The sequence below is a fragment of the Humulus lupulus genome, chromosome 9 (assembly GCF_963169125.1).
Source record: "Humulus lupulus chromosome 9, drHumLupu1.1, whole genome shotgun sequence".
NCBI classification, from domain to species: domain Eukaryota; kingdom Viridiplantae; phylum Streptophyta; class Magnoliopsida; order Rosales; family Cannabaceae; genus Humulus; species Humulus lupulus.
Window position 1 is genome coordinate 48,983,264 of NC_084801.1, and position 72,089 is coordinate 49,055,352.

The window sequence follows — 72,089 nt, forward strand, 5'->3', positions numbered from 1 at the left end:
GGTGAAACCCCTCTTGAGGTGTCTGGTCGGGTAAGACTCTAAGACTCCCTCCTGACCAGTTAAATTCATATTTAGTCGGGTGAATTATTTTCTGACCAGGTAAAACCATCTTCTGACCAGTGATATCACAACTCCGTAGGTCATTATCTAACATTTGCACTTCCCTTGGTCAACACATTTATTGACCATTAATGTGCCACTTGATGATCCACTTGATGATCATGCACTACCACCTGTCACTTTGATTGCCACGTCATTGAATTGAAATTTTGGGGATAACATTTTCGCCCCCAAGTTTATTATATGATTTACTCGTATGATAAACTTTTTCTCTAGCAAAATGATTTTGAGGTTGTCCAAAAATTTCGCCTGGTTAGTAACTTTCACAAATAATAAAAGTCCAACCAGTTAAATCTCTAGAAATTGAATAGCCAATCAGAAATTCAGAGAATATCCTAGGAGTTGCCTCCACGTGGAGAATCACTAGTAACTTTAATATTCTCTCTGTCCCAAAATTCTAAAAAATGACTTTATATATTCTCCCACCTTTTCATGTAAACCCACATCTAAACTTTTCAGGCCATAAAAATGGCACATATCAGTTCCCAATTGTGGAAAAAAGAACACTAAGAGTATTTAGGGTAATTGAAAAGTTCCTCCTTTCGCTTTAAATAGGTCCACGCATGCCTATCCCCCACAAGCAAAAAAAAAATACATCACAAAAAGAAATTCTTCTCGCCTTGGCCGATTCTCCTCCAAAGCTCCAAGAGTGCTCCACTTCCTTCGAACAAACCAAAGTTTCTTTCAAGAAATCAAAGGCTCTTCCATATACTTGGGTAAGTTTCTTCTTCTTTAACTTTACCCTTAAGTATTTTGTCCTTTAAAATTCTACATAAATATTGGTTAGAATAGGTGAATGTTGAAACCCATTTTCGATATGCTGTCCTTTGAATTTTGTGATGAATATTTGTAGGATACTGCTATTGTGGCTGTTTTGATGTAGATTAGGCTTTGGGTTAGCCAATTTCACTTTCGATTTCATGAAATTTTGAAAAAGAAAATAGTTTCCCATCTTCCATTGCATATTCGGGTTCATGGGTTTGTATGAATTAAAGTTTTCTTGAAACTTTTTGAAACCCTTGAAATTCCCTTTTTGATCTTGTTGGTGTACTCCATGAATAGGAAAACGTGTTTGTGCCCCACATTTTTTTTAGTGAACTTGTGCTTTCCGAGTGATGAATTTTTTTAAAACAAAATTAATATTCGGACTAGCTTACTCTGATCAGATGCCTTGGCTGCTCGGAGCACGTGTGAGCTGCTTGGAATTGTGCTTGTGGTGGATCGGGTTCACCTTGGTTGGTCGGAACTCATGCCTAACCGGTCAGGTAGGCCCTAACTCCTCGGACAGTTACTAACCTACCGGACCACACGTCACTTGGGTCTCATGACTCCTCGGACACTTGCTCCTCAAATCGGGTTCACCTTGGCTGATTAGAACCCGTGCCTAACTGGTCGGGAAGGCACCTTAGCCCCTCGAATCCCTTGTAGCCGCTCAGGCTCGTCCAAATTCTTTAGCCGCTCGGATCACACACCTATTTCTTAGAAACTTCACATGTGCTAAACCACAAACCTAGCCGCTCAGGTATGTGCCCATTCATGGGAACTCGAGCACCACCCAATTACAAGAATACATAACCCTGATTGGCCTGGCCTTGAATTGTGCTTTGTGACTAAAAACAAATTTTCTTTCTGAATTGCATCAAATTATCACTACTCTGAAATTTGTTACACTGGGCAGTAAATATTTTTACTTTGCACTCATTTTCTATTTGGTTTACTCACCTCCCTGTATTTTTTGTAGATTAATCATTTCAACGACAGGGGAGGTGACAAAAAAATAGACTATGATTCCTCATCTCCTGCTTCAAGTGATACCTTTTCCGAGCAGTGATTCTTCTTCGAAATCTCTAAGCAAACGAACTTCGAAAGACCGTCTTTGTCATTTCAAGAAAACCCTTCTGCAATCAGCTTTACACTTCCTTCATTAAGATCAGTTCCTTAAGCAGCAATGTCAGCATCAATCGATAAGGGTGAAAAAGTCCAGTCGACTCCCTCAGGAACAAGATCCCCAATTAGCTCATAGTGCAACGCAAAAGGTGGTGGAACGAGTGCCTTTTGTGGGAGAAAATTTATTAGAGGAGGTTGAGACTGAAGCCTCTACAAAGACTCCTCACCAAGCACAAAAAACTAGTAAACCCAAGAGAAAGGCTATCTAGACTTTTGCCACAGAAATCCAACAAACTGATACACTCAAACCGAGGAAATATGAGGATTATGTGCCTTCATGGTTCATAGCTACGGCTTCTAAGCTGAACTCCAAAATGATCGATAGACACATTCAAACTTTGGGACTTGAAGGAGTGAATGTAGTATGCCCGCACCCATATCAGAGAGCCAATAATCCTGGTGGTGCCTATTGTGCCCAGTCTAGGTATCACATTTTTCCAGGAGCTACTATCCCTTTGCATCATTTCTTTAGGTCAATAGCAGATTACATTAATGTTTCCCCCTTCCAGATTGCTCCAAACATGATACAAGGCATGTCTGCCTTATACATTCTTTACCACTTCTAGGATTGGAACCCACCTATTCCTCATAAGGTACATTATTTGTTTCATCTTAGGACTAACCCCAGCCACAAGAATACAGGTTTTTTCCACCTCTTTCATAGGCAAAAAGTGGTTAAGTATCTTCATGGCATTGCCCATAAATCGAATCCTAGAAAGTATTATACGAGATACTTTCTTACTCCAGACACCAAAGCCAACAACCTGACTTTTACGCATGCAAGCCCTTTTGATTAACCTCTCCCTACCAGGGAAATGCATTCGCGGGCAGAGGATATCACTAACATGCCCATTGAGGAGAAGGATGTTAAGTAGTTGGTCACCTTGGAGAATCTTCAATTGGTGGGGTTGTTACAGAACAACCAAGACAATGTTGTGGGCACCACTACTGATGAAGAAAATTCGACTGATCAGTCTAACACAAATATCGAAGTAGTGACTGACCAGTTCTCTCCCCTCAGCCACACAGACCAGGTGGTGTTATCATTAGAGAACCTCTCTTGAAAATTCTCAGTGATCCGCCTTCCCTACCAGGCTTGGCAAAGGTAAAAGCATTGAGCTCCTTAGAGAAGACAACTCATTGTCGGAAGACGAGGACGAGATTTTCGATGAAATTCTGAATTCAGGTTTTACTAACAGTAACCATAATTACATTTTGAGAATGATTGTGAAGAAATTATGTAGAGTCATGTGGTCATAGTAAAAAATTTCATTCACTTATATTTGTTTCTCATTTTCACTGATCGAACTTTTGCTTTACTTTTTTGCAGATCCAGACATGTTTAAGCAATTCAACACTATCTCTGGGCAAAAGAGGAAAACTCATGAAGGGAGCAGCCTGAATCCTCCAAGGAGGGTCGTGAGGACTACACCACCTAACCAGGGGAGACCATCTGATCAGTTAGTCACTATCTCATGCTTTACTCCTCCATCTATTCCTTCTTCTGCCAGTCTTCAAACTACTCGATTAGCCTGCTTAAGCAAGCCCCTTCGCATTGCTGTTGAGTAATATGAAGAGTTACTAGACCATACTCTTCACCACTCAATGCCAACTCAGACCTTTGAGACTCTACCCGAACATAGCGTTGAAGTTGTCCTTCACAAAGGCCTTGCTCAAATTATGAGTGTAAGCATCTTATCATAAACAATCACTTTCATATTGATTGTTCTTATTATGAATAATTTTTCATTTATTTACTCCAGGGAATCATTAATGTTAGTAATGCTCAATGCTGAGCAGTCGACTATAAGGAGCTAGTCAAGGTCTTAAATGATCAATTGGTTGAAGCCTAGGAAAAGATTGAAAGTTTGACTAAGTCTGAGAAAGATCTCCAAAAAATACTGAGCAAAATGAGAAAAAAATTGCTGACCAAGATAGATCGTTGAAGGAGTTGGTTGATGAAAACAACAACAAAATCTAGGCCAATAAGACATTGACCGACCAGCTGAAGAAAAAGACTCAAGAGAATGAAAAGCTGAAACAGGAAAAGGAAGCTGATCTGGCTTGTTATGAAGAAATCTGCTTCAACTGCTTATTTCAGATTTGGAAGTTAAACAAGTCTCTCAACCTCAAATTTATCTCTGAAGAAGCAAAAGCTGAAGAGCTCGCTAAATGCAAAGAAAGGCCGCTGAGGAGGCAGCTCTTCCAGCTGGCACTGTGTCTACTTCTCCTGCTTTATCATTCTGACCAGAGGAAGTCCTAGATGTTAACGACGGTGTGGACCAGCCAGAGACTAGTTTACCCTACCAGTAGACACTCTTAGCCGACTAGAGAGCTTCCTATCCAGACACAGAGTTTCCTACTTGACTAGCGATGCATGCTCAGCCGACCAAGGAAGTTGTATCTGCTTTCCTGACGAGGGAAACTTTGCACCTGACCAACAAAACTTTGTACCTGGCCAGTAGTTTACTCTTTTTTCTTATACTTTTGTGAAGACAGTTGCTGCTTAGCAACTTTTATATTTTTCTTGTACGGCTGAGCTGTTGGAATTTATACTTTACTTTTCTTTGCTGACTTGAAACATTCTAAGTCTTTTTAAACTTATAACATTATAAGTTTTTTGTGAATAGTAAAGTCACTCTGATGTATGCCTTATATTTTCGCATGAGTACTTAGTTTTCTAACTTAGAAATTCTAGACATTTCATAAGTCCCTACTAAGTATACTTTCTCACACTCTTATTGCTCTAACATTTTATGGGCATAATGTTTATTTTCACACGAATATTTGCTTCTAACTTGAAATGTTGAAAAATTCCAAGTTATTTAAGCTTTGTCAAACAAGTTAGCTTCATTGCCTTTTTTGACTTCGAAAATTTACAAGTCAACCTAAAAACAAATATCTTAACTCATCCTTTTATTGCCTGTGTTAACTTATATACCAGTATACCCCATGTGCCCCCCAAGTGATTGAGGGTTGAAAGATTCTTGGTCACTTGCTACTTGAACGAATCTATTCGAGCAGTTAATTACTCGTAAAACACACAAAATATATGGAAAATATTCGAGCAGTTGAACACTGCATGAATGTACTGACCAGTTGAACACTGCCCGATTTTACCGACCAATTGAACATTGTTTGAAAAATTAACAAACATGCATATTTGTAGCAAGAATCGACCATGCTACGCGTAGTCTCTTTTATTACTCATAAATTAAAAAAGGACAAAACGTGTAAAATAACGAGTCTTAAACAAAAAAATTTATTCAAAAATAAATGACCGGTCAACAAATAACCAGCTAATAAACCAAACTTAAATAACAAGTTAAACAACTTGAAATTAATCTACCACTCTGAAAGCAGTATTTAGTGATAATATATCCTCAGATACTCGCCATTCCAGTGGTTCCTGATTAAGCTCCATTCACCCAATAATGTTTGTAAGTGCTGGGAGGCAAAACTTTCTTGATCTGATAGAGTCTTTCCCAATTTGGTCATAGCATTCCAGCTGATGGGTCTTTGATGAACACCTTTCTCAGGACCAAATTAGGTCATTGTTCCCAAGTGATCGATGGTTAATTACTCAAGAAACACATATACTATATGGAGAATTTCTAAGTAGTTGAACACTGCCCAATTACTGTCAGTTTGTCCGACCAGGGGAATACCAGCCAGTTGAACACTGCTCGGTTTTTACTGACTAGTTAACAACTTTTCAAATTCACTGACCAGTTGAACACTACCTAGTTTACCGACCAGTTGAACACTGCTTGATCTACCGACCAGTTGAACACTGCTCGATTTGACTGACTAGTTGATTTTTCCAAGAATATACTGACCAGTTGAAAACTGCCCAGTTTACAGTTAGGCTTGAATGACCGGTTCAACTGATGACGTTTCAGCATTTTGTCCTCCTGGTCGGGCATTTCCGTTTGGTACATTGTCGTCAAGTATTTCTACTTGATCTCCAGGTCGGGTAAGATCTTCCCATTCGACCTGGGCGGTCTTCCTCTTGTTGCTGATGACGTCTCTCAAATCCTTTGAAGTAGCATGTCCTGCTAGCCGGTCGAACACTGTACTCTTCGATTTTTCGGAGGGCTTACTACACGCGACCTGCTCTCTCCCACTACGCTTTTGGCCAGAATGTAGTGGCGGCTTCTCGACATGGCCCGGGCAGTCTTTTCCTCCTTCTTGTTGGGCGTTGCCCTCTTTTTTTTTTGACCAATCAGTTTGATGACTATCAACCTCACCCCGACCATATCCGTCTTTATACGGTGAAGTTTTCTTTTCTCGAGGAACTCTGGTCTGATTATGCCCGGGCTGAGTATTCTTATTGCCCGATCGATGACTTTCTGATCGAGAAGTTTCTGACCGTGGCTTCTGGAAGGGGTTCTAGAATTCTCCCTTTGCGTCGATGCAGTCCTAGAGCGAACCCCATCATCTGCCCGACCAGTGGGATTGCTTCTACTTCTGTTTGGCCCCCGAGAATCGGCCCTGCCAGCTGGGGACTTTTGACAAGTATTATTATTTCTTGCTTATTGGGAGGTTGCTTGTGCCGTGGCTTGGGCATTAGCTTGGGCCAATTGAGTAGCAGATTCTAGAGGAAGTGCTGCCTCACGATGTCGCCGGTCAACCTCCTCCTGCCGTCGCCTGATCTCTTCTCTTCTGGCATCCATTTCCCATTTGTTCTACTGGAATTCAGCCTTCTGCTTGGACATTTCCTTAGCGAGAGACTCTTGTTGAGCGTTGAATTGCATCATCTCATCCTAGAAAGCCCCCATGAACCTTGGGAGTTTTTCGACCTCTGGAGTTGCCTCCTCGAGAAAGACCCTAGGCTCAGTGTCAGGGTTCTCAGGTGCATGACCTTCTGGTCTAACAGTTTCTTTTGCAATTGACATGTAGGACTTCCTGGGTGCCATACTGGTATGATAGTAGTGTGTTTCTTCAATTCAGGCTCTCAATGAAAGCACCAAAAATGTTGACCATGATTTTGGCCAATGACGAGTAGACATCAAAATGATAGTAAGCCTTGAATAGAAAATAACGACACAAATAATTTTATAGTGTTTCATCCCCAATTTGTTGGTAATAGCCTAATACACTTGGAGTTGTTATATATGAAGATTACACTTAAGATCAGATGGACCTGAGCCAACTGGGTTTCTCAAGTTTAAGTAGAAAAATATAAAGTTTCTCTCTCTAGAGAATACAAGCTTTCTCTCTCTAAGCTCTCTCAGAAAATGCCCCCGAGAATGCCCCAAGTAACAGTCTCAAAGTCTCAAAATTAGATTCTCCAAGTCACAAAAAGTTCAGATCCCCTAAAATGATGCCATGAGCTCTTTCTTTATAGGCTCATGGATCGTACATGAAAAATCTCCTGTTTTGATGGGCCCCTGGTTGTTTCAACAAACTTTAATTAATAAAATAATAAAAAAATTACAATAATCTAGCTATTAATTCAGGATATCTGAGAGATTCGTGTAGTAGTTACGAGCGATTTGGGTTGAAGTTGTTACTTAGATTCTGTAAAGAAGTCACTGGGCAGTTAACTCCTGAGATTCTGACACATCCGGTCGGCTACACTCCTCAATCTGACATAGCTGGTCGGATGAAACCCCTTTCTAATGTAACTGGTCGGGTGAAACCCCTTTGTAAGGTAACTGGTCGAGTGAAACCCCTTTCTGATGGGACAAGTCGGGTGAATTATTTTCTGACCAGGTAAAACCATCTTTGGACCAATGATATCACAACTCCGTAGGTCATTTTCTAACCTTTGCACTTCCATTGGTCAACACATTTATTGACCATTAATGTGTCGCTTGATGATCTGCTTGACGATCATGCACTGCCACCTGTCACTTATGATAGCCACGTCATCAAACTGAAATTTTGTGGATAACAATTGGGTTCCATCACTAAACAAATATACTAGCATCCATGCATGTATGACCATCCAATTTATAAGTAGTTCCCATAATGAATTTAAACACATCAAATTACTCAAACATGGCAGATTATTCAAAAAATCAAACATAAATATAGTGGAAGTGACCATATTCCTCTTGTAGACAACTTGATTAGCTTTGGATGACCTCTAGCACTTATATCCTTTGCTCAAACCTTTAATCTACATGTTTATGCTCCCCACAAGCCCAACAATTAGTTAATACAAGCTAATAAGTGCAACTAAAAGAAGAAACCAATAAAGATCATCGACCACTTCTTTTATCTGGACGTGAACTTGAATTTAAACAGTTGCTCACATACCGGAGTGAACACCACTTTTCTGCACTTGCAGTTGATAACGACCCCATATTTGGTGAACCAATCCATACAAAATATGATATCGTACTCATGTAAGTCCAAGACTAACAGGTTGACTATTAGCTCACGACCATCTACACAGACTGGTACGCTTTAACCCATGACCGTGCTGACATGTCCTCTCCTAAAGAGAAGGATACTCCACAAACATTAGACATAGGCTCAAGCCTTCTATCTATTTTCTCCACAAAGGAAGCAAATATGAAAGAATGTGATGCACTGATGTCCATCAATGCATATGCTGAAGTTTGGGTGATAGGAATCTCACTTGACACCATCTCTGATGGTCCGGCTCCTTCATCACCTTGAGTGAAAGTAAAGACCTGTGGCAAGGCTCCCATTTGTTTCTACTAATCCTTTTCGCTATTCATACACGAACTTGTGCATTCCTTGGAAAAAAGTCTATAACCACTGCATTATATGTTGGGATTTGTGCCTTAAAGCATAATTCTATATGAACGATTATTGTTAATTAAATAAAGTTAATATTTTGCATTCATATTTGTATTTAACTATACATGCCATTTATCATGAAGGTCCAATATTATTGATGTGGTCTTGAATTAAGTATATGCATAATGATATATATATACCATAGGATTTAATTCAAGATAATAATATAAAAAAAATTGTAATCGCTAAATAAAGTGGGAGCTTTATTTGATAAAGATTATGAGCATGGTCTATCTTCTGTTTAATAGAGAGTAGTTTATCTAGACTGTTAAGTGTAGCGACACAAAGAGATAGAGGTACTGTATACAATATAGAGTGTATTGGACTGGGACACAATAAAGAAAGAACTTTTGATATTCTCTGTCAAAATATAGAATTTCAACATTCATAAATTGATGGTTGTTTGAGACTTGACCTCAATCCTGAAGTGAGTAATGAACTCCTATTTTTGCTTTTATGACTTCGGGTAAGGTTCAATATTCCTACGACAAAATTCTTGATATCTTGGAGTCATAGAACTACAAGAGGTTGAGAACATACTTCACATATGTGGAATATGCTCCTTACTTAAATGAAAGTAGATTAGTTGTTACTTTTAGTGTTGATTGGGGACTTGAACATAGAGTGCTCAATCTATGTTTGAGAACATAAATTTCATTCTGTAATTAAATTTATAGAATAATGTTCATTAGAGAATCAATGGAACTAATTGATAAATAGATAATTAGATAGGTTAACGGACATTAAGACCTAGCTTTAATTATGAACAACTAGCAGAGGGTCACAACTCATGTAATGAATAAATCGATGGACGAATTTATAGTTATTGCTTCTAATAATATAAGACTGTAGTTATGAGAATTCAACTATGAATCTCGAGTGGAATAATTCGTAATTAATAAATTAATTAATGGAACTAAGAGTTAGTGAATTTAATTAAATTATTGGAGCTTAGAACTACGGATTCATACTGTCCTTGTACTAGCTCAATAATACAGAGGTAGAATTTTGGTATTAAAATGAAATAATTAAAAATAATAAAGTATTATTTTTAATCTCACTAATAAATATTATTTGTGAAATAATATTTAATATATTGTTTATGAAATAATATTTAAAATATTGTTAATGAAATAATATTTAATGGCAAATGAAATTATTTTAATAATTTTGTGAAAATAATTTTGAATTGAAAATTAATTTAATCATATTTAATTTTGTGGTACAATTGTATACTACATAAAATAATATGATAAAGGCTCAACAACTGTGGCCAACACATAGGCCCAATGAGATTAGGACTAGGTCTTCTTTTGATTGTTGTATAAATAGAATATAACATCAAGAGAGAAGAAGAGACATCAGATGCATTTTCACACTATTTGCCAAGAGAGAAAAATAAAGAACTTTGTTCTCTCTGTATTGTGAGAAGAACACTCTCATGTTTTGAGATTCAACAGTGTGTTCTTGTGTATCGTACCAAATAACATAGACATACACCTGTCTCCTTCTCTTTGTGTGAGCCATATAATGGAAGATGGTGGGTTAGGAGGCTACAACGCTATTTGATCTACACGTGTTCTACATCCAGAAAAGGTATTTGTAATTTTCTATTTTATTCAGATTCATGTCACATAAGAAAGATCCCATTATAGTTATGGTTCTTAGGTGATTCGTTCTTATGCTTTAATAATTGTTATTATTGCATTGAAATATTATCCCATGCTTCCATTGCACTGTCAATCACATGATCATAAACTAATAATTTAATAGGCCTTGGAGTGGAATTCTCTCAGATGGAGTCATTTGCATTTGGTACAGATAGGCCAACTCTTAAAGTCACGCCTGGGCTTCTTGTTAAAATTTGACCCTCGACTGGAAGGTCCCGCCTTCCTCTTGTTACCTCCACCAATGTTAATCCTTTAACCACCTTGACTGTTCGACCTTCTAGAATTTTGGTTGCATCTGGAAGTGAACCTTCCCCTCAGTCCACTTCTGTTGGCCTGAAGCAGTCCTTGATTAGTTGGAGTATACCTCTACTCCTCAATTCTTTGTGGCTCTTTTCTTTCTTCTACTACCCACGCCTCTTGGCAGATAGCTCACTCCACTGCCTCTTCATAAGCTTCCGGGCCCATTCTCCTGGTAACCACAAATTGTACAATGTCCCCTCTTAAGCCTTTCATAAACCTCCAACTTTGTTCGCCTCAGTAATGATCAAATCTAGTGTGAACCTCGATAGTTCGTCAAACTTACAAACATATTCTTGCACACTCAATGTTTCATGCTTCAGATTAGAGAACTCAACCGCTTTGTGGCCTCACCATCCGACTATAATACTTTGAGTTGAATAACAACAAAAATTCCAGCCACTTCATCTTTTCTGCATAATGGTTCATCTTTCTTGTATCCCACCAGATGCAGGGATCCTTCCTCAGCATATAATCTACACAAACCACATTCTCATATTCAGTAACTTCTATGAGTTGAAAAATTTGTTCCAGGATACTGATCCATTCTTCTGCCACCATGGGGTCAATAGTCCCTTCAAAGACAGGTGGGTTATGTTTGCAAAACCTTTCAAAGATAGGTTTTGGTCGAGCAACTTCTGGTACCCCTGCTGGAAAATTAAACTGTTCGGCCTCAGCCTGCGATTCAAGGTTTTGTACTTCGACTATAGGTGGTACTTGACTATTTATAGCATTATTAGGTGTTGCCGAAAGTCATTGTAGTAATGTCTAGAACATTTCACCTTGTTGAGCTTCAGCGTCTGCCTATCATTTCCTATCTTCCTCTCGTAGAGTTCTCTGTTCCTCCAAAGCCCTCTGCAGTTCTTGTACTTTCTCATGTAGTGTGGGTTGAACTCATTGTGCCTTGGTTGTAGGCACCATGTTTGTTCTTACATAGAAGTTCATATAGTAAGGTAACGACGAGAGAATAGTATCAATATAAATAGTTACTTAATGTAAAAATTAAGAACACCAAACATATCACACGTAGCACAAAAATCTACATTTAGAACATAAAGAACACTTTACTACATAAATGATAACTTTATACAAGTTTCAAGGTTAGGCTCGGTCACCCTATGGGATTTACAAAAATTAGCCATAAGGTATAGGTTAGTTGAGATTAGTTATCCTAAAGGATTTACAAAAATTAGCTCTAACATATGGGTTCTATATACCACTGATAAAAAATATATAATTAAATTTGGTTACTGTCTAAAAATATATAGTCTATCTATCTAACTCACTATGATATCTAAGTTGAAGTTAGTCTCCTCGTCTAAATCCTCCTCCATGTCTTCCTCTGGATTTTCCTCAAGATCATCCTTGGAGTCTTCCTCCTTCACTTCACTGTCAAGGGCCGCTGCTGCTGCTGCCTCTAACTAGACTGCCTTACAGGCTATCTCTTGAGCTGCCTGGCGATTGTGTGCAATCAACTCCCTTTGGTATCATAGTTACCACTGTGATTGGCTGTGAAGCGACTCGTAATCAAACTTGATGGAAATCTGGAACTCAATCCATGAGTCAATGAATGGCTCCATATGTCAGACCTGGAACCACCAGAAAGCTTATCCTTATAGATGCAGGCAGGCTATTCTCACTTAAAACTCAGCAGGGATGTGACTTGCACTGAGAATATGATCCATGCCATACGTCCAATCCCACACATTGGACGGATCTCGATCTGTTCCATTGATCTGCTGTGGTCCCATCCTTTGAAAGGACTCATAAATGTTAATCCTCTGCTATAAGGTGTATACTATAGATAAGCTGACTATAATAGGATGTATCACCCAAGGTTGATCCACCATCTTAATCTACAATTTATAACAATTATGTGATTAACAAAGAAATAAACAAACTAAAATAAATTTAAAGGCAATACTTACAGCAGGTTTCGGTCTACCTAGCGCAATGTACATGTCGATTTGTCTACAGAATTAACTCAACTAGAGCTTTGATACCATTTGTAACGACCCAAAAATACCAACACAGATTTTGTAGAAATTTAAACCATTTTCATTAATTAAAAGTTCTAAAAAAATTCATATAAAAGAAACTTGTAAAAACAATGTGTGCACACACTAAAAATATTTACATTTTCTCTTTAAAGTTTTACAGTGAATCAAAAGAGTTTAAGACATAATTTAAAAAGTATTTCAAAAGTGCAATCTTCCAAGAGGTCAGGCCACATGTACATCCTCACGAGCAGGCTCTGGTGCTTACTGTCCCAACTTATCTTTCCCCTTACCTACACATGAAATAACTAGGTAAGTGATAACACTTAGTAAATTCAATCTCACTAGGGGTGCACACAAGTTGGATTTTCAGGTTTCAAGCGTATCAGGTTCTAGTTTTGTGGGTTACGAGTTTGGAAAATGGATACCAAACTCGCACGAAATGTTTTTTCAGATTTTTCGGATTTTGGGTTTTCGGGTGTGGTAGGGTCGGATGAGTGTGGGTTTTAGATTTGGATGGGACTGTTTTCAGATTCGGGCCTTTAGTGGGCTTTGGTAAAATGTTTACCATTTTTATCATTTTTCTTACTTTTAACATTTTTTATGAAAAATAAATTGAGAAAATCTTGTAAAAGCCACTTGGTTCAATTATTTTTTGTTAAATTTGATAAGTTTTTTTTCCATACAATTGTGAAACAAAAATCCCTAAAAACTTAATTTTAAAACAAATTTTGAAACAAAAATTATAAATTTTATAATAATTCGTATAATCAAGTCCGTAATCTCTCAAGTCCAAAATACAAACATAAAGTCCAAATAATACAAACATAAAATATTCATAAAGTTCAAATACAACCATAAAATCCAAAGATATTACAACAAGTTTCTAAAGTTCCAATTCTAAACATTGAACCAAACCAAAGTAAGATTCAGATTCGTTCAGATTTGCAGCGGGAATGAGAATCTGAAGGAAAAAAATGCTTTATTGGAAAAATAATGATTTTCAATCCTCGCAAATGCCTGGATAGAGCAAATCAAACATGTAAAATCATGAGTAACTTCAGTCATCAGATCAAATTACATTAGAAACATGGAATCAAAAGTAAAAACTATAACATACATATGAAAGATTGAATCCATAACCCTCCATAACAGAAAAGATTTCCCATGTATAGGGACATGAGATGATAACATGTTTAAAAAATGATACACAAATGAAAAATAATCATCATCTCTATGATGTCATCATTTTGAATAAGATGGGCAATCATCATTTTCCATTTGGTCCATGTCTTAGCAACTGCATACTAAAAAATTGGAAGAGTGTAAAGAAGTTCTTATACATTCAAATATAGCAGTAAATGCCAATCCTAAACATAATTATTATTTTCACTATGGACTTAATATTCCTAACTAATAACTATAAGAGACTAATACTAAACCATAATTAAATAGTGCAGCTAAGAACATCACCACTAAAAAAAATTATGAAAAGAAAAGAAAGCAAAATTCTCAACAAAGATTTGGGGACAACAAATGAGATTTAATCAGAGTATCATAACCCCAAATTTGTCGGGTTTCTCAAAAAAACAAGTTTCTCAGGCATGTTCACCCCATTGGCATGTTTACTTAAAGATAATGAGAATAATTTGTGTAGTAATGATTCTCATTCATTTATTTACTAAACATAGTAACAGGGAAGTTATTGGGACCCATATAAATTATGGAGAAAAGAAAAGGATTCCTTCCCCCTTTTTTTTCTCAAGGAATTACATTACCCTTAATGCATTTATTTATTTTTTATTTGTTATACTTAAAAATAAAAAACATTTTACCCCTTAAATACATAAACAAATATTTTTTAAAAGAATAATTTAGTCAATTTAAGCATTCTGATTACGTTTCCTAATTAGGTAAATAAGAAAAAATAATTCTTATTCCATTTCCAGTTAGTTTTAGTAAACAACATAGTACAATTACTGATTCTAATTGTTCCATATTTTATTCTCATTCATTTCTCCATTGATTTATTCCAAATCTGATTACAGAATAATAAATGTGCCATAAATCTCACAACAGAAAGCAAAATAAATACAAAAATGGGTCAATAACCAAGTTGTTGTCTGTACAACAGATATCTTACCATACTTAGGGTCTGGATAAATCCGGACCCTAAACAAATAATTAAAAGAATACCTAAGCATCTTGGCTGTATTAACTATTTCAGAAATAGAAAGAATAATCATTTTAAACATGCAGAAAGCTATACCAGAGAGCAGATGCATAATAATAAAAACATTGACCCAAGAAACCAACTAGTGAGTTTCCAAAGATATCCCCCTAGTATACTTTTCAAACCATAGCGGAGAACCGAGTCTCACAACTGGTATCCAAATCATAAATCCCTCTCAAGGGTAGCCAATGGTTTATCAAGAGCATTAATTGTTGGGGGCTAAGGCTAATAACCTTGGTTTTGTATTACAACTCAAAACAATAATAGCAAACAATGTAACTCAAATGGAAGATAATCTTAAAGTGTTGGAAAACCAATCAGATGACGCAACGAAAACTCACGCGTGGTGGGCCCATTATTGTTTCATATATAGTGTGAAAAAAAGAACAACAACAATAAAAAAAATCATTAATCATATAAACAATTTATATGACCAAGAAAACAATCCAGAAACATTATCATACAATACTATTAATCATGCAATAAATATGTAAATAAATATACGATATATGCATAAAATTTTACCTCTTGAAGCCTATCAAGTGTCCTTGAGTCTTTTTCGTATTATTATCGATCTTCCTATCCAAAGATTTGAGCATTCAAACCACGATCTTCCAGAGTGTTCTCTACAACTCAAGTTGTGTGTGGGCACATAGAACATGGGTTTGTATTTAAGGAATCACAAGTATTTCTAAACACATGAGAACTTGGATTATGGTCTTAGAATGGTTTGAATAAAGAAGAAGAAATAGAGAGAGTTTTTGTCAAACAAAAATTTCTTAGAACTATTCTGAATTGTGTATTGTTGTATCTGGTGTGTTTTTCTTGTGTGTGTGTGTGTTTTTATTTCTCTTCTTCTTCAATATCATATATATAGATATTTATATTACCTTATTATTCCAAATAATAATTATAATATAATATAATATAATAATTATGATAGGGTTTGATTTTTAGGTAAAAGTCTAACTTACCATATTTGAAAAAATCATTTTCAAATTGTTAAATAATTAAATAAATAAAATGAAAACTACAAAGATACAATATTTGTATAGTGGTACACGCATGGCACAGACTTTGGACTGTGTCTGGCGTGTACTACTATTCCCCTTTCAGGGATTTTGCATTTTTCTTTAATTTAATTATTTAACTTAATCAATCTCCCACAAAATAAGTTGTTAATCTTTTTAAGTAAAAGATGACAACCATATTTCAAAATTTAAATTCTAAATTCTAAATTCTAAATTCAAATTGATGATCATCATTATCATCATCTTTTAAAATTCAATAAATTAAAAACTATTTTTGACTTACCAATTTTATTTTCTCCCACTCAAATAAAATAATAAATTTTAAAAATTAATTTATTTAGTCATTTATATGAAATTAGAACATTTATATATTTAAATTATGAAATATAATTATGAAATTAATAATTAATTCTAAATTAATTATTCAACTTCAATTATTATATATTTGCATAATTGACCCGAATAAAAAAATTCTTCTCAAATTTCCAAATTACAGTTATACACTTGTATCAACTCTTACCTTGAGATGGTGTTGATAGAGCCACCCTGGGGACCTATGGCCTATAATATCAAGCTCCAATCAATAATAAATTATCAATCAAAGCTCTTTGATTAAATAATCATATTTATTAATCTCATGATTACTCCACTAAAAATATGAGATTGAACTCTTGATAATTATAGACATATATTTACTAAGTACTTTATTAAGAATAAAGTGTCAATTTACTAAGTACGTTAATTCTCTATTAATGGTTCATAATTAAAAGGGAATAAAATTACTGTTTTACCCTTTTAACTATATATTGTTCCTAGAGTATCATTGACTTTACTAGTGAAGGTTGAGTCACAACAAGTTTGCGACGTGAGCGCTCACAACCTTTTTAGTTCCTAAAGTCAACCCAATAGGGAACCATTATTCAATCTATTAGAAGGTATATATTCCATATCTGTTCAACTACATCCCCAACCATATACATCATTGAGTCCCCAAAACAATTGTTCTTAGCCGATCATTCTAACAAAATTTAACGCATGAATCAAAGGACCAGATAACATATATAGTAGTTCATAGTAACCTCAGGATTAAGATCATCATCTATATGATCATAGTTTGATGTGTTTGATTAATACTATGAAACGATGTTTAAACAAGTATTAATAAATTACATCTGATCCAATTCTACATACTCTCAACATGCAAACTACCTCCACTAAAGTGTCCTACTACAATAGTATCCTGGATCTAGGTCACATGTTTTCATAATACTAGTGGACCGTATAGTAGTAATTAGTTTAAAAATTCCATAACTTTATTTTACTACGAACTATTTATGTTTATCCTCCTATACCAATATGAGATTAAAATCACATAGATAAACTTTGGAATTTTATGATATTCACTTAATATTATCATATAATATTAGACATATTCTATATGGATAGTAATTCAATTCAATTATTTATTTCATTTAAAACATTTGTCAACTACAATTGTTTTAAGTGTACTATTCCCAACACAAAGTACATAAATACAAATGAATGAGTGTAGAGTGGACCTTCCTTGAAGAACAACATTCAAACATAAAATCACAAGTCTATGATTTTATGCCAATCACAAAAGCAACAAGGCTTGATACGAATGAAAATTTGTTGTCCAAAAATCTCTATTCATAGCCTTGTCCTTGAAATTTCTTGAAGCTACTACAATGGAATGAGATTGGGATTCACAAGCCTTGGCTCTTCATACAAGTCAAGCTTTCCTGATGAAGATCTTGGAGAAAACTAGTAATCTTGAAAGCTAGAGAGAGAGAGAGAGAGTTCTTTAATTGAAAGAGATGAGTAATCAATTGACCAATTTACTCAAATGAACTCTTAAAATAGTATAGGAACCTCGTTAGAATAAACCAATGACATTATAACATTTTAATTTTAATTTCGGAGCAAAAAACATGTCATTAAATGGATTCGTACGAACGACCTAGGTGACGCGTAGCACCAGATGGCACGTCGTCTGGTCTACCATTTTGTGGCCGAGCGACGCGTTTGTAACACCTCGTGTTTCGGGCACGTGGTAATAGAAATTCAAATCGAGATTTTATTACCATAATGTATATCATACTGGGGTTGTATTACGATTTGAAAATCAAAGTTCAAATTAAGATGTGGCATTACTATGAATTTAATTGACTTTTGGTCAAACTAAGAATTTAGGTCCCAGACCGAAACAAAAACCTTACAAGGGAAAAATCTCGAATAATAGATATTGGAAAATAAATAATTATGGCGAAAACATTTACTTTGGGCATATGAATATTAAGAATGCTACATGAGAAAATTTTAAATAAAATTCCTAGGAAAGAATCCTAATATGTATTTTGAGAGAAAATGCTTATTTGGCCTTATTGGGGTAAAAAAATTAAAATGGTTTCAACAAATGCTACAAAGGGGACTTTGATGACATTTTGGATGGCTATATTTACATTTTTATCATGTTTCAATGGCCTTTAGGTTTATACCACCCATGGGCCTTATTTTTGGGCTCAACCACCCCTTAAGTGGACTTTTAGGCATATTTCAAAAGGCACTCATGCCAAAATCCGAGAATGCATTGTACTTTTATGTTTTTAAGTTAATTATTTATATCAAAATGAGAAATTAAGGGATCATTAGAAGGTGGCTAACTGTGAGTGTAGTGCGCTAATCACATGTTTCGTCAACTCTAAATAGTCATGTGACACTTGTTGAGCCTAGGAAGCCACTGTACCCCAACCCACATCAACTCACCATCATCACACCCACTCCCTCTCATTTCTTTCAATCAAGCTCTGAAAATTTTAGATCACTCTACTCTCTCTCCCTCTCAATTTTGTTGATTTCTCTCTCTCTCTCTCTCTCTCTCTCTCTCTCTCTCTCTCTCTCTCTTTATTTCTTCCTCGAGGAAACCTCCATGGACGCTTGAGAAACCTAGTTTCAAGGTAAGTTCTTCTATCCCTTCTTCTTCTTCTTCTTCTTCTCTATGTCGATGCCTAGGGCTCCATTTCTGCATTATGATCTCTGAGTTTTATCCACTTTTAACCATGGTTTTAAGGTCTAGAAGCTCAAGGCAGCCACAAGTCTCTCAAGCTCACTTAGAACCTTGCATGCAACTTTGATCATCAAGGAGGTAACTTTCTAGTTTCGAAATACCCATTTCTTCCCTTGTTTCATTCTTTTCCTTGAGTTAGGTCCTGACTTGGTGATGTGTTAGAAGAGGTTGACCGTGTGTCTGAGGATGAAATGTCGTACTAAGACTTAACTTGGTACCCATGGCTTACTGAAAACTACCCCAAAATCTCGATGTAAACACTGATCATCTATCGGATACTATTGTCTTAGGGATTCCATGCAGTCATACTATTTCTTGAACATAAATGTCGGCGTATTGATCTGCTGTATATGAAGTCTTAAGGTAGGAAATGAGCTGACAAGGTTAGTCTATCTATTACTACCCAAGCCGAATCATGCTTCTTACTTGTTCGTGGCAAACCCATCACGTAATCCATTGCTATATCATCCCATTTACATTATGGAATGCTAAGTGATTGCAATAAGCCTGCAGGCTGCTAATGTTCTGCTTTCACTTGCTAGCATACTAAACATTTAGACACAAATTCCGCTACATCTTTCTTTATACCTGGCAACACATATATTGCCTTAATGTCGTGAGTCATCTTGGTCGACCCCGGGTGAACTGAGTATGGGGTATTGTGCGATTCTTCTAAAATCTTCATCTTAATTCCATGATCATTCGGCACGCATACTTGATCCTTATATCTCAAGAACCCCTGTTTTGATATTGAGAAATTTGTGGCCTTGCCTTCTTTAACTGCATCCATATGTGCTACTAATGTGTCATCATGCCCTTTCCTGATCCGTATATCTTCTAACAGACTTGACTTGATGGACAAGTTAGCCAGTTTACCAATGACTACTTCTATTCCAGCATTGATCAGCTCTTGCTGTAGCAGCTTTTCTATTCCAACTAAAGCTGCTATACATCCATAACTTTTCCTACTTAGCACATCAGCAACTACGTTTCCCTTTCCTAGGTGGTATAGAATTTCACAGTCATAATCCTTTACTAGTTCTAACCACCTGTGCTGCCTCATGTTGAGCTCCTTTTGCGTGAAGAAATAATTTAAGCTTTTGTGGTCCGTATAAATCTCACACCGTTCTCCATAAAGATAATGGAACCATATTTTTAATGCAAAGACCACCACTGCCAACTCCATATCATGTGTTGGATAGCGTTGCTCATATTCCTTCAGCTCCTTTGACGTGTAGGCTATCACCTTGTTGTTCTGTATCAGAACACAACCCAAACCTTGCTTTGACACATCACAGTAGACTACAAACTTTTCATTGGGTGTCGATACACAAAATACTGGTGCTGAGCATAGCTTATCCTTAAGCAACTGGAAGCTCTCTTTACATCTATCAGTCCAGTTGAACCTTTGTTTTTTTGGGTCATGTTGGTAAATGGAGTGGCTATCTTAGAAAAGCCCTCTACAAACCTCTGATAATAACCTGCTAATCCCAAAAAGCTTCTTACCTCTGATGCGTTCTTTGGTCTTGGCCAATCCTTCAAAGCCTCTACCTTAGATGGTTCTACTGCAACTCCGTCCTTGGAGACAATGTACCCAAGGAATGCTACTTGCGAAAGCCAAAATTTGCACTTCTTGAGCTTAGCATAAAGTTGATGGTCCTTTTAGTCGTAACAAAATAAACCTTAAATGTTCCTCGTGCTCGACTTTGTCCTTTGAGTATACCAAGATATCGTCGATGAACACTACGACGAATTCATACAAGTAGTCCTTAAAGACCCTATTCATTAAATCCATAAAAGTGGTTGGAACGTTGGTAAGACCGAAAGACATAACTAGAAACTCGAAATGCCCATAACGAGTTCTAAAAGTTGTCATAGGAATATCATTTTCCCGTACCTTGAGCTGATTATACCCGGACCGTAAATCAATCTTTGAAAACACGGTCGCACCTCGGAGTTGATCAAACAAGTCATCAATTCCGGGTAGCGGGTACTTATTCATAATCGTCACCTTATTCAGCTCGCAGTAATCTATGCACATATGCATGCTTCCGTCCTTTTTCTTCACAAATAGAACCGGTGCTCCCCATGGCGAATGGCTTGGTCTAATGAAACCCAAGTCTAGGAGTTCTTGTAGCTGCATCTTTAACTCCTTGAGTTCAGTAGGTGCCATCCAGTATGGTGCCTTGGAGATAGGCTCGGTGCTTGGTACTAATTCGATTTTGAAGTTAATTTCCTGAGTCAGCGGCAGCCCTGGTAAGTTGTTAGGAAATACTTATGGAAATTCCTTTACAATGTGGACATCTCCAACTTTTAGTGGTGTTTCCTTTACCACATCCATGACGCTAGCTAAGAATGTGTAACATCCTTTTTCTATCATCCTCTGAGCTTTGAGAGATGATATAAGCGGTGTGCGTAGTCCTTAAACTTGTCCCATAAAGCACAGCCTCTGGCCGTCAGGAGTCTCAAATGTCACTTTCTTGTGTTTGCAGTCGATGGTTGCGCCATGCCTTGCTAGCCAGTCCATGCCTAGTATCACGTCGAAGTCTTTGATTTCTAGTTCTATCAGGTCTTCTTCTAGTTCTAGGTCCTCAATCTTGATCGATACGCCTCGTACTATCCGTGATGATAGGACTACTTCGCCCGAAAGCAAATCTATTACAAACCTAGTTCTACAAGGTTTTTCTAATTTCTCTCTCATTCCTAACGAGATATACGAGTATGCTATTCTCAAATCAAATAATACTTGAACATATACTATCAAGGATGGGAATCTGACTTGTGACTACTTTATTGGTAGCGTCAGCTTCTCCTTGGGTTAAGGCAAATACCCTGGCAGGAACCATCTTGTCTTCCCTTTTTCCCTCTGGCTTGAGCTGGGGACATTCTCTCTTCTAGTGTCCTTCCTAACAACAATTGTATCATCCCTTGGTATTTGCACGACACTCCCCAAGATGTTTCTTTTGGCATTTGGAGCACTGCAGGTACTCTACATAACCCGACGTATCACTTACTTGTAATCTCTTGTCACCATTGGCCTGCTTACTATCGGGATGCTTTCTCTTCTGCCTATTATTTTTGCTATGTTGTGGTTGCGGCTGAGTTTGTTGTCGGTTTTGTTGTAGCAGCTCTCCCACTTGTTATTGTAGCTAGACAACTTCTACGGTGATGTCAACCGACGGCGGCGGGAGAGTTTGAGTAACAACAGTAGTGGTAGCACGCCTGCAAACTGGAAGGGCTTCATTAGTCTCATGAGCGGTGCTGGAGGCATCAGCGTTTGTGCGTGCAGACCTTCTAATAGTCGAGAAAACATATTAGAACTTACCCTAATAGGCTATAAGGCAAAACTTAATCTAAGCAAACATAACTCGAACCTATTTATTATTACTTCTTATGAAAAATTATATGAGCCTTCTTTATAATTAGGGTGTGTTTCTAAACTTAGAAAAATAAGCCATCTTTATTACATTCTAAGTGTGTTTCTAATCATCCTATATTACATAATTCTCAGGCTCAAAACTCGTCGTTGTTCCAAAGTTAACCATATTGATGGAGGGTTGGATCAGTAAAGTCGTTCCCACTACTATGGCCCCCTAACTCTCAATATGGAACCTGGTCCATTGATTTATATCCACCCTCACCGAACTTGGTCATTATTTATTAAATTTATTATTTATTATGATTGCAAAAGAAAATCAAACTCATACATGTCATCAAAATAACAATGATATTCATTTGGAAAAACAGATTTCACTATGTACAATCATAAAAGCAAAAATAATAAATAAAATAAATAAAGAAACTAATCTATTCTAAAAATCGGGATCTTCTACATCTGATCTTTCATCTATCATATCATCGTTTATCTCCTCATAATCATCATTATCTTGAGCCTCAAAATGCCCTCGAGGAAGATTCGTAAAAATTCTATGTTTTTGCTCGCTTGTGAATTGGAATTCCATTTTAGAAGTGAACCTAAGTACGAGAAAATAATATCTCATAGCTACCGATAATTTATCCTCATGATCTATAGTCTCCCATATATCTTCTAAGGTTGCAATTACATTAGGATAATCTTTAAAAAGTCTAATTGCTAAAGCATATTGCTCCGTAGCTCTCAACATGATTTGCTTAGTCGCTTGGAGGTGACCTATCTCCCTGTGGAATAAGAGTAATCTTTGAGTGATTCTTTCTAGCACTCCTACGGTATTTCTTGGCTCTCTAATTCCTTTCAAGGCCTTAATGGCTCGGATATCCTCATAAGTTCATGCTCCATTCATTCTTAACTGAAAACATAAGGGTAAAACGTTAGCTATACATATAAACATAATAACTATAACATAAATACTTACATTTGCGGTTAGATTCGGAGCTTGAGCGTGTGTATCAAGGATAACTTCATACGAATGAACCATTGCTCTGATACCAACTATAATGACCCAACTAATTCTAAGGCCTTGGATCATTAAAACTACTAGACATAACCACTATTTTTTAGAAAACATACATAAGAATTAATCATAATTTTATTAAAAACTCCAAAGTAAATATTGAAATACATAATGAGCGGTATGAGATCCCATTGTTTTAAAATAAAACATAAGTTTAAACTAAAGGAAATTGTAAAGCTAAGTGAGGAAAATACATAAAAACATAATTTAAAGAGACTAAAAATAACATTGTCTTCGAATCGTTCACGTAGTCCATCGAATCCCTTCATCCTTAATACACAAACCAAGCTACCATGAATCCTTCCGACGCCATAACTATTATCCTGCATACATAAAATTAAAGGAATGAACCTAATGCCCAGCACGAAAAATCTACTAGCACATACAACATTAGACATAAACATAAGACTACAAAACATATACTATAAAACAACATATACTATAAACATATATCACAATTCTGACCCATGTACATGGTAAACATTAGGGTTTGCTAGCTAAGCAACTATAAGCTTCAAAATACATTGAGGTTTGCTAGCTAAGCAACTATGAGCCCTAAATAACATAAAAACATTGGGGTTTACTTGCTAAGAAACTATGAGCCTTAAAATACATTGAGGTTTGCTAGCTAAGAAACTATGAGCCCCAAGCAACATAAAAATATATTCATATATATATATATATATCATAACATATCATAACATATAAGCATACAAAAACTATCCTATTTTCCTTACTAACACCGGGATTTATGAGAACAAGGATGAGATTTGGAACACTCCTAAAACCAGCAACAAGAATAGTTAGTATTTCTAAAGTTCTATTTTTAGCTAAATAAGCATTTTTCACTAAAATATGATTTTAAAGATTTTTCACAAAAATAACTCTTTTTAGACCTTAAAATAAAACCAATCAATAATTTTATGCCCATTAATATTTTTCCATAATTAAGCATTTCCAATTATATTTTATCTAAGAATTCAACCGGTTAGAGTTTCCATTTCGGTATGAGACTGAAATTCTCGGTTTGTCTCAAAACTGAACATTTCACACATTGGCTAACATTAACAACATAAAATTTGCTCTCAAGCATATATTATTAATAAAAATAATATTCATAAATATCTCACCATACCGTCATAGGTACTAGTAGGTGCCTGGAGTGCGGGGCGTTACAATACCTAAAATTTATAAAATTTTCATCCTGAAACTTAAAATAGATGGGGATATAACTCTTTCACTTTGGCCTCTGTCTCCAAAGCGCCTTCCATAGTGTTTTGGTTACACCATTGAACTTTAAATAACGACATTAACTTGTTCCTCAACACTTTGTCTTTTCCGTCCATAATCGCCACCAACTTTCTTCGTAACGTAGTTGAGGATCAACGCTTATTGGCTCGTAACAGAGCACATGCGCGGGGTCATTGACATATTTTCTCAGCATTGATATGTGAAATATGTTGTGAATGTGAGATTGAGGCGTCCCACAAGAGCGGCTGCGAAAAGACCAACAACATGTTTTCTATCTAGAGGTTCAGCCACGATTTCGACTTTAGCTTCTTAGGCGAGCTGGCCGCTATGGATATCCTAGGTTATTGCAACGGTTGCCTCATTGAAAAGACCAGCGAGGTTGAGGATGATCGTTCTGAGGGTTTAGAGAACAACATCATTAAGGTTGTTGATGAAGGTGTCGTTGGTGAGGAGGCCGCATGGCGAGGCGTCATTGACAGAGCCACCTTGTGTGAGGGTCATCTCGGCGAGATCGCCCCATCACAGGCGTTGTTGGCGAGGGAACTATGGTGATGCCACCATCGACAAGATGGCTCTCGGCGAGGGGGTCACTAGCAACACCTACCATTCTGCGGCCATCGCGTAGGCACCTAATGTTGGAGGAGAGTGAGATTACACCACCACAATATTTAGGATCTACACAAAATTATGCTTGATAGAGACCAAAGAAAGAATGAGATATATGATGCAAACCCTAGTTGTAGAACATACTTCTTCAACCTTGATGAAGCTTTAAAACCCTTGTTGAACCACCACTTTGAAGTTCTTCTTCTTTATGCAAAAACACAACCAAAGGCTTATACACGATTTGTATCACTGTCCTAATCCTCTATTTCCTATCCTTCCATTGATGCTTGAGGCTTTTCTTAGGAGGAAATGAGAATTGGGATTGAACAAGCCTTAAACTCACAAAGCCAAACATTTTCTTTATGAGTTTCTTAGATAAAACTTGAGATTCTCTAAAGCTAGACAGAAAGAAAGGTTAGAGAGAGATTTGAGAGAGTGATCAAGTCTCTAAAACTCTAAGAGAACCCTTTTATAGTATAGACATTGTCATTGAGTCTAGTAAATAAGATTAGAGCCTCAAAACTCATCATTTGGAGCTTAAAAAACGTGTCCGTACGAACACGTCATGTGATGCGTCGCCTACTAGCAGGCGATGCATCACCTGCTGGGTTTTCAAAACCCTTCGAGTTTAGGCAATGCAATGCCTCCAAGGAGGCAATGCATCACAACCCTCTCTTCCCGAGGCCCCCCTCTAAGTGTTGGTATTGATATGAATAATATCAGGGACGCAGTTGAAGGTGGGGTGTGGGGATTTTAAAAAATCATTAATACTAAGCCAAGATCGATACATATATATATTCATTAAATCAACACATACAAGGAAAAGTAGATCACCTCTTGTAGCCAATCAAGATTCCTTGAGTCTTTCAGTATAATTAAACGATCTTCCTATCCAGTGAAGACTCACTCCTTAGCCTTCCATGTCATTACACAAGGAAGTGTGTGGACATGTATGATTCATAGGTTGATTATTTAGACTTTCTAGATGTTCTCAACACATGAGATCTAGAGAGTTTGGAGAAGAGAGAATGATTGTAGAAAGTTCTAGAATTTTCAGTTCTAGAGAATTCTATCAATACTTTTATGAGAGTCCGATATAAAATTGAACAATTGATCTAAAAAAATCGCTTCTTTTTAGATTTATAAAGATAAAATAAAATAATTTTAGTTTTCTTTAATTTTATTAATTCAAACTGATGAGTTGTCTTTTATTTTAATTATTTATTTTAATTAAATTTAAAGTAATAATTAAATAATTAAATAAACAAATATTATTTGAAATTAAAAATTCAAATCCCAGTGACATGTGGCACTAAAAAGTGGTGCCCCTCACTGTGCTAGACAATGAGTGGCACGAGCCACTTTAATTGCCTGACAATATATTTATTCCCGAAAAATAAATATCAATTAATTCAAAAATAACCTTATCTTAAAACCTATAAGTTTGAATAATTATCTCATACTTGTTTTTTGAAATAAAAGTTATTTCATTGAATTAATCAATAGAGTCCATATCTACCAAGTTGGAAATACATCTTGCAATTACATCATCAGAAAGGGAAAAGAAGTCCTCTCTCAAACTGGTCTTAGCCAACATATGTGCTAATTGGTTACCTTCACGTTGGATAAAATGGCTAGAGACTACAAGAAAAAGCTCCAAATAATGATGGTTATCCCCCACAATAATGCCAACTTTTGAATTAGCACTAGGTGCTCAAATTGCTAAAATGGCATTTCTACAAGCATTTTCTAGGTTATGGATGAGAATTCCTTCTCAGCACACCATTTCAAAGCTTCCAAACAAGCCGTCGATTCAGCAACAAATGGAGAAATAGTCATTTTAAAATGACAAGATAGGAAACGAACCACAACTCCATTGGCATCTCTAACAACAGCCCCCACTCCAAACAAGCCCGACCTCATTGAGATTACCGCATCTATATTTAGCTTGTAAGTGCCTCCCACTAGAGGTTTCCAAGTGCCCATCTTCATCATGCTTTGTTCCGTCATTATTGGTGAATGAGTCCCCAATCTATCTCCAATAGGAAAAGCGTGGGAGATTAAGGACACAGGTGGTGTCGTACATGTAGAGATTACTACCTTGCTTTTCTGAAATTCATATAGATAGGCAGTTGCATCATCACGGACACCAATAGGCAGTTTATAAACCTCACCCTTTCTAGCTTTGTTTCTTTCATACCACAACATCCAGCATATATAAAAGTAACATTCCACCTCTTCCCTTTTCAACTTAGTTACCATATCAGGGTAACCAAAGTCAAAGGCACATGCGCCCCAATTGACAATCAATTCCCACCATGGAGTGGTCTCCCAACACATCATAGAATAAGGACACTCTAATAATTCATGCGACCCATCTTCAACTTGAGCACCACATCTGAAGCAATATTTTTTAATATCAATTCCTCTATTACTAAGTGCACCTGCCGTCACGAGAATATCAACTCCTCTATTATAGTTGGGGATGGCTAATGCTACTAATATTATTGAAACTTCCTTCCCCCCATAGAAAGAAGTTTGATTTTCCATGCCTGAAGGCGTTTCCACACCCCTTCTTTAATTTCCTGAAACACCACCTTCTTTTTATGTCCAATAAAGGCAGGGAGGCCAAAATATTTTGTATATTCTTTACAGCCAACCAAGCCTATTTTGTTTGTATGGAGTTCTCTACGTCATCCTGAACGTTGGGGCTGAAGGTAATTGATGACTTACTCAAGTTTATGCATTGGCTCGAAGCAAGTTCATACATATTGAGAACCTTCAAAAGCGCATTGCATTTGTAACGTCCCAAGTTCCTAATAAGGCTTAGCGCCTTGATTAAAGGGGCATATTTGTAATTTTGACTTGCTGAGGGTATAATTGTGATTATATGATATTATATGATTGAGAACACATTATTATGTTGATATATTTGAAATATTCGGCAGGATTCGATCATTTTCAACAAGATAGTGGCCTAGTCACAATGGGGACTAATACCTACCTCGGGGCGAGGCAAGGGTATTTTGGTAACTCGATGAGTTATCAGGAATCATTGGAGTATGAGTTGTATTTTGGGAAAATAGTGATATTCTGGGATTGGTGGAATTAATTGGGAATTACAAGTGTAATGTGAGATAGGAGTGCAAAATGATGATTTTTCCCTTAGTGGGCTTTGAGAGGAAAGTATTAAGTGGGGGGTATTTTGGTCTTTTGGACCATTAGGGTGATATATGCTTAGCTGAGTTTATCAACTCAGAAAGAAAAAAAAAGAACTCAGTTCTCTCGCTCTCTCACTCCTATCAATGCTCTCTCTCTCTCTCTCTCTAAGTTTTTGAGATTTTGGAAGAGAACTGTGATTATAGAGCTTAGAAGCAAGCTTGCTAAGGGATTTGGAAGCTGTTAAGCTTAGGGAAACCATTGGGAATCTTATTTGGGCAGAGGTAATTCTGTTCTTATGTTTTAGTTTTTTGTTATGAAAGTTTTTAAAAGAATTTCTTGGAGGTTGGGTTTCAGTTAAGTTTTAAGATTTGTTTATTATGTTTCTAAGCTGCTAGGACCATTATTATGGTTAAAACTATGTTTTGTGATGGATTTGGAGTTAGTTGTGATTTCTGAAATCGATGGTTTCTATGTTCTCAGGGTCGCACTGCAATGTTGTTCTTGGGGCGTCGTGACTCATATGAATTCCCCTGCCTCAAACTTTCTTAGCGTCGTGGTGCTTGGCGGGCTGCGCTAAGGCGTAGTTGCAGAGGATTTTGGTGGGCTCTGCACAGTTGAGCACCATGGCTCTTTTAGGGGCGTGTCGAGGCTCAAATGGGGAAAAGTGAGGAAAATGTGATTTAGGTTGTGGGAACTCAAACCTAAAAGCTCGGGAATGGTTCTACGAACCAGTTTAGTAGATTTCAAGGTCCCTGAGGCTAGGACTTGGCTCGGACATCTTTATTGATTCGTTTCTTGATTGGTATTCCTTGTTATGGTTTTGACTAAGGTGAACAGTTAGGCTCAGAAGGAAAGGATCGCACTTGGGGTCGCCATACGCTAATCACTCAGGACTTGAGGTAAGAAAACTGCACCTAGACTATGGTTAGGGCTCGAGCCCCAGTTCTTGAATATGATTATAACCATGCTTAGAATATTTTAGTAAACATGTTGATTGCACGGTGCATACCTGTGTTAAGTAATGAGTGATTATCTATTATATCTAATTGAGAAGCTTGGCTTATAAGTCGGGGTTTATCCATTATAATTGATTGAAAAACTTGGCTTATAAGTTGAGCGTTTGTCTATTATACCTGATTGAGAAGCTTGGCTTATAAGTCAAGTGTTATTTGTTATTTGTGATTGAAAAGCTCGTTTTATAAGTCAAGGGTCATAATAGCGTGTTGAATGCAGGTTGTTGTGGTTAAGCCAACCAAAAAGTTTGATATATGCTTGAACGACCCTATGACTGCCTGTAAAATAAAGCATAGGATGCATTAGGCTAGCTCTAAGGCTGATTAGATGGGAATAGGGCAATGGGCCCCCGGTATGACTCTACAGTTGCTTAAGTGGATTAAAAAGCTTGACTTATAAGTCGAGGGTGACATTAGTGTACGGAACATAAGCCGAAATGATAGGGCCAATATGAAAGCTCGACTTATAAGTTGAGGGCAGAATTAGTATGCAGAACGCAATCCGAATTGGCAGGGCCAATATAAAAATCACCTTATAAGTTGAGAGCGACATTAGTGTATGGAACATAGGCCGAGATGGCAGGGACAACATAGAAGCTCGGCTTATAAGCCAAGGACGGCGTTAGCGTGCAGAACGTAGGCCGAGATCGCAGGGCCAACATAGAATTTCAGCTTATAAGCCGTGGACATCATTGGCGTGAAGAATGTAGGCTGAGATGGCAGGGCCAATATAGAAGCTCATCTTATAAGTTGTGGACGGAATTAGCGTGCAAAACACAGGTCGAGATGGTAGGGCCAAGATAAAAGTTGTAGTGCACCAAATTTATTTTTCTAGATTATTTAATTTTGTGCTTTTTTTTATTATTAATAGCTTCGTGTTATAAATTTATTTTAATTGTTTGAATTGTTTGGTAGGAATTCTGTGAATGTAATTGTTAATTATGTTATTGACTTATTAATTTAATTTGTAAGTAAAATGAGCTATGGTTGAATGCACCAAGGTGCATGGTAAGTAAAGATGCACATGAGCAATTGGGTGTCTGCATGTGTAGCGTTGCATGGTGAGCATGTAATAGTATTTTCTACACTTAATTTCCTTTTACTTTTTTTCTTTATTAAAGGAATTAAAAAGAAAATAAAAAAAAAAGACAAGGAAATGAGGGGAGGCATGTGGAGTAGATTGGGAAAAGGGATGATTTTCTTTTCCTATTTTGTTTGGAATTTAAATGAATTCAATTGGTGATAATAGTTAAAATGGGAAAAAGAAATTGTCATCTTTTAATATATTCTTTATTTCCTTTATTTAAGAAAAATCAAATAAAATAGAATTAATAAAAGATTAGATTTGGGTAACTTTCTCAATCCCATTAGGCTAGTTGTTTTTCTCTAGGGTTAGATAAAAGGAAGGAAAGAAAGAAAAGAGCCATTTTGGTTCTTGAGAACTGACGAAAAGAGAGAGAGAGAGAGGTTGGATGAAGAAGAAAGAAAGGAATAAAGAAGAGGAAGAAGGAGGAGGAGAAGAAGAAGAGGATTTCGAAAACAATCCTAGGGTATATGTGGTAGTTTTGGTATTTTTAAGTTCATCTTCTAATCTTCTTGAATCTAAGATTTTCTTTGTTATTCTTCTCCTTATGGTGTTCGAAAATCCCTAGGGAAGTGATAAAGAGTGGTGGCCATTTTGAGTATTGATTTCTATAAAAGAAGGTAGTAGATCTTACCCTAGATATTTGTTTTGTTGAGTATTTCGTTATTGATAGTGGTTTGATTTTAGATTTTTGTCTTTGAATGATATGAAATTCTCGCCTTGTTGTGATTTGGTTGTATTTTGGGTTTTGTGATGTTTTGATGGATGTTGATGGAATGGGACATGGTCATGATATGAGGATTTTGGATGGTGCGGTTGGCTGAATGCAAGTTTTCGGGATCTTGGTGTTGAGTCGTTTTGTTGATAAACATGCTTATGGAAATGGGCGTACGATTTAATGTTTCATAGAACAAGGCATGCTAGGGTTTTATATGTGTTGTATTTAGGCTTTTGGTAACCTAGGGATCCTTTTTTGCATCATGGATTTAAATTTGGTTTGTATATCATCAGTAACGTCCTAGATAACCAAGACTGTTACACTGTGTGTTTAAAATAGTGCAAGACTTGCTAACCAAGTCATTTAAATAAAAATGTGAACCTAAAGCCATAAACAGGTTAGGATTAAAAGATTTTGGTCATAACCAGATAATTTTTATTAAAATAAATGTTTAGTACATGGGATCCCAAAACACGGTTTAGAAGACATATTTACAAAATTTCCAAGTGTTATAAATAAATAAAGCCAATCTAATGGCGAAATACAAATTTTAGGTTTCCGTCACTGCACAATCCCTCGAATGTGGCGATCGAGCAACTGACAATGTACACCTCACCCCTAATGCTCTCCAACCCATGGTTGAACCATCTTACCCTTGCCTTTACCTACACCACGTAGCACCCGTGAGCCGAGGCCCAACAAGAAAACCATAATATCATAATATAATCAATAACGAAAATCAAATAATTCACAAGACATTAATCAAATATCCAGCAGGCCGTAGCATTCACTTAATCAGTGATAACAATTGATAAATCCATAATCTAACATCCAGGTATTCAACATATCGTATTCATCAAATTAACAACAGTAGACATATCATACAATAACTAGGGTTGATGCCCTTAGGCTGCACCCTCTGTTTAACCCACTGTCTTCGGCTCACTTAGGCCGAGCCCAGTGTTCAACCCACTGACTGTAGCTCGCTTAGGCCAAGCTTAGTGATTATTTAATTAACCTCAGCTACAAGTGGCCGAGTCGCGTTCTGTGCGCAAATATTAATTTCGGCACTCTTACACCGTTTATCTCATGCTCAAATGACATAATACCATTATACAACATTGCATACAAGTGTAGGGAACTCTTAGTCCCAACATAGCCACATAACCGGGTGCAGTTTTCTTACCTTTTATTCCAAGCGGAGAAGGTGAACTGGTTCCGAGCACGATCCTTAGCCTCGAGCCTTGGCGATAAACCTAATCACAAGGGCCATTGATATCCATCAACTTCCAATAAAAAATAAAATACCTAGGGAATATAAATTAGCCTCTGGGACCTCAATTCCTATGAAACCGGGTAGTAGAAATTATCCCGAGCACCTAGGTTCGAACTCCCGAGCCCAAACAACACTTGAAGTACTTCCAAGACCACCCAGGCAGGTCGCAACTTGGCTCAGCAAGTCGCGCTTGCCCCATGTTAGAGAGCAAGCTCTCAAGCCAAGGGGGAGGTAGGTCACGACTTGGCCAGGCTAGTCGCGGTGTGCCCCCAAATCAGAGAGCACCCCAGGCCAGAAGGGCCACAAGCACCGCGGCGCCCCCTACCTAGGACGTGGCGCGCCCCCTTCGACCCAGAAAATTATGGGTTTTTCCTCCTCCTTCTTCGTAACCTACAACACCCATTTAATCCCAAAATTTTCTTCTCAACTCAACACTAAATCAACTACGGATTTCAAGATTAAATTCCACCAAAACTCTAGCAATTACACCTTAATCATTATCTAACTTCAACCAGAGTTCATCACTCCAAAAACCCAATCTAATTCTACTGAAATTCCATACTAACCCATGTTCCAAGCTTTAAACTACTCAGTCCAATTCTAAACATAATCTAAGGTATATTCTTAGCAAATTAACAAACCAAAACATACCTCAATTATGGCTTGATTCCACACCAGTTTTAGCGTTGACTCCTAGCTTGAATCCCCTCCAATTTCCTTTTGTTTTCCTTCAAAAATTCCCAGCCCAAGCATAGCTTTTGCCCTTCTTCCTTCCTAGCTTCAAACTGCAACAAAAGAAGAGTGAGAGAAAGGGTACGTGAGAGAGAAGAGGTAGGGAAGTTCTACTTCCTTCTATTTTCTTCATAAATAAATCAGTGTATATCCTCTCTTATGGAAAAGACTAATTTGCCCATCCACATACAAGTTAATCCTTTATGTAATATAAGGGTTAAAATAGTCATTTACCCTCAATGCCCGCTAATTCCTCAAGTGTTCCTAATATTTATCCATTAAATCCAGTCATCCCCGATACATTGTTATCACTGATAGAATCAATATCTCTTGATTTCTATCTCACCATATCTTATGTCGTGTCACCTTAGCTATAATCTAGCATCCATCATTGTGACTATTTCATCAAGGGACTATACTTTCATTAATATCCCAGACACTTGCACATTCAATGCAAAATTCTTTAGAACAACCATTAATTCTTCAGATTGCCATTCTATTTGTAGACAGCTACTAATTTTAGGTTCCAACCTTATTCCCTTAATTCTCTGATTTCTTTCTAGAACTTGGAAAATTAAAGGATCTCAACCCGGCACTATCAATTATCATTCCACGTCACCCGTTTACACGAACCAAAATATGTTAACTCAATCTGCTGAGTTGTAACCTTCCATGTTCAATCATCTCACTTGTAGTCTAATGTGGTCCACTCCTACAATCCGCCACTATACCATTTTACCTTTCAATACGCAAATTTTAAACCTTATCATCCATTTAAACTTCTTGACTATCGAATAATTAAGAAGGTAGTACGATATTCATTTGAGATCTCAATCTCCACACTAGATTCCATCGGATCACTCATCCGATCTTCATATCTTAACTCATACCATACTAATAGGGTTCTTCACCATTTCCACAAGATTCTCTTTCTGAATTTCATTTTCCAAAGAAATATATGTATATATGTCCATAACCAATCATAGGTACTATCCTAATCTCAATCGTTACCCTGTCTGATCTTACTATAATCCATGGTATCCTATCCAATCGGCACAGACCTTTCCAAGGAAGGGGTCAGCTTCCAAATTAAATTTTCCGCCTTGTATAGTCAAGGGTTTCTAACATGAATCGCCAATTAAATCTCACTGGATCTTGGTCTCAGGATTATCTTTCTTACAAATGACCTAACACTCAAACCCCTTATGTTATGCATTCACCATTAACTTAATGTTCCATGTATACCGGTCATGTTCCCATTCTTTCACCTTCCGTGAGGCACAAACCATCATCCCTTCAGTCTAGAGCGCGTCTTAGCCTTTCATGCACTGCTTACAATTTCATGTCTTAACAAAAATAAGATCCTTCATGTTACCCCTCCGTATCCATCCATTACATGCAGATTCCTATATCACAGAGTGCTAACCCATCCTCATTCTGTCTCCTGAAAATCTGGTACAAAATTGTCCATTTAGTATAACTTTAAGTTTTTCTGCCATTCTAATCTCTGGTGTAGCTGCCTTCGAAAATACTTGTGTAGCAGTTGACATGTCCACCGGTCTCATTGTACATCTTATCCCTCAGGTGTTCTTCAATAACTTCTTTGTCGCTTCTGCTTGAACTTCTTCATACTTGATCCCTTCTCTTCCTATAGCGAGACCTTGAATACCCTTGAAGAAACGAAGTTGATACCTTCTAGAACCTTACTTGTGACCCTGCTGCTTCAGTCTTAGTATCATCAGTGTAGAAGTCGTCTGCATTCTGCTTCTAACTAGGAAGTAGATCAACACATCTCTAACAAACCTGAATGTGCCTCATCCATATTGTTCTTGTACTCTCTTCTTGGTTAACTTACCTATGTTGTTGAAGTTTAAGTCAGTTAAGAACCTTTGCTGATAATCCATCACACCCCACTTGGTACAAGTAATAATTCCTGAAATGCCTCTTTCCTTGATCCTCAACTGGTAATAACCAGATCGAAGATCAATTCCTGAAGACATTGTCCTGTCTTGTAACCGGGTATTTGAACTCTTCATCCTTAACAGGCAATGCGAACAAATCCCACGATACGATGCTCCGTCTAATCCATCCCTAAGTCAAATACTTCTTCTACTGAACCAGTAATTCTTTCTACCAAACCAATATCATTCTTCATAATGTCCCTGATACCGAATCTATCCATAGCCCTGTCCTAAAGTGTACCCAACCACTCATTGCATACCCATCTGAATTCTTACTGACCAGCTCAGTTTCCATTTAGTCCAATTAAAATACTTCAAGTGATATCCCCTACAATCCAGGGTTGTCCCTTATCTAACAAATTAGCTCCCGCTCATGCTCATGCCAAGGCTCTTACACAACAAACTCAATCACTTTCACTACGAACCCCTTTATTACTTGTATTCCAATTCTTCTTTCAGAAGTTTCATAATTCATCCCCAACAAACACTAATATCTCAAACCCCTCATACAATAGCCCTGTGACATAAACTTTATATCTGAATCTCACCTTGGATATATGCACATTCGAACTCTTTTCAGATTGTTATATAACCAAGAACGAGAACTATCACGTCAACTGGTCACCTCTGAGGAACTAGCCTCGGCTTTGAATGTAACAAGGCATTCCAACCTTAGATTCTCTAATCTTGGGCCATCCGCCCTAACGTACGAAACCATTTCATGTAGAAAAATGTGCCCTCATGATAAGTACCGAATTTGTCTATTTTTAATTCATTATTCTTCTATTATTATGCACTTGATTATTTATTTATATATTTTTAATTAGTTTATTTTTTATTTTTAGGATTTTCAAGACATTTGGGTGAAAGTGAATGAATTTGGGATGTTTTACAAGCAATGGTTAAGCTCGGAATTACAAGTCTGAAACTTCACACTTGATTTTGATAACTTTCCAATACTGTTTTAGAAATATATCTAGAAATATAAGTTTTAGATATTTTTCTTATCTTTCTATAGATTTTTGAATCGTCCAATTCCGAGTTATATCAAGGAAGTTATGCTTCAAATACTTTTGGTCACTGCAGAAGAAGAAAACCGAAAAATGGGAAAACTTGCTACGGCTGTAGCCAGCCCCAGGCCGCGGCTGGAGCCCATTTTCTAGAAAATACATTTTTTCTAGTGCCTGCGGCCACCAAGAATCACTAGTCGCGGCCGACGATCATTTTTTCTTAAATTTCAATTTTTAAATGTAATTTTTGGGAGGCTATAAAAGGGATTAGGGTTAGCTTTTATTAAAACGTTGGATTGCGATTTTTAGAGGCTAGAGCAACAGAGGAGGAGAAAAAAACATCATCATCTATATTCTTCAATCTAGTTTTTCTTTCTTCTTAAAACTCTTTTATTTTCATTGAACATCTATTTTTATGAATATGAATATGATTATGGAGTAGTTTTCTTTAGAGTTACGGATTATTTCAAAACCTTAGACATGTGATCTTGAATGCATTGATGAATTTTATTCATTTTATTCCCTTATATTAAATTGCTTCTATTTTTCTATTTGAATGTCATGGATCTTGTAAAATCTTGTTTAGATGGCCACTAATTAAGGTTTTGCATTGTTCTACTATTATCTTAGGATTTCTATTCACCTAATAGTTTAGAATTCTATGTAAAGTGATAAATTACAATTAAGGTATTGTGACGGGTATCTTAATTGTGATGAGAAATAGAACCTAGGTTAAATGAATTGCATGCTTAATGAATTTGTTGCCTAGATTAACCTGTTTCCACAAAGTATAATACTTTTACTAGGTTAAATAGATTGCATGCTTAATAGATACGGCATACGACACGTATCAAATTTTTGGCATTGTTGTCGGGGACTATTATAAGTCAGTTTTATTATTCAATTTAATTAACTACATACTCACTAGTTTAAATTTCTTGATTGTAGGTGTATATGTCTGACGACGATACTCAAGAAAGACTACAAGCCATAAAATAATATCTTGAGACATCGTCATCCCGCTCTTCAAGGACTATCACTGACAATCCACTCTTTCAACCTTCAAAGAGAGTCAATCCAGTACAAATACCTTTACCATTTGACGACGATTCTGACTCTAAACATCAGTTAAGTCTCAGATGGCGCAAGAAAGGACGTTGAAAGAGTTGGCAGTGCCAAATCTAGACCATCAACCTCTGTGTATTTAATATTCGGCGTTGGACGTTAACTTTGAACTCAAATCGGGACTCATACATTTATTACCATCTTTCCATGGGCTACCAGGAGAGGACCCAAATAAGCATCTAACTGAATTTCACATAGTCTGTTCTAGTACGAAACCAGCTTTAGTAACGGAAGAGAAGATTAAATTAAGAGCATTTCCATTTTCTTTGAAGGATGGTGCAAAGGAATGGCTCTATTACCTTCCTCCTGGAACTGTTAATACCTTGAATGAAATGAAGACATTGTTCTTGGAGCGTTACTTCCCAGCATCTAAGGTTGGTAGTATAAGGAAGGAAATTTGTGGCATTCACCAATAGACTGGGGAGTCATTATATGAGTATTAGGAGAGATTAAAGAGGCTATGTGCTAGTTGCCCCCACCACAAAATAAGTGAACAACTCCTGATCCAATACTTTTATGAAGGACTATTTCCATTGGATAGGAGCATGATTGATGCAGCAAGTAGGGGAGCACTGGTTGACAAGACTCCTGCTGCAGCCATGAGCTTAATTTCTAATATGGCAGCTAATTCTCAACAGTTTGGAGTTCGTCGAGAAGTTTCAGTTAAGGGATTAAATGATACAAACTCTAAAGTAGAACAACAGCTTGCACAATTAACTAGTATGGTTCAACAGATGGCTTTAGGTCATCAAGTGAGACCTTGTGACATATGTTAGTTGGTAGGGCATCCTACTGATGCATGTCCCACACTTCAAGAGGATACCAATGAGCATGTACATGCAATGGGGGGATTCCCGGGGCAACCTGGGCAAAGGTATGACCCTTATGCTATAACTTATAACGAAGGATGGAAGGAACATCCTAATCTTCGATATGGGAACCAACAACAAATTGTTCCTAGCAGACCACCAGGGTATAATTTCCAACAAAGGCCTCAACAAGCCTATGTACCTTGTCATCAACAACCTCCTACTGGAGTCCCACAAGCTTAAGAACCATCAATGTCATACATGCTTAAAAAATTTGTAGCTTCAAATATACAAACTCAAGTAATTCTTCAGAGTACTCAAGTGTCTCTCAAGAATTTGGAGAACACAATAGGATAGATTGCTACAACTCTGAGCAAGCTTGAAACTCACAATTCTGAACGGTTACCTCCCCAACTAGAGAGGAACCCAAGAGCAAATGTAAGTGAGATAACACTGCAATGTGGTATACAATATGAGCCACCCACACAACCTTTATCGACAACTCTAGTGCAAAAGTGAGTAGTAGAGAACTCCATCTATGATGAACCATCAACACAAAAAACATCACATAAACCAACTATGCCAACTTATGTCCCTCATCCACCTTTTCCAAGCAGATTGAAAAAGTTTAAGAAAGAGGAAGCTGACAATGAAATTCTTGAGTCTTTTCGAAAAGTTGAGGCAAACATTCCATTACTTGATGCTATTAAACAAGTGCCACGTTATGCTAAATTTTTTAAGGATTTGTGCACGAATAAGAAGAAATTGAAGGGTGATGAGAAGATAAGTGTGGGGGAGAATGTCTCTGCCGTTCTCCAAAAGAAGCTACCACAAAATTGCAAGGATCCTGGAACCTTTACAATTCCTTGTATGATTGGGAATAAAAGGATTGAGAGGTGTATGATTGATTTGGGAGCATCGATTAATGTCATGTCATATTCAACATATGCTTCTTTAAATCTTGGGCCACTAAAGGAGACAAGAGTTATTATTCAACTAGCTGATCGCACTAATGCTTATCCTTTAGGGGTAGTTGAAGATGTGTTGGTGAAGGTTGACGGACTTGTCTTTCTAGCAGATTTCTATATACTCGAAATGGGGGATGCATCAATACCCATTCCGACACCAGTTTTATTTGGGAGGCCATTCTTGATGACAACAAATACAAAGCTGGATGTTAGAGCTGGAACACTGACAATGGAATTTGATGGCGACGTTATCAAATTCAATGTGTTTGATTCTCCTGGTAAGATCAAGGGGAAGGAGACTTCATTGAATGACCCAACATAAAGATCTTGACCACATCATTCAGTCGAGCTAACGACATTAAACAAAGCAAACTTGCGGGAGTTTTTCTTACCATTATCTTTTTATTTTCAATTGATTTTTTATTTAGTATATGCCTTGAGGACAATGCATAAATTAAGTGTGGGGGGAGGGAAAACTGTCTGTTCAATTTTTATTTGTCATTTCTTTAGTTGTTATTTGTGTTTGTGTTGTTTAGTTGTTTATAGTGTCATTTTTAAAAAAAAAAAAATTAGGTTGTTATAAGCATGGTTATGTTGAAAGTTTTCTGTCAATGATAAAACTTCTAATTGAGATAAGAATATGTTTAGGATATTGATGAATTCTGCATGAATTGTGTGCTTAACTCTTGTCTAGTTGTTACTTAAGCTTGATCTTTAATTTTTAAACATAATGTGTTCAATTAGATTTACTTTTTCACTATTGTTTGGAGATATTTATGCATGCTATCATCTATATATATATAGTTTCGACCACTCTAGAAACCATTGATTAATTGTTTGAGGCGAAATCCCAAGTACACATGATTAGGAAGATGATTAAGGCATGGTATTTGGATCATTTGAGCCTTTCAAGCTTACCTATGAAATTAAATATCCTATTTTCCCATTTTTTAGCCATAATGACTAATATTTTTCTTTTATAGGCCAATATCGGAAGCTTTGCAACTAAATTTTTTTATCCTTTTTGTGACCCATTACACCATAGTTTTATATGATTGTTTGATTTGGTGGGTTGGATTATGGATTGTAAGAATGTGAAGTTGTATTGGTTTGTTGGATTATAATGTGACAGTATATGATCTACTATTTCTTCCAATGCGTTGAATTGAAAAAGAAAAAGAAAACAGAAAAAAATCTGCATTGAGAAATATGAAAAAAAAAAGTATTGCCAAAGTATAAGTGTGGGGAAAGTAGTAAGATCAATGTGGAAAGAAAAAATTAGAAAGATTATGTATTTTCTTGGATTGTATGGGAAATTTGTGGGAAGATCTAGAGAATAGAAAAGAAAAAAATATAGGCTATGGTGTGATTTAAGCTTAAATATTCATTTTTCATCTACCTTTAACCTTAGCCTTACATTACAATCTTTTAAAGACCTTTTGATTCTTGATTATGTGTCTTTACATTAGTGGAGAACAATTGGTTAATATCTATGGAGTGGATGTTTTTCAAGAAAATATTATTATAGATGAGACTTTAAAACATATTACGACATGTATAAATTGATTCGAATGTTTGTGTTTTGCTAAGTTTGATTGTGTATAATCATAAAGAGATCAAGTTTAAGTGGTGAATGGGTATTGAGTTGAAATTCAAAGGAATGTGGAATTCAGATTTTTCTTATTACGTATTTGTTTGATCAATTTTTGAGACAAATATCGCTTTCGAAAAAACCATTTCTTATGTGTTTAGTTTTTATTTTGTTTGCTCGAGGACGAGCAAATGTCAAGTGTGGGGGAATTTGATAAATCCCAAATTTGTGTATTTTTAATTCATTATTCTTCTATTATTATGCACTTGATTATTTATTTATATATGTTTAATTAGTTTATTTTGTGTTTTTAGGATTTTCAAGACATTTGGGTGAAAGTGAATGAATTTGGGATGTTTTACAAGCAATGGTTAAGCTCGGAATTACAAGTCTAAAACTTCACACTTGATTTTGATATATTTACAATACTGTTTTGGAAATGTACCTAGAAATATATGTTTTAGATATTTTTCTTAGCTTTCTATATATTTTTTAATCGTCCAATTCTGAGCTACATCGAGGAAGTTATGCTTACAATACTTTTGGTCACTGCAGCAGAAGAAAACTGCAAAACGGGAAAACTTGCTACGGCCATGGCCAGCCTTATTCCAGGCCGTGGCCTGGGGGACAAAACGTAGTGGCCACAGCCAGAAATGTCCCAGGCCGCAGCTGGAGCCTGATTTTCTGGAAAATACATTTTTTCTAGTGGCCGCGGCCACAAAGAATCACTGGCTACGGCCGGCAATCGATTTTTTCTTAAATTTCAATTTTTAAATGTAATTTTTGGGGGGCTATAAAAGGGATTAGGGTTAACTTTTATTATAACTTTGGATTGCGATTTTTAGAGGCTAGAGCAACAGAGGAGGAGAAAAAAACATCATCATCTATATTCTTCAATCTAGTTTTTCTTTCTTCTCAAAACTCTTTTATTTTCATTGAATATCTATTTTTATGAATATGAATATGATTATGGAGTAGTTTTCTTTATAGTTACGGATTATTTCAAAACCTTAGACATGTGATCTTGAATGCATTGATGAATTTTATTCATTTTATTCCCTTATATTAAATTGCTTCTATCTTTCTATTTGAATGTCATGGATCTTGTAAAATCTTATTTAGAGGGCCACTAATTAAGGTTTTGCATTGTTATACTATTATCTTAGGATTTCTATTCACCTAATAGTTTAGAATTCTAAGTAAAGTGATAAATTACAATTAAGGTATTGTGACGGGTATCTTAATTGTGATGAGAAATAGAACCTAGGTTAAATGAATTGCATGCTTAATGAATTTGTTGCCTAGATTAACCTGTTTCCACAAAGTATAATACTTTTACTAGGTTAAATAGATTGCATGCTTAATGGGTTTATTGCTGGGTAAAAAGGGTTAATTAAGAGCGCTTAGCTTTAATTAATTATATTAGAGAAACTGGGATAATTGACTTCTTAAGTGTTACCTGCGAAGTTAATAGTTTAATTGGGAATAGGAAATATTATTCATCATTGTTGATAGATTGATTGTTGAAGGTGGAGAGTAATTCTTGACTATTTCTTTAATATCGTTATATCCTTAGTTATTAAATCGTTGATATTTATTTCATTTTATGTTTTTAGCTATTAAAACTAAAACCCTTTTTAATTTTAGTGTAGCATTATTTTGAATAATAATTTGATCATAGTCCTCGTGGGTTCGACCCTTATTTATTGATATACTGAAGTAGCTGGTGTAAGTGAATAAAATATATATATATATTTAAATTTGATACGGCATACGACACGCATCGCCTGACCTAGTGTCTTCCCAGTTGGCGTCTCCTGCTTCTGATGAATACCAAATAACTTCACTAGGTCTCATTACTGTCCTAACGACTATCCTGTAAACTAAACCCCTTCCTGTAAAAACCAGGAGCCATAGAACTATCAGGGGTCCTTCTGTTCCGATTACCGAGCGTCTGCCCTTACTAACTCCCACAAATGGGAGTACCGTTATCTGCATTACTTGCCCTACGGAATTCATACTGCATATCTCATTCCTTATATCTTAAATAACATGGCCCTTCCTGCTGCCAAGCACAAATGAAAATATCATGCACTGGTGCGGCCCTAATGCTCTGGGCCATTCCAGAGTTTAGTCCTTAAATGAGACATCCTTTCTGACTACACTCACTTGTATCAACTTCCAAAACGGATTGACCAACCCACAAAACTTATTGACATACATTGTCATTGCCTTACCATTCTAAACCAATCTCATAAACTTATTAGTCTCCATAGCTCAGACTACGTCTTTATAACCTCTTTATTAAATCACTGCCTGAACTCCTCTTAACACGTTATGACAGCCTTTTAGGTCTGAGTACCACTTTCGGGCATCCTTCTACCACAACTACTTAGCGCAACCACTCTATCACGACCTATCATCTTCATGAAATCAAGGATGGGATCAGCTATGCCCATCCATTGATCAATTCTTAGGAAAATCCAAACCTTCCTCAAAACCAGAGGATAATGCCTATTAAGCCTTCTATATAGTACTCTTATCTGTCTATATCTTCAAATTAAACCAACACTGGTAACCCCACTATCAAGGTATACAAAGCAGCTCTTTCCCCAGAAAAGTCTGTTGTTCACCCATCTAGTCTCCTCTGTCAGACCTCACAACTTACTCACATACTAGCAAACTTCTGCTGCAACCTTTCCAACCCTAACTATCATCTGCCACCCCCACTATAGCAATACCAGGTCCACTTAACCATTATGAACACAAACAATTTGAATTCATCTGCCATCACTGACTAAACCCCTCAGTCCTGATGTTCATATCCAGATCCATCCCACGGGTAGGTCCAAACAACCACAATAATCATGCACACAAAAAGCATAATAAACACCAATCTACAATACTATGCATTTGGTTATCAAATTTTATTGCTACCAGGTACATTCACACTTACCATGCTTCCCATATACCAATAAACAAGTATAACATATAAATTCAATTTAAACAATTCATCACATACAATCAGTATACAAACCTTTATCCAAATATTCATCCACATGCAATAGCAATACTAATCAGCACACATCAATTTCATCACACAACAGTTAAGGGCCAGGCCCTATTAGTATCTCATGCTCCCTATTAATCAGACAACTTGATACATTCATATTTTCATTCAAGCATTTAAGCATATTATCTCATGTATTCAATTACAAAACCCTGAGTCGATCTTGTCTTTAACGGCGAGTGTACATGTCCAGCTAGTCTTCAGGAACCCTTAAACCTAGACCTCTCCAATACCAAGTTGTAACGCCCTGGATAACCAAGACTGTTACACTGTGTGTTTAAAATAGTGCAAGACTTGCTAACCAAGTCATTTAAATAAAAATGTTAACCTAAAGCCATAAACATGTTAGGTTTAAAAGATTTTGGTCATAAACTGATAATTTTCATTAAAATAAATGTCTAGTACATGGGATCCCAAAACATGGTTTAGAAGACACATTTACAAAATTTCCAAGTGTTAGAAATAAACAAAGCCACTCTAATGGAAAAATACACATTTTAGGTTTCCGTCCCTACACAATCCCTCGACCGTGGTGGTCGAGCAGCTGACAATGTACACCTCGCCCCCAAAGCTCTCCAACCTATGGTTGAACCATCTTACCATTGCCTTTACCTGCACCACGTAGAACCCGTGAGCCGAGGCCCAGCAAGAAAACCATAATATCATAGCATAATCAATAACGATAATCAAATAATTCACAAGACATTAATCAATTATCCAGCAGGCCATAGCATTCACTTAATATGTGAGAACAATAGATAAATCCACAATCTAACATCTAGGTATTCAGCATATCATATTCATCAAATTAACAACATTAGACATATCATACAATAACTAGGGTCAATGCCCTTAGGCCGCATCCTCTGTTTAACCGACTGTCTTCGACTCACTTAGGCCGAGACCAGTTTTCAACCCACTGACTCTGGCTTGCTTAGGCCAAGCTTAGTGAATATTTAATTAACCTCAGCTACCAGTGGCTGACCTGCGTGCTTTGTGAAAATATTAATTCCGGCACTCTTAGGCCATTTATCTCATGCTCACATGTAATAATACCATCATACAACATTGCATACAAGTATAGGGAACTCTTAGTCCCAACATAGCCACATAATCGGGTGTAGTTTTCTTACCTTTTATTCCGAGCGGAGAAGGTGAACTGGTTCCAAGCACTGTCCTTACCCTCGAGCCTAGGTGATAAACCTAGTCACAAGGGCCATTGATATCCATCAACTTCCAATGAGAAATAAAATACCTAGGGAACAGAAATTATCCCCTGGGACCTCAATTTCTACTAAACCAGGTAGTAGAAATTGTCCCGAGCACCTAGGTTTGAACTCCCGATCCCTAACAACACTTGAATTACATCCAAGACTAAACTACCCAGGCAGGTCGCGACTTGGCTCAGCAAGTCTCGACTTGCCCCAAGTCAGAGAGCAAGCTCCCAAGCCAAAGGGGAGGCGGGTCGCGACTTGGCCAGGCAAGTCGCAGCACGTCCCCAAATCAGAGAGCACCCCCTGCACCGCGGTGCCCCCTGCCTAGGTCGCAGCATGCCCCCTTCTACCCAGAAAATTCTGGGTTTCTCCTCCTCCTTCTTCCCAACCAAGAACACCAACTTAAGCCCATAATTTTACCCTCAACTCAACACTAAACCAACTACAGATTTCAAGTTTAAAGTCCATATTCCTAATCCCCAAAACTCTAGAAATTAGACCTTAATCATTATCTAACTTCAACCAGAGTTCATCACTCCAAAAACCCAATCCAATTCTACTCAAATTCCATGCTAACCCATGTTCCAAGCTTTAAATTACTCAGTCCAGTTCTAAACATAATCTAAGTTATATTCTTAGCAAATTAACGGACAAAAACTTAACTCAATTATGGCTTGATTCCACACCAGTTTTAGCATTAACTCCTAGCTTGAATCCCCTCCAATTTCCTTCTGTTTTCCTTCAAAAATTCCCAGCCCAAGCATAGCTTTTGCCCTTCTTGGTTCCTAGCTTCCAACTTCATCAAAAGAAGAGTGAGAGAGAAGGGTACGTGAGAGAGAAGAGGAAGGGAATTTCTACTTCCTTTTGTTTTCTTCCTAAATAAATCAGTGTATATCCTCTCTTATGGAAAAGACCAATTTGCCCCTCCACATACAAGTTAATCCTTTATGTAATATAAAGGTCAAAATGGTCATTTACCCTCAATTCCTGCTAATTCCTCAAGTGCTCCTAATATTTATCCATTAAATCCTGTCATCCAATTAATCACCAATTATTTACCCAAACGTCTAATATTCCCTGATACATTTTCTAAATTCCTAAAAATACCCCCAGGCTCCCACGAGCTGGGTATAAATCCCCACCGTGACTATTTCACCAATCTGCTTGCTAGGACCGTCTCGAGCCATATGCTGCAAATATATCCATATTATAATGTTATCTCAACAATTAACACATATAATCACATTTATGCCCTCAAAGGGCCAAAATTACAAATATGCCCTTATAAACCAAACAGGGCCCACATGCATATTAATTCTCATAAACATGCATTTCACATATCCATATAATCATAGAATCATGCATATCACATAATCATGCATTTAATCATTTATTCACATAAAAACCAATTATGCCCTCCCGGCACACCAATCAAGGCCCTTAAGCATTATTAGTAATTTTGGGTCGTTACATCATCATAATTTTATGTTGTCCCTTGTTGCTAATATCAAAACTATCAATTTTGGAATGGGTTTATTTGTATTGAATTCATGATTGGTGTCATGAAGTTTTTGTCCTTTTGTGTATGATTTAAGATGATATGATTATTTGTTGCATGCTAATATTAAAATGCATAAAAGGGGTATAGAACCATGTTAGGTTAATGACTAAACATGAATATGAATATGTTAAGCAAATTTATGCTTGCTGAATTTTTTTAACACTAAATTTTTAATTTGTAAATAATTTGTAAGAAAGCAAGCTATGACTTAAAATGCATATTTTAAAACAAAGGCAATAAAAGAGTGATTTTCACATGTTAATAATGTAATTTTCTTCAATCTAATGCATGTTTTTTTTATTTTAAGAAGGAAAATAAAATTTTAATCCAAGTATGTGACTTTAATTGAATAAAATAGTTGTTGTAATTTTCGGTTGATAGTAAGAAAAATCTTTTAAATGAGATAAATAAAACTAGTGCATCAAGTGAATAAAATTATAAGTATGTATATGTTGAATGTGATATTCTCAAAATCTAAATATGTATCTTTCACACTATTATTTATTTGCAATTTTTTATAGAAAATATGAAAAGAATATGGTTTAAATTCATTTGTGATTTTTAAACAAATTATTAGTTGCTGAAACTTTGAGTTATTAAGAAAAAATGAATATTTTTTTTAAGATGAATAAGTCCTACACCCCAATAATTTATCCCTTAAATGATATATATGAAAATGTAATTTTTCCACACTTTATTTGTGATTTTTCACATTTAAAAACATGTAGCTTTTTTTAAGAGATTAGTAAAATTATTATCTAAAGGAAACAAGAAACATATTTAGTTATTCTAAATAGCTACAATTTTTGTCACATTTTTTTATGCTATTTAAATAATAAATGGAATTATTATTTTATGAGAATTTAGAAAAGGCATAATGGATTATATTATAAAGTAAATATGTTGTACTAAAATTTGTATAATAAATTTTGGGATTTAGAGAAACAATTAATGGTAAATAAATTATGTTGCTGAATTTTGTTTGAAGAGGCAAGAAATAAGCATGTATGAATTATCGTTTTAAAACGTTAAATTTTAAGAACGCTCACACTTATGCATGTCGCACGCAATTGTATTTTTACGTTCAAATATATCCCTATTGTTCAAACACATGACTTTTACTTTGTAACCATGGTGGGTTAATAGGAAGAATTTGCATGATTCTTTTATGATTTTATGCGAAAATATTATATGTTTGCAATTATAGTGCAACTTGTGCCACATGTGCATGACCCATGCACATGTGGGGTATGTATGTTGGGCATGAGTAGTGTTATGTGATTCTAAGAGAGGAACATTTGGTTATGATTTTAGGCTCGTTGTGACGTATTCTCATCTTTGCATTGCTTTGACTATAGGTAAGGAAGATAGATAGAATTTCTATGTTTATGCTATGAAATGGTAAGACTTGTATGTTACAGGAAATAATGTGCTATGGAAATGATGATGCTATATTTTGATGATAAACCAAGTGATATAGAAAAGTATAATTCTATCTTGATATGTTATGACAAGTATGATGCAACATGTATTTTCTTTGTTTTGATGTAAACTAGATTACATGTGTTTGTATGATGATTGAAAAGAAAAGGTTGCTACTGTACTGAACGCAATGCAACAAAGGAGTTACTAAGGATATGACGTAAGTCAAAGGGCAGACATGCTGAGGTTATTCAAGGACCTAAGATCTTGTTTACCTCATAGAGGAGGTTTTACCAGCCCAGCTGTATTGGTTACCTCAAGATGTGACATGGACAACAAATGTGCCACAATCACAAAGAGTATGCTTATGTGGTATGAATGCGATGGATGACTATGATTTCATTTATGATTATCAAATATGAGTATGATGATGTTATGAACTATCCTATTTTATTACACATGTATTTCTTGTCTTTTCTTTGATTTTGTTGTACTTCCTTATAGGGCTTTTAGCTCACCCTCTTACTTTCCCCCTTTCAAGTAATCAATAGAGTTTCTCTCTGGCATGCGCTATGATGTGGGGAGTTCCTACGTATAAGTGTGTATGGCGTGGGGATTTCCTATGAACGAATAAACGATCAATATGACTGCCAAAATTTAAAGAAACTATGTTATGGATTTTATTTTCAAATATGCCAGTGGGATTTATAAAAAATATTTTCTTTTAGACATTGCATATGAATATTTTTTTTTTTTTTAACTATTGGGCCCAAACTTGCATGTTTTATCAAGGCCCCACAGAGTTTATCTTTTAAGTGGTATTTTACTATTATCTCTGAGATAAGTGATGGTTTTACAAAGTAATATAATAGGGCGCTTTGCAAATGGTATCAGAGAAAGGTTGTTCATGTTTCCAAGGACCTTCCCCATACATGCTAAATTCGAGAAAATCTCACCTCACCGCATCGTAAGTACTTGCTCTAAGTGTTATCAATATTTTCCTGCTTTTAAATTTTGTAGTTTTGTAATTAAAGTTTAGAAAGATACCTCCTATTATTAGAATTACTAAGAAACAATTACTTAAAGAGAATCGTGCAATACCTAAGGTTCAACCTGACGAGGATCACGAAGATTGGAGGATCGTCATACTGAAATCGACAACGGTAGTTTGCGATCGTATCCAAGGATTGATTAACAAAATAGGGGCGTTGTTGTGGCCCATTAAGCAATACTTGGTGCTAAGGGAATCACTATCTATATATCCCGAGGCTCTCCTCCAATTGACCATGGCATGGCACGATGTTCTCCAGGATGATTTGGACTTGCCGATGTTCCAATACACGATTTAAAACCTTGTAGACAATTACTATTTTAGTCGTTTGGAGCTGGTCATGGTAAAGAAAAACGATAGAGGGATGGAGGAACGATTTGAGACAGTGCATGATTTGGAAGGGGAGATGGCGCGTCAAGAATTAATACACGCCATACCAAAAGTTAGCACCAGGATGAGGACTCCTGATTATTTCCACATTCCAGAAGACGTCTTCGACTACAGCTCAGAGGATGAATCCACGATTGAGGACTAGAGTCAATCTCGAATTTCCTTTCAATAAATGTTAACTGATAAAATGGGACTTCTCTTAAAAAAACCATTATGAACTTAAGGATTTTTCATATGGTTAATTAAACACCTTGTTGGATGTTTGAATTTTTGGGATAATTTTGAACAAAATTTTGATATTATGGTTTAATATTTTCTCTCTTGCAAACTCTAAATGGTGTGGATATGGGAATGTATGACAACTTTCGTGAATTACTATAAGTAACCAAACTATTATGCGATTTATCCTCTCTCATAACTTTCTTTTGCTGCCTTAGAATTAAATTATGTCAACGAGAGGAAGAGGAGCAAGAGAGGCATGGGAAGACGGAGAAGTCGAGAAAGAGTTACCTCCACAAGATCTAACACCACATAAATTCCTGATCTAGGATTGCCACCAGCCCAACCAGCAGCCCCAATTCCATCGACCGTGGATTTGGCGACAGAAATAGCGAGGTTGAGGGAACAGTTGAGACAGAGGGATGAGGAGTTGGCTCAAGCCAGGTAAGTACCCCAAGCGCCATAGGTACCGGTGGCACAGCCTGAGCCTCCAATACCACCACCTATATCATTGCCTATGGCTTATGGGTGTGAGCGAGTCTATGAGAGTTTCAAACAGCAAGCCCCACCTAGTTTTGGAGGGAAAGTTGACCCTATGGTGGCAGAACACTTGTTGATGTCAGTAGAAGTCATCTTTGATCACATGGAGTTGAACGACCATCAAAGGGTTTCATGTGCAGCCTACCTACTCAAGTTGGATGCAAGAATATGGTGGGATATGGTGAAGTAGACTCATGACTGGAATACTATGACTTGGGCAGACTTTTTTCAAGCATTTTGCAACAAGTACTACAGTGTAACTGTATTGGCAACCAGGGTTGACGAGTTTGTGACTTTGATTCAAGGGAAACTTTCTATTAATGATTATGCATAGAAGTTTGACAGGTTGGCAAGGTTTTCACCTGAGATTGTAATGTCCTGGATAACCAAGACCGTTACACTGTGTTTTAAAATAGTGCAAGACTAGCTAATCAAGTCGTTTGAACAGTAATGTGATCCTAAGCCAGCTAACAGGTTAGGGTTAAAAGATTTTGATCTTAAATAGTTAATTTTTCATTAAATAAACGTTTGGTACATGGGACCCCAAAAACAGGGTTTAAGAGACAAATTTAAAATTCTCAAAAATATATACAACCAGTGGCCACTCTAATGGAAAAATACAAATTTCAGGCTCTGTCCCTATATTTTTCCTTGGCTGTGGTGGACGAGCAGCTGACAATGTACACCTCGCCCCCAGAGCTCTCCAACTCATGGTTGGTCCAGCTTACTCTTGCCTTTACCTACACCACATAGCACCTATGATCCAAGGCCCAACAAGAAACCATAATAGCAAATACATAATCAGTAATTACAACCAATTAATCAAAGCACAATTATCCAAAAATTCAACAAGTAATAAGCATCAAACCAATAACAGTAAGCATGTACATTCAACAATATATCACAATCAATATGCAATGCTCAAGGTCAACACCCGTAAGCCGAACCCTCTGTTTACTTCACTGATTCCGGCTCGTTTAGGCCGAGTCCAATGTTTATCTAGCTGACCCCAGCTCACAGTGGCCGAGCCATGTCCTGTGCGCAAGTCATCAACCCTGGCTGTCTTAGGTCGTTCATATCATGTTCGCATAACATTAGCACAGTTATACAACATACATACTCAGATACAGGGAAACTCAGTCCCAACACGGCCACACAAGGGTACAGTTTTCTTACCTTGAATTCTGAGCAAAGGATGCAGAACGTTCCCGAGCACACGATCCTCAATCCTGGGCCTTGGCGATAAACCTAGTCATAGTGGACAATGGGTAACCATCAATTTCTAATCCAATTAAATACTTAGGAGACAAAAAATAGCCTCCAAGACCTCATTTTCCACTAAATCGGGTAGTAGAAATTGTCACGAGCACCTCGGTTTGAACCCTGAGCCTCACTATTCTTAAAAACCAATCCTAGGAAAAATCCCCTAGGTGGACCGCAACTTGACCCTAAGGGTTGCGGCGCGCCCTCAACTTAGAGGCTAAAACTTCAAGCATCATGGGGAGGCGGGCTGCGACTTGCCCCTAGGGTCACGGTGCACCCTCAAAACAGAGAGCACACCCAAGCAGTCTGGGCATGATGGTCGCGGCGCGCCCCCTCATGCCCAGAATTCCTGGGTTTGCTCAACGTCCTTTCTAGCCAAATTACCCATAATTCAACCTTAGCAAATCTCCCAACCCTAAACCAAGCTTAGCCACGAATTTAAGACCTTTAATCACATATTTTAAACACCAAAAATCTTATCAATTCTACTGAAACATCTATCCCAATTCAGTAAAGATCCATACCCTTTCTAACACCCAAATTCAATCATCAAATTCACACTCATGCCAACCCAAATCATTAACACAAACCTAGCAGAATTTAATGAATTAGACTAGAGTTCTTACCTTCAATTGTAGCCTAGTTTCTCCAGCACTATCCTTGCTCAAACTCAGCTTACTTCCTGAGTCTAACCCATCCAAGAATCAACTTAAGTCTCAGCTTGTTTTCCTTAGCTTTTCCTTCAACTTCCAAGGACAAGTGAGAGAGATGGAGAAATCGTGAGAGAGATGAGAGAGAGTTGAACCTTCCACTAATTTCTAGCTTATCTTCCTAAGCCTTATGAGTATATCCTACCCCTCAAAAGACCATTTTACCCCTCTAAAGCTTATTAATCCTCTAATAGTCTCTAGGGGTAGAATAGTCATTCCGCTCTTGGTTCCCGCTAATTCCTCGAGTGTTCCTACTATTAAATAATTAACCCTGTTGTCCAATTAATTACCAAATATTTTTTCCATATCTAATAAACCAAAAATATTCTCTAAATTCCCAAAATATCCTTAGGCTTGCATCGAGCCGAGTATTAAACCCCGCTGTGACTATTTCGCTAATCCACTTACTAGGACCGTCTCGAACCATAAGCTGCAAATATATCCACATAATAATGTGGTCTCAACAATTTATCACATATAATCACATTTATGTCATCAACGGGCCAAAATTATAAATATGCCCTTATAAGCTACAAAGGGCCCACATGCATATCTAATACTCATTAACATGCACATAATATATCCATATAATGATATTAATCATGCATGCCACATAATCATGAATTTAACCATTTAAACATTCATGTTCCAATTATGTCCCCCTAGCATGCTAATCAAGGCCCTAGGCCCTATTAGCAATTTTGGGTCGTTACAGAGATAGTACCAACCAAATCCATGTAGGCACAAAGGTTTATGAGAGGACTTAAGTCGATGATTGCTAGAGATGTCAAGATAGCCAATGCTGCGGTGGTTAGTTATGCTGAGGTGTTGGATAAGGCACTTAATGTAGAGTACTTGGATGACAGTATATGGAAGGAAAATGCTGCAAGAATGGAGGCCAACAGAAACAAAGGCTTCCATGAGGGAAATAGAAGAAAAACCCATGAAGGGCAGAGCAGTGGCAAAGGCAAGAGGCCTAGACCCCCAGCCACAAATAACAACAATCATAACCACCACAATAATTGTAATTGTCACAACAATGATCGTAACTGCGAAAAACACCAGAACAACAAAGTTGAGCACCCCAGCTGCCTTAAATGCTCGCGATGACACTTGGAAGAATGCCAGGTCGACACGAAAAAATGTTACAAGTGCAGTCATGCAGGCTATCTAAAGAAGGATTGCCCACAGTGAAAAGCGGGGCAGGGCAGTTACAGCAACCTAGTGTCAGCGAGGGTTTTTGCATTGACCCAAAAGGAAGCAGCCAAAAGTAACATCGTGATCACAGGTCAACTCCCTATTTTTGGTATGATATGTAGAGTCCTTATTGATTCTGGAGCGACTCACTCTTATGTAGCTGTGAATGTGATTGATAAACTGGGTATGCCTTGTAAACTGTTTGAGCGTAGTTTTAGTACAATGTTACCATCAGGAGACATTATGTCATCAACTAGGTGGTTACAGTCAACATCAATAACAGTAGAGGGCAGAGAGAGCCCGACAGACCTCATACAGTTAGACATACCATACTATGATGCCATACTTGGCATGGATTGGTTATCCAAATATGGAGCAACGATAGACTGTCGGCAAAAGACCGTAGAGTTCAAACCAGAGGAAGGATAACTCTATTCTTTTAAGGGAGAAGTGGCGGGTTTTCATACACCCATTGTATCGGCACTTGAAGCTAGGAATATGATGCAACATGGGTGTTTGACATATTTGGAAAGTGTGGTGGATAAACCTAAGGAGACAGAGTTGAAACCAGAAAATGTCCACATCGTTTGTGAGTTTCCGGAAGTGTTTCTCGAGGATTTACCAGGTTTACCCCCAGACAGAGAAATGGAATTCGTGATTGAACTTGCACCAGAAATAGCACAAATATCCAAATCACCCTACTGAATGCCACTTGTAGAGTTGAAGGAACTCAAGAGACCTAGCTACAAGAATTCTTGGATAAAGGGTTTGAAAGACTTAGTCATTCACCATGGGGGGAACCAATTCTGTTTGTGAAAAAGAAGGATGGAAACGTGAGAATGTGCATCGATACCAAGAACTTAATAAGGTCACCATCAAGAACAAATATCCTTTTCCTAGGATAGATGAACTTTTTGATCAACTGTAAGGGGCAGCAATGTTCTCAGAGATTGATCTGTCATCCGGGTACCATCAGTTGAAAGTTAAGGAAGGAGACATTCCTAAAATAGCTTTTAGAACTCACTACAGACATTATGAGTTCCTAGTGATGTCTTTTGGACTCACTAATACCCTAGCGGCATTCATGGACATGATGAAAATAATATTTAAGGACTACTTGGATAAATTTGTAGTAGTATTTATAGATGACATCCTTATCTACTTAAACACTAAGCAGGGGCATGACGAACACCTGAGGTTGACGCTAAATAGACTACAAGAGCATTAACTATACACTAAGTTCTCTAAGTGTGAGTTTTGGTTGGAACAATTGATTTTCCTCGGGGATATAGTGTCCAAGAATGGAATAGCAGTGGATCCGGCAAAGATCGAGGCCATTAGAGATTGTCCCCAACCAAAGAATGCCTCAGAAGTTCGAAGCTTCTTAGGGCTAGTGGGGTATTATCGAAAATTTGTTGAGATTTTTTTGAAGATTGCCACACCCTTCACCAACTTGACCCGCAAACACCAGATCTTCTAATGGACTGAGAAATGTGAAGAAAGCTTTCAGACTATGAAGGATAAGTTGATCTTTGCACCTATCCTTTGTGTTCCCACAGAGGGCGGGAAGTTCGTGGTGTATTAGGATGCATCAAAGAATGATTTCGGTTGTGTGTTGATGCAGAATAGGAAGGTGGTATCTTATGCTTCAAGGCAGCTCAAGGACTATGAGCAACGATATCCCACCCATGATCTCGAGTTAGCAGCAGTGGTGTTCGCAATAAAAATATGGAGACATCACCTTTAGGGGGATAAGTGTGAAATTTACATCGATCACAAAAGTTTGAAATACTTATTCACTCAAAAAGAACTGAATATGAGACAACAGAGGTGGTTAGAGTTATGATTACAAAATTCTATACCACTCGGGCAAGGCCAATGTGGTGGCCGATGCATTGAGTAGGCGAGGACATGGGAGTGTTTCATCTATGAGCACGATAGACACACCTCTACAGAAAGAGATTATAAACGCTGATATTGAGTTCATGACAAAAGGCCTAGAAAACCTCACTCTACAATCCTCCAGATAGGAACAGATTAGAGAAGGGCAGAAAATTGCTGAAGCCCTGATGAATCAAGAGCTTTTGGTACAGAAAAGTGGTAGGGGTGACTTCACTATGTCTAACGGTGGATTGCTATGATATAAGGATAGGATCTGTGTGCCTAACAATGATGAGAAAAAGGAAATTATTATGAAGGAGGTGCACACAACACCTTATTCCTAACATCCAGGGTCGAGAAAGATGTAATAAGACCTTAAGGCATTGTATTGGTGGCTTGGAATGAAGAAAGACGTTGACGAGTTTGTTGCCAGATGTTTGACATGTGAAGAAGTCAAAGTGGAGCACCAAAGGCCAGCAAGGCTAATTCAACCACTTTATGTCCCATAATGGAAATGGGAAGATATAGCAATGGATTTTATGGTAGGGTTACCTAGGACCACAAAACAACATGATTTTGCTTGGGTAATAGTGGATAGGCTCACTAGGTCCACCCATTTTCTGCTAGTTAGGACTACTTACTCGGCTGACTTGTATGCAGAGTTGTATGTGAGCGAGATAGTGAGACTTCATAGGGTTCCAAAGTCGATTATTTATGATCGAGGATCAGGATTCACGTCGAAATTTTGGAAAGGATTACAAAAAGCCATGGGTACAAGGTTAAATTTCAGTACCGCTTTTCATGCCCAGATAGATGGGTAATCTGAGTGGACTCTACATATTCTAGAGAAGATGTTGAGATGTTGTGCATTGGACTTTTCAAAATCCTAGAGTCGACATTTACCCTTGATGGAGTTCTCCTATAACAATAGCTATCAGCCCACTATTGTGATGGCACCTTATGAGATGCTCTATGGGCGCAAGTGTAGATCTCCTTTGCACTGGGATGAGGTTGGGGAGAAGAAAATATTAGGCCCCGAGGAAGTTAGGGAAGCCAGCGAGGCAATCGAAGAAATTCTCCAAAGGATGCTTATCGCTGAAAGTAGGAAAAAGACTTACATAGACCTTAACATAAGGGACATGAAGTTTTCAGTGGGCGAGTTTGTGTTCTTGAGAGCCTTGCCGATGAAAGGTGTTATGCACTTTGGGAAGAAAGGGAAGTTGAGCCTGAGATTTATAGGTCCATTTGAGATTTTGGACAGGGTATGGAAAGTTGCATAGCATTTAGCACTGCTCAGCACTACCCAAAACGCACAACGTCTTTCACATCTCCATGCTGTGTAAGTACGTGTCGGATCCCTCTCATGTTCTGAGCTATGAGCCACTATAGCTGAAGCAGGACCTGAGTTATGATGAACAACCAGAGTGTGTTATCGAAAGGGGAATCAAAGAACTGAGATCCAAAAGAATTCCCTTAGTTATGATCCTGTTGAAGAAGAGCATGGAAAGAGAAGCAACATGGAAAAAGGAGGAAGACATGAGAGAAAGATACCCTGAGTTATTTGGTAAGAAAGAATTTCAGAACCAAATTCCTTTTAAGGAGGGTATATTGTAGTGCATCAATTTTTTTTTAGATTAATTAATTTTGTAATTTGTTCTATTATAAATAGTTAAGTGTTAGTAATTTATTTTAATTGTTTGAATTGTTTGGTAGGAATTATGTGAATTTAATTGTTAATTTTTTTAGTGATTTATTAATTTAATATGTAATTAAAATGAGTTTTGGTTGAATGCGTCAAGGTGCTTGGTAAGTAGTGATGCACATGAGCAATTAGATGTGTGCATGTGCATGGTTGCATGGTGAGCATGCAGTAGTATTTTCTACACTTAATTTCCTTTTCATTTTCTTATTTATTAAAGGAATTAAAATGAAAATAAGACAAAGATAAGGAAATGAAGGGAGGCGTGTGGAGTCGAGTGGGAAAGAGATTATTTTCTTTTCCTATTTTGTGTTGGAATTTAAATGAATTAAATTGGTGATAAAAGGTAAAATGGGAAAAAAAAAAGTTGTCTTCTTTTAATATATTCTTTATTTCATTCATTTAAGAAAAATCAAATAAAATAGAATAAATAAAGGATTAGATTCGGGAAACTTTCTCATTCCCATTACGTTAGTTGTTTTTCTCTAGGGTAGAAAGGAAGAAAGAAGAGGAAGAAGGAGGAGAAGAAGAAGAAGAGGATTTTGAAAACAATCCTAGGGTATGTGTTGTAGTTTTGGTATTTTGAAGTTCATCTTATAATCTTCTTGATTCTAAGATTTTCTTTGTTGTTCTTCTCCTTATGGTGTTCGAAAATCCCTAGGGAAGTGATAAAGGGTGGTGGCCATTTTGAGTATTGATTTCTATCAAAGGAGGTAGTAAATCTTAGCCTAGATATTTGTTTTGTTGAGTATTTCATTATTGATATTGGTTTGATTTTAGAATTTTGGCTTTGAATGATATGAAATTCTCGCATTGTTGTGATTTGGTTGTATTTTGGGTTTTGTCATGTTTTGATGGATGTTGATGGAAGGGGACATGGTCATGATATGAGGATTTTGGATGGTGTGGTTGGCCTAATGCATATTTTGGGGCTCTTGGTGTTGAGTAGTTTTGTTGATAAACATGCTTATGGAAGTGGGCGTATGATTTTATATTTCATAGATCAAGACATGCTAGGGTCTTGTATGTGTTGTGTTTATGCTTTTGGTAACCTAGGGATCCTTTTTGCATGGTGGATTTATATTTAGTTTGTATATCATCATAAGTTTATGTTGTCTCGTGTTGCTAATATCAAAACTATAAATTTTGGAATGGGTTTATTGGTATTGATTTTATAATTGGTGCCATGAAGTTTTCAGCCTTTTGTGTATGATTTAAGATGATATGATTATTTTTTGCATGCTAATGGTAATATTAAAATGCATAAAAGGGGTGAAGAAACATGCTAGGTTAATGACTAAACATGATTATGAACATGTTAAGCAAATGTATGCTTGCTGAATTTTGTTAACTCTAAATGTGTGATTTGAAAAATAATTTGTACACTTAAAATGCATATTTTAAGACCAAGGCAACAAAAGAGTGATTTTCACATGTTAATAATGTAATTTTTTTAAATCTAATGGATGCCATTTTTTTTATCTTAAGAAAGAATATATAATTTTTATCCAAGTATGTGACTTTAATCCAAGTATGTAATTTTCGGTTGATAGTAAGAAAAGTCTTTTAAATGACATAAATAAAACTAGTACATCAAGTCAATTAAATTATAAGTAAGTATATGATGAATGTGATATTCTCAAAATGTAAATATGTATTTTTCACACTATTATTTATGTGCAATTTTTTTATTTAAAATATGAAAAGATTATGGTTTAAATTCATTTGAGATTTTAAAACAAATTATTAGTTGCTGAAACTTTGGGTTATTAAGAAAAAATGATTATTTTATTTAAGATGAATAAGTTCTACACCCTAATAATTTAAGTCTTAATTGATATATATGAAAATGTAATTTTCCCACACTTTATTTATGAATTTTCACATTTAAAAACATGTAGTGTTTTTTTAAGAGATTAGTAAAATAATTTTTTAAGGGAAACAAGAAACTTATTTAGTTATTCTAAATAGCTACAAATTTTGTCACATTTTTTTATGCTATTTAAATAATAAATGGAATTATTATTTTATGAGAAATTAGAAAAGGCTTAATGGATTATTTTATAAATTAAATATGTTGTACTAAAATTTGTATAATAAATTTTGGGATTTAGAGAAACAATTAATGGTAAATAAATTATGTTGCTGAATTTTGTTTGAAGAGGCAAGAAATAAGCATGTATGAATTATCGTTTTAAGACGTTAAATTTTAAGAACGCTCACACTTATGTATGTTGCACGCTATTGTATTTTTACGTTCAAATATATCCCTATTGTTCAAACACATGACTTTTACTTTGTAACCATGATGGGTTAATAGGAAGAATTAGCATGATTCTTTTATGATTTTATGCGAAAATATTATATGTTTGCAATTATAGTGCAACTTGTGCCACATGTGCATGGTATGTATGTTGGGCATGGGTAGTTTTACGTGATTCTAAGAGACGAATGTTTGGTTATGATTATAGGCTCGTTGTGACGTATTCTCATTTTTGCATTGCTCGGATCTGAGGTAAGGAAGTTAGATATAATTTATATGTTTATGCTATGAAATGGTAAACTTGTGTGTTACAAGAAATAATGTGCTATAGAAATGATGATGCTATGTTTTGATGATAAACCAAGTGATATGGAAAAATAGAATTCTATCATGATATGTTATGACAAGTATGATGTAACATGTATTTTATTTGTTTGTATTTGTATGATGATTGAAAAGAAAAGGTTGCTAGCGTGCTGAACACAATGCAATAAAGGAGTTACTAAGGATATGACGTAACTCAAAGGGTGGACGCGCCGAGGTTATTCAAGGACCTGAGATCCTGTTTACCTCATAGAGGAGGCTTTACCTGTCCAGTTGTATTGGTTACCTCAAGATGTGACATGGACAACAGAGGTAACATGATCACAAGGAGTATGCATATGTTGTATAAATGTGTTGGATGACTACGATTTCATTTATGATTACGAAATATGAGTATGATGATGTTATGAACTGTCCTATTTTATTATACATGTCTTTCTTGTCTTTTCTTTGATTTTGTTGTACTTCCTTACTGGGCTTTTAGCTCACACCCTTACTTTCCCCCTTTCAAGTACCCAATAGAGTTTCTCTCTGGCACGCGCTGTGATGTGGGGAGTTCCGACGCCTGAGTGTGTATGGCGTGGGGATTTCCTATGAATGAATAAATGATCAATATGAGCACTGGAATTTAAAGAAACTATGTTATGGATTTTATTTTCAAATTTGCCAGTGGGATTTAAACTTTTATTTTCTTTTAGACCTTGCATATGAATACTTTATTATTTTTTGTATTTTTAACTATTGGGCCCAAACTTGCATGTGTTTATCAAGGCCCCGCTGAGTTTATCTTTTATGTGGTATTTTACTATTATCTCTGAGATAAGTGACGTTTTTACAAAGTAATAGAATAGGGCCATTTACAAAATCTCAGCTTGTAAGTCATGGACGGCAATAGTATGCATAACGAAGGCCATAATGGCGGGGCCAATATAGAAGTGTGATGAACGCCTGCACAACTTTAGAGCCACTTGGAATATGGAGCGTGGTGCACGCTTGACCAGCTCTATAGCCGTTTCCAAAAGGAATAGTGTGATTGGCACCGGTGTGTCTCCATAATTTCTTAATTAGATTAAATGCATGCACAAGTATGGTTATTACTGCTAGACATGTTAATTATGATTCTTTAATATGTTCATTAACGACTTATGAGAATGTTTATGTTTTCATGTTGAGTCGTGGCTCGCGGGTGTTACGTGTTGTATGTAAGGGCAAGGGAATATTGGAACAGCTATGAGTTGGAGACTTTAGGGGTGGAGTGTACATATGCGGCCTGCTCGACCGCAACGGTCGAGAGTACTTGCTGGAACTAGGGTTGAACCCTGATTTTTCCGCATAGTTCGACCTTTTTTATTCACTTTAGGTATTAACAGTTATCAATTTTTTTTGGGATCCCATGTAAAGAACTTAAACCCTTTTTTAGTACCTAAACTTGGTGTTAGTTTTAATTACACATTTTAAGACCAAATGACTCATTTAACGAGATAATCACTATTTTAATTACACAGTGTAATGGTCTTGGATTAGTAGGACATTACAACATTCATCATCAGAATCTCAACAAAACACTACGTTGTCATCAGCAAAATACAAGTGACTAATATGAGGTCCATGGTTGCATGGGAATCCGGATAGACGCCCCTCCAACTCCACTCGTACAATCAATTTAGAAAGACCTTCGAAATTATTGTAGGCCTTGCTCATATCGAGTTTTACACTCATCCACCCCTTTTCTCCTTTATTACACTTTTTGAGGGACTGTAGTACCTCATATGCCATTATCGTATTATCGGATATTAGTCGACCCGGTATGAAAGATCTTTGTGTGTCATAAATCACTGAGAGAAGTACCGTTTTGAATCGATTAGCAATGCCCATAGTGATAATCTTATAAATTACATTGCATAGGTTAATGGGTCGATACTCCGAAACACGCCGAGGATTTCTATTCTTAGGGATAAACACCACACTTGTTTTATTTAAATCACCCACCAGTTCACCATTTTTAGGATGCTTAAGCACACACTGACCACTTGTGTCCTTGCTATATCCCAAATTTTCTTATAAAACAAAACTTGGAACCCATTCAGGTCTGGTGCTATCATTCCCCCATGCTAAAAAGAGCTATTTCAATTTCTTCTTCCTTTAAAAGTTTACCAAGCATAAGAATAACCTCGTCAGAAACAACCCCATCCATTGATTCTGTGATCTTAGAAATTACTGTCCGATCAACCTCCTTAGCTTTAAACAACTCTGTGAAGTGGTTAACAATAATAGTAACCAAGTCTCCCACGTCTTCTTTCCAAGTTCCATCCGTATCTTCCAGACCCCAGATCTCATTATGATGCTTCCTTGAACTTGCTTCCCTATGAAAGAAGCCTATATTACGATCACCCTTCCCCAAATAGTCCACCCTGGATCTTTGCTTCCAATACATCTCATCCATGGTGGTATGTTTTGATAGTTCTTTGCTAAGCCTTTTAATATGCAGGATATTTTCTTCACTAGTACAAGACTTATAAAGTTATTTTAAGTCCTTCTACAACTTTTTATGTAACAAGGAATGTGCCCAAATTTCTTTTTCTTCAGCCCATGTACCAAGGCCGCACACTTCTTAAGGCTTGAAATAAAGGATGAAGACTTCTCCATTGCATTAATATTGGACCATACCTCCTGCACTTGTTGGATACAACTGTCATCCCGAAACCATCCTGGCTCAAAGCAAAACCCTCTACCTCATTCAACACCCGTGTTCTGCACTGGATTAGGACACAAGTCAAGCTCCACTGCTTGGTGGTTCAAACCCCAGTATTCAAGAAAGGAGATCTTATAAATCAAATAGACCGAACACCATGTAGGTGATGCTATGCCTCTTTCTAACCATTCCTGCACATTGGCATTGCCCATTCGCCCATTATTCCATGTGAAAAGGTCTCCAACAAACCCCATATCGCTGAGAGAGTTGTCATCAAATAGCTTTCTAAAATTGAGCATAGAATTGGTAATTTTATTCGATCCACCCTGCTTCTCACCCACACTCAAGATATCATTGAAGTCTCCTACAAGACACCATGGTAAAGAAGACATTCTTGAAAGCTTCCTATTAAGCTGCCAAGTATCCCTCATTCAAGATGTTACCGGGTTATCGTAAACTCCCGAACACTGCAATCTCGGACCATTATGATAAGAATTCCAATAGTCAATGTGACCCTTGGTATAGCTTTGAATGTCTACCACCACATCAAAATCCCAACATAGAATAAGACCTTCGCTATGACCTTGACAGTTTATGTGAAAACCATTTTTGAAGCACAAGTTCCACTGAACCCGCTTCGCCTTTCATCCAAACAACAACGTTTCCATAAAGAATACCACCTTGGGCCATGAACTTTGCACTAGTCCACAAAGCTTCCCTAAGCCCTGAGCATTCCAAGAAAAAAAATTCATGACGAACGACAAGGTTGTTCAACAACCTTCGTCGATAAGGCACTGCTTGAAGCATCACCCATAAGTTTTCTAAACTTTCCATCATTATATTAAGATTTATGCCCTAAAAGCATGTAAAGAAATTTTATTGATTTATAGAAAAGTACAATTTATTATATTTGAATGTTATAATTATTGTTTGAATAATTTATATGAATACAAGAAAATTCAATATTCATTTATGAGGATATGATCTTGTATTAGTACGAGAGAATGAAGATCATATACAATGAATAAAATAGTCAGTAACATAGTAAAGTAAGGAATCTTTAATAAATGGATACTATTACGATTTACTAAGAATACGGGATGCTAAAAATCTAAATTCAAATTATTAATGTTGATAAACATCTTGGTAAAGATACTGTATACAATAGATATTATATATGACAGGACTGATATGAATTAGCTATCTTTATAAACTTACCATTTTCCATAAAGATTTAATTCTTCTCATAATAGATGATCATTTGTAGATCAGTCTAAATAGTGAGTAGTCATGAAATCATGTTTGTGCTTATTGGATCTTTTGATTCACTCATTAAAGTTTCTTAGTATAATGAAGCTAGTGACTTTTGTTTTGGAGATTCAATATCATGAATAACTGGGAACATGATTTACAATATTGGAATTCATATTTTCCTAACAGATCGAATATTGGTTCCCTTAAAGGTTAATTCTAGAATTGAATAGTTATTAAGCTCAAATCTATAATTCAATTATAGATTAGTTATTCGCTAGTGATTAATGGTGCTTAAGGAACAAGAGGTAATTATTAGGGTAAAATAGTAATTTTGACCAACTCTAATTAACGAACCAAAAATTGGGGGACAGAACAAAATTTATTGATTATATCAATGGACTACAAAGAAAACTCTGTCAATATAATTCTATAAATACTTAGAGTGGAGTTCCATATTTATAGTGGAGTAATCATAGAATTTGTAAATAAGATTATTAGCTTAAAGAGTTTTAATTAATAATCTAGTTTATTGGAGCTTCGTATTATAGGTCCATGGTCCTAGGTCACCTCTGCCCTACATTGTCAAGGGTAAGGATGTCATAAGGAAGATTTGTAGAGAGAATGACTAAATTGAAAAAGGAATTAATTTTCTAGGACAAAGAAATAATTATGTGATAATTATGGGCAATTGATTAATTGTGAATGAAAAACTATATGTTAAAAAAAAATATTAATCATGTTTGGATTAATATAGAGAAAGTTTATTTATTATCTTATTTTAAAATATTTATAATAAGATATTTATTCATCTAAAACTGATACTTTAAGATAAAGTTAATTTTGAATTAATTGATATTTATTTTTGGATAAATATATTATCTTAAATATTAATTAAACAAACAAATAAGAAAATCATGGATAGCCATATGAGTGGCTCACTCCACACTCACTGTATTGTACAGTGAGCGTTCCCAGTAAGGGATATTTTTATCCATTGGATTTAAAATTGGAATTACAAATTAATTTGTTTATTTAATTAAATTTAATTATTATTTTTAAATATAATTTAAATTAAATTATTAAAATAGATGTAACTACTGAGTTTTATTTAAATAAAATAAAGATTAATTAAATTAGTTAATTATCTTTATAAACCTGAAAAGAAGCTATACTTATACAAGTTTTTAAGAAGTTGTTAATTCTTGACTATTAGACTCTCTCTAAGAAAAGAAATGATAGAATTTTATAAACCTAAAATTCTAGAAATTTCTATAGCCTCTCTCTTCTCACTCCTCTCTAGATCTCATGTATTGAGTACATCTAGAGAGTCTAAATCAACATTTGAATCTTACATGCCCACACACGTCCTTGTGTGTTTGATGATTAGCTTGGAAGGATAATGTGTGAGTTTTCAAAAAGGATAGGAAGATCATTGATTTTACGAAAAAAGTCAACGACACTAGACAAGCTATCAGAGGTAATCTCCATTCATTTTATGTGTTATTTAGTATATCGAAATATGTAAGATCCTAGTGTTATTAATAATTTTTCTAAAAGATCATATTTCGCTGTGTATTCTTATTTTTCTCATTTAATACCAATAATTGGTACTAGAGCAGTCTACACACACACACACACACACACATATATATTAAATGTTGTGTGGGTTTCTTGCATTTTTTATATGTATGTTAATATGTATTATCAATGGATGGATATATTTTTTTGAATGTATGGTTGAATGATATATCGTTAATTATATGATGCTATTGGGTTAGGAATTTGAATTTTATTTTTTCTTAGATCTTGTGTAAGCCATAAAGGGCATAGGATTTTTTAAATTTTATTTTGAAATTTAAATATTAAAATTATGCTCACAATAAAGAAAAGAGGGACCTAAGCCAAGAGGCCAGAGCCTCATAGCAGCTATCCACGTGAGAATGAGCCCCCGCTCCCATTTGCACGCACTCCTGCGCCCCTTCACCCCTAATGTGTGCGCCCCTGCGCCCTACGTCCCTGCTGCGCCCCAGATTTGCACACCGGCTGCCTAGCGCAGCCACAAGCCACCCAAGCCCTTAGGGGCTTGCCCAACTGCCGACCCTTGATCCTAGGGCACCATTCTTGGTGCCTAATCAAAATCCTAATTTTGTGCTAAGAATATCTTTTATTTAATTAATTTAAATATATAATTATCTTATTTTATTTTTGTTAGAAAAATAATATATCTTTTTGTTGTTTAAGATCTTATCTTAAGTTTAAATAATTACTTGAATTTGATTATTTTAATTATTTAAATTCAACTAAATTAAAAGATGACAAAAATGATTATTTAATTAAAAGTTAGTTTTAATTAAATAAATTGTTGGAAATGTGCCCTGAAAGCATATGTAGTAGACATTGTTTTTATGAAATAAATAAATGAATTGAATTTGTTTTGCATATATTTTATGCACTATATTATTCTGTGATAATATTAAGTAAATATCAGGAAAATTCCTAAGTTCATATATGTGATCTCAAACACGTATTGGTACGAGAGGATTATGTTTGAGATACATGAACTTGAATAGTTCGTAGTAAAATAAAGTTATGGAATCTTTAGATTAATTACTACAAGTACGGTCCACTAGTATTATGAATACATGTGATCTAGATCTGGATCACTAGTGTGGTAGGACACTTTAGTGGAGGTGCTTTATATATTAGAGAATATATAGAACTGGACCAGATATGTTTATTAATACTTAGTTAAATATCGTTTCGAAGTATTAATTAAATATATCAACTGATGATCATATACAAATAGATCTTAATCCTAAAGTCACTATGAACTCCTGTTTATGTTATATGAGTTCTTTGATTCACTTGTTAGGGTCTGTCAGAATGATCAGGCTAGAAACTTTTGTTTCTGGGAACTCATTAATGTAGATGGCTGGGGACATAGTATATAGGTATGGAATCTATGCCTTCTCGCAAGAGATTGAATGATGGTTCTCTTAAGGGTTGACTTTTGGGATTGAAAGGTTATTGAGCTCAAATTCATAATTTAGTTATGAATTAACCTTCACTAGTAGAGTCAATGGTACTTAAGGAAACAATAGATAATAAAAAGGGTAAAGCGGTAATTTTATTCCCGATTAATTATGAACCATTATTAGAGGGTCAAGTTGTATGAAATGATTATATCAATGGACGCTTTATGATTATAAAGTACTCAGTAAATGAAATGTTTATAATTACAAGAGTGAAGTCTCATATTTATAGTGGAATAATAATGAGATTAATAAATTAATATTATTTAATTAAAGAGTTTAATTAATAATCTCAAATTTATTGGAGATTGGAATTATAGGTCCATAGGTCCCCATAGCGGCTCTATCAACACTGTTCAAGGTAAGAGTTGATATGAAAGGAAAATATCTTAAAGACATATTTAAGAAGAAATTTGTTCTTTAGGCCAAATATGCAATTATATGATAATAGTGATTAATTAATTAATTACAAATTAGTTGTAGTTAACAAAATTAATTAACATTTAATTATTGTATAATTTTCGAAATTATATTAAATAATTAAATTAATTTTGAAATTTAATTAAATAATTAATTAATTATAATTTTCGAAATTATAATAAATTAAATATTTATTTTCGAAAATTTTGGATTTAATTAATTGGTAGAATTAATTAAATATCTTTATTTGAGTGGGAGATAATAATCTGATAAGTTCAAATTGGATTTGAATTTAAAAGATTAATATTTATTCAAATAATTAATTATATTTGATAATTAATTAAAAAAGATAATTAATTTGAATTCAAATTTGAATTAGTTATCAGGTTGTTAGATCTGACAAAGTAGTTTGAATAAATAATTAAATAAAAATTAAAAAACCAACATCCCTAAAATTAGGGAAGCTACATGTGCACACACAGTCCATGGACTGTGTGTGGCTTCTAGGGCAATTTTCAGGGATGGGATTTTCATTTTCATTTTTATTTATTTAATTAATTAATTAATGGATAATTCAAAAATTGGTTTTTGGATTTTTTTCATTAATAGAATAATTAATTAATTAAAAAGTAAATTGTAAAATGGTTACAGATTTATTTTTTAAAATTTGAATATTTTCTTTTAAGTATGACTAATCAGAAAAATATTCATAGAGAAGTGAGACAACTCAGACTATTCGCTCTGTGAAAAATAAAACGATACTTTTCTCTCCCTGAAAATAAAGAACCAATTCTCAGGCCTATTATCTTAATCTCATGAGTTGAGTACATCAAGTAGAATCACAAATAAACTATCATTCATTCTCTAAGTGCCAACACATTTCTTGAGTTGTAGAGAACGCTTTGGAAGATCTTGGTGTGAGTACGTGGGAGCGACTTGGATAGGAAGATCGTTCTAAATACAAAAAGATAGCAAGGATACTTGATAGGCTTCAAGAGGTATGAATTCTATTCTTATCTTGTTTATGATTAATGTATGTATATTAATGGATCCGCATATTTAAAGGTAGTTTAAATATGTTACAAAATTTTTGTTGTACACTGGGCCAACCACACCACCATTCCGCTGCGCATTAGGAAACTCGTTCCTAGCATAAATTAATTAGAAAATTAGTTTCTAATTAATTATTTGGGCCTAATAAATTCCTAAGAATTATATAGATGGGCCAATATGAGAAGAGAATCATTCTTGGTGTCTTGCAAACAACTAAAGGCCATTTAATAATTTTAATTTCTATTTTTTCAAAGGGTTGTAAATTTAGAAATACCAATAGTACTCAGTTCGTCATTTATTGTTTAGTTATTTATTTATAGTACTTATTTAAGTAAATGTTAATTGATGTTCTATTGATAACATGATCATGCATTAGTCAATTACATGTCGTTCATGAAACCCCACACAATTTTGATTAAACATGCATTTTTTTTAGAAACATGATTAGTTAGGATTGTCCTAAGTGTTTATATGAATTTTTTTGGAGAAATCAATTGCATTTAAACTGCTAAGTCTTAAATTAGTTAAAAAATAGTAAATCACACCATAATAAAGGCAATAGTTTTTCTAGGTCTTTAAGATAACAAACTTTATTTAAAAAGTATTTTAGTAAAGTGTGATGAATGTAATGGGTAATTATCTAGATTACATTAATTGTAGAAACAAACTCTTTTATAATTAAATGTATTTTTTAATTAATTACATTCATAGAGTTATTAATAAAGTTGTAATTAATTGATTAGTTTTAATAAACACATATATTCTAAAATAGTATGTGGGAGAAGGTGAACATCTGAATGGACCTATGGTCTCCATTATTAGTACAACACCAACAAATATGAATAGGCCCTTGAGGAGGCTTTGTTTCCGTCCTAAGGAAGGTTTCTAGACATATTAATACCTAGCTTGGCTTCTTACAAAGATGAGAAATAGTGATGTATTTTAGGCTTGACCGACCCTTAGGTGACACTCTTTAAGTTAAGTCATAAATTCTGAAATAATGGGTTACACTTACAAAGATACAAGTAAGCTTTTAAGTGGATACTTTTGTTAGGAACAGTTCCTAGCGCAACGGAAATTGCAGTAATTGTAGTATTGTATACAACAAAAAATTTCATATAAACAACTTTATATGGGGATCTTTTAATATGCAATATGTTAATCAATATATAATATGTATATGGAAAAATAATATGAAATGATTTACCTCTTGTAGCCTATCAAGAATATTTGAATCTTTTCGTATACATTTCAATCTTCCTATCCTCGCTAGAGTACACACACCTAGATCTTATAAGACGTTCTCTACACCTCAAAATGTGGGTGGGCACATTGAGAACAAGAATCAATTTTGTGAATCAAAAGTATTCTCAACACATGAGACTCTTGATTATAGGCTAGAGAAAAAGGGTTTTTTCTGTAAAAACTTGTTGTTTATATTTTCTATCATATAGAATATATAGATATTATTATCATAATAATAATAAATCAAAAAATAATCATCTTTAATAATAATAATAATGATAGAAGACAAAGTCTTACATTCCAATTTAAAACCCCTTTTAAAATGTTTTATTAATTAATTAATAATAAAATAAAAAACCAAGAACTGATCATATCAGTAATGCTACACGCATAGATCAGACCAAGCCCTATGCGTGTGGCATTATCCCTGAAAATGAGATTTGATTTTTCATGTGTTTTTATTTTAATTAATTAATAATTAGAAAATCAAATAAGGTATCATCTTTTTAAGGAAAATATAACGACATAAATTTCAAAATTCAAAATTTGAATTTCCATTATCATCTTATTATTAATTAAATAAATATAATAATCAAAACCAATTTTGACTATCCATATTTATTTATTCACACTTAAATAAAATAATTGTTTAAAATCAATTTCTTTTATTTTTACATGATTTCGAAAATTGCACAAATGCAATAATAAATTGTGCAACTTCAATTATCACATAATTGCACATTTATCCCAAAGAATAAATATTCTCTCAAAAAACACATTCACAGTTTGATCCTTGTATCAACTCTTACCTTGATTAGTGTTGATAGAGCCGTATCGGGAGCCTATGGAAAAATAATTCCAAGCTCCAATAAAATATTCTTAACGAAAACTCTTTGATTCTATAATCATATTTATTAATCTCATGATTATAACACTATAAATATGAGACTGAACTCTTGAGAATTAAAGAGATATATTTACTGAGTACTTTATTGTAACCATAATGTGCCCATTGATATAATCATTACATACAAATTAATCCTCTATTGATGATTCATAATTAAGTGGGAATAAAATTATCGTTTTACCCTTTTAATTATATCTTGATTTCTAGTGTGCCATCGATTTTACTAGTGAAGGTTAATTCCTAATCTGATTATGAATTTGACGTCAATAACCTTTTCAGTTCCAAAAGCCAATCCAATAGGGGATCATCATTCAATCTATAAGAGGGTATAAATTCCATGCCTGTTAAGCTATGTCCCCAGCCATATACATCATTGAGTCCCCAAATAATAGTTCTTAGCCTGATCATTCTGACAGACCGTAACACATGAATCAAAGGATCAAATGACATATATAGGAGTTCATAGTAACTTCAAGATTAAGATCAGTTTGTATATGACCATCAGTTGATGTGTTTTATAATACTACGAAACAGTATTTAAACAAGTATTATTAAATCACATCTGGTCCAGTTCTACATACTCTCTGCATGCAAAGTACCTCCACTAAAGTGTCCTACTACACTAGTAACCCGAATCTAGGTCACATGTATTTATAATACTAGTGGACCATACTAGCAGTAATTAATCTAAGGATTTCATAACTTTATTTTACTGGAAACTATTTAAGTTCATTATCATATTCTCGATCCTCTCATACCAATATGAGATTGAGACCACATAGATGAATTTGAGAATATTATGATATTTACTTAATATTATTAATAATAATATAGTACATTAGCTACATATATACAATAATTCAATTCATTCATTTATTTCGCTAAAACCATTGTCAAATATAATTGCTCTAAGGGCACAATTTCCAAAAATCTCCCATTTTCCCTAAAGAAAATGAGGCATTTCCGTTAACACCATGCTTCTTACATGACCCAGAAAAGATTTAATAGATAAAATCTTTGTGAACAGATCTACAAGATTATCTTCAAAGGCAATCTTAAAGACAACAACATCTCCTAGGTTGACTATCTCTCGGATCAAATGATATTTCCACTCGATGTGTTTTCCCCTCTTATGACTTCTGGGTTACTTTGAATTAGCTTCTGGGTTATCACAGTACAGAACAAGTGGTTGATCCATGCCTGGAACAACTTCCAGATCAATATAGAACTTCTTGAGCCACACCACCTCTTTAGCTACTTCACAAGCTGCTATGTATTTTGCTTCCATGGTGGAGTCTGCAATACTGGATTGTTTAATACTTCCTCCAAGTGTGAAAACTGATCCAGATGTCAACTTTTGACTATCTTTATCAGATTGAAAATCAGAATTTGTTTATCCAGTGGGGTTCAGGTATCCACCTGAATACACAAACACGTAATCTTTAGTATTTCTAAGATACTTGAGAATATTCTTTATAGTTGTTCAATGACTCAATCCAGAATTAGATTGATAACGACTGACTATCCCTACTTCATAATAGATGTTAGGTCTGGTGCATAACATTGCATACATGAAACTGCCTACTGCAGAGGCATAGGGAAACTATCTCACGTCCTCCTCTTCCTGAGGTATTTGTGGACATTGTTCTTTAGACAATTTAACTCTTGACTGGGTAGGCATAGTGCCTTTCTTGGAGTTTTGCATGCCAAAGCATTCTAGCACTTTATCAAGATAAGTTGCTTGAGACAGTGCCAAAATTTTGTT

The 72,089-nt window shown here is 35.7% G+C and overlaps 1 protein-coding gene across 1 annotated transcript; it reads right to left on the reverse strand.

Moving 5' to 3' along the window:
* Positions 1-27,217: 27,217 nt before the first annotated feature.
* On the reverse strand, positions 27,218-28,018 carry LOC133799685 (uncharacterized). Its single transcript, XM_062237684.1, has one exon. It carries the CDS (start codon positions 28,016-28,018, stop codon positions 27,218-27,220), a length of 801 nt encoding a protein of 266 aa, XP_062093668.1.
* Between the last annotated feature and the right edge of the window lie 44,071 nt (positions 28,019-72,089).

What these genes read in the sequence shown, in the direction of transcription:
- LOC133799685 (XM_062237684.1), bottom strand. Translation starts at nt 28,018, where the DNA reads ATGGAAAATCAAACTTCTTTCTATGGGGGGAAGGAAGTTTCAATAATA.